We start from the raw sequence: 72,089 nt of genomic DNA, 5'->3' as shown, positions 1-72,089 counted from the left end.
ATGATAATGATCATGAAACTTCAGAACAAGATACTACTGAACCTCGTAGATCAATCAGAGTGAGATCCGCGCCAGAGTGGTACGGTAATCCAGTTCTGGAAGTCATGCTACTAGATCATGATGAACCTACGAACTATGAAGAAGCGATGGTGAGCCCAGATTCCGCAAAATGGCTTGAAGCCATGAAATCTGAGATGGGATCCATGTATGAGAACAAAGTGTGGACTTTGGTTGACTTGCCCAATGATCGGCAAGCAATTGAGAATAAATGGATCTTCAAGAAGAAGACTGACGCCGACGGTAATATTACTGTCTACAAAGCTCGACTTGTCGCAAAAGGGTTTCGGCAAGTTCAAGGGGTTGACTATGATGAGACCTTCTCACCCGTAGCGATGCTTAAGTCTGTCCGAATCATGTTAGCAATTGCCGCATTTTATGGTTATGAAATTTGGCAGATGGATGTCAAAACTGCATTCCTGAATGGATTTCTGGAAGAAGAGTTGTATATGATGCAACCGGAAGGTTTTGTCGATCCAAAGGGAGCTAACAAAGTGTGCAAGCTCCAGCGATCCATTTATGGACTGGTGCAAGCCTCTCGGAGTTGGAATAAATGCTTTGATAGTGTGATCAAAGCATTTGGTTTTATACAGACTTTTGGAGAAGACTGTATTTACAAGAAAGTGAGTGGGAGCTCTGTAGCATTTCTGATATTATATGTGGATGACATATTACTGATCGGAAATGATATAGAATTTCTGGATAGCATAAAGGGATACTTGAATAAGAGTTTTTCAATGAAAGACCTCGGTGAAGCTGCTTACATATTAGGCATTAAGATCTATAGAGATAGATCAAGATGCCTAATTGGACTTTCACAAAGCACATACCTTGACAAAGTTTTGAAAAGTTCAAAATGGATCAAGCAAAGAAAGGGTTCTTGCCTGTGTTACAAGGTGTGAAGTTGAGTCAGACTCAATGCCCGACCACTGCAGAAGATAGAAAGAAAATGAAAGATGTTCCCTATGCTTCAGCCATAGGCTCTATCATGTATGCAATGCTGTGTACCAGACCTGATGTGTGCCTTGCTATAAGTCTAGCAGGGAGGTACCAAAGTAATCCAGGAGTGGATCACTGGACAGCGGTCAAGAACATCCTGAAGTACCTGCAAAGGACTAAGGATATGTTTCTCGTATATGGAGGTGAGAAAGAGCTCATCGTAAACGGTTACGTTGATGCAAGCTTTGACACTGATCCGGACGATTCTAAATCGCAAACCGGATACGTGTTTACATTAAACGGTGGAGCTGTCAGTTGGTGCAGTTCTAAACAAAGTGTCGTGGCGGGATCTACGTGTGAAGCGGAATACATAGCTGCTTCAGAAGCAGCAAATGAAGGAGTCTGGATGAAGGAGTTCATATCCGATCTAGGTGTCATACCTAGTGCATCGGGTCCAATGAAAATCTTTTGTGACAATACTGGTGCAATTGCCTTGGCGAAGGAAACCAGATTTCACAAGAGAACCAAGCACATCAAGAGACGCTTCAATTCCATTCGGGATCTAGTCCAGGTGGGAGACATAGAGATTTGCAAGATACATACGGATCTGAATGTTGCAGACCCGTTGACTAAGCCTCTTCCACGAGCAAAACATGATCAACACCAAGCCTCCATGGGTGTTAGAATCATTACCGTGTAATCTAGATTATTGACTCTAGTGCAAGTGGGAGACTGAAGGAAATATGCCCTAGAGGCAATAATAAAGTTATTATTTATTTCCTTATATCATGATAAATGTTTATTATTCATGCTAGAATTGTATTAACCGGAAACATAATACATGTGTGAATACATAGACAAACAGAGTGTCACTAGTATGCCTCTACTTGACTAGCTCGTTAATCAAAGATGGTTATGTTTCCTAACCATGGACAAAGAGTTGTTATTTGATTAACGGGATCACATCATTAGTTGAATGATCTGATTGACATGACCCATTCCATTAGCTTGGCACCCGATCGTTTAGTATGTTGCTATTGCTTTCTTCATGACTTATACATGTTCCTATGACTATGAGATTATGCAACTCCCGTTTGCCAGAGGAACACTTTGTGTGCTACCAAACGTCACAACGTAACTGGGTGATTATAAAGGAGCTCTACAGGTGTCTCCAAAGGTACATGTTGGGTTGGCGTATTTCGAGATTAGGATTTGTCACTCCGATTGTCGGAGAGGTATCTCTGGGCCCTCTCGGTAATGCACATCACTTAAGCCTTGCAAGAATTGCAACTAATGAGTTAGTTGCGGGATGATGTATTAAAGAACGAGTAAACAGACTTGCCGGTAACGAGATTGAACTAGGTATTGAGATACCGACGATCGAATCTCGGGCAAGTAACATACCGATGACAAAGGGAACGACGTATGTTGTTATGCGGTCTGACCGATAAAGATCTTCGTAGAATATGTAGGAGCCAATATGAGCATCCAGGTTCCGCTATTGGTTATTGACCGGAGACGTGTCTCGGTCATGTCTACATTGTTCTCGAACCCGTAGGGTCCGCACGCTTAAGGTTTCGATGATAGTTATATTATGAGTTTATGAGTTTTGATATACCGAAGTTAGTTCGGAGTCCCGGATGTGATCACGGACATGACGAGGAGTCTCGAAATGGTCGAGACATAAAGATTGATATATTGAACGGCTATATTCGGACACCGGAAGTGTTCCGGGTGATTTCGGAGAAAACTTGAGAGCCAGAGGGTTACCGGAACCCCCCCCCCCCCCGGGGAGAAGTAATGGGCCATATGGGCCTTAGTGGAAAGAGAGAGGGGCAGCCAAAGGTGGGCCGCGCGCCTCCTCCCCCCCTGGTCTGAATTGGACTAGGAGAGGGGGGGCGGCGCCCCCCTTTTCCTCTCCCTCCCCACTTCCTTCCCCCTCCTAGTAGGAGTCCTACTCCTACTAGGAGGAGGACTCCTCCTTGGCGCGCCTATAGGGCCGGCCGGCCTCCTCCCCTTGCTCCTTTATATACGGGGGCAGGGGGCACCCCTAGAAAAACAAGTTGATCCACGTGATTATATTCTTAGCCGTGTGCGGTGCCCCCTTCCACCATAGTCCTCGATAATATTGTAGCGGTGCTTAGGCGAAGCCCTGCGACGGTAGTACATCAAGATCGTCACCACGCCGTCGTGCTGACGGAACTCTTCCCCGACACTTTGCTGGATCGGAGTCCGGGGATCGTCATCGAGCTGAACGTGTGCTAGAACTCGGAGGTGCCGTAGTTTCGGTGCTTGATCGGTCGGGCCGTGGAGACGTACGACTACATCAACCAAGTTAACGCTTCCGTTGTCGATCTACAAGGGTACGTAGATCACACTCTCCCCTCTCGTTGCTATGCATCATCATGATCTTGCGTGTGCGTAGGAAAATTTTAAAATTATTACGTTCCCCAATAGGGGGGGAGGCCCTTGCTCGTCCCCCTGGCTCCGCCCCTGGAGCGTAGTACTTGCTTATGTGTGTACAATGACTATCTCGGGACTTCCTAGTGTGTGAGTCACCATTGAATTTCTTATTAGATCTCCCCACAAAAATAATAATTTCTTATTATATCAATTTTGCTCTTGGGATGGTCGCATCCTCCAGCATGTTGAGTGGCTGAACTTGCAGCCAAAGCAAAGATACAGTGTTGGTCCCACATAGAAAAAATCTCGTACAACCTGGAAGATGGCAGATTTTGGCAACTTGGCTATCAAGTAGGCTTTATAATTTCCTGAAAGATGAGGGATAGCCAGATAGGTGAAAGAAATTGATAGCGATTGTTTTTTTGCTCCCACTATGACCGATTCTTTGGGCGTGCACAACTTTGGCACAATTTTTTTAGAATGCATCCTGTGCTTGTCAATTGAGCTCCAAGAAGCCAAGAAAAAGAGATAAATACACCAAAAGTCATAGAACTTGCGGTTACTATCGAAATTAGAAATCCTTTTATTTTCATCTATTAAAGAGTATTTAAGTTCTTGAAGTACTTGGAAGGTTTGTTTTAAATTGTCAGGGTTTGTTTTGACGGTAGTGGCCAAAATGGTTATCAATAGGGGTGAGGTAGTGTTTCCTTATTCTTTTATTATATGAATTTGAATTGGTTCTTAATTGAGATTCGATTTGATAATTTTAAAATACGATTAGCGGGTCCTTACCCCCCTTTATCTGATTAGAGCGGAAAGGACCCGCGGAATTTTTACTCTTATAACGCGAATTGAATCTATTCGATTCACTCTTATGAAGCAACGAGAAAAGGAGATCACTCGAGGATCCAATATCTTATTCCACGAAGGAAGTATCCTGAAAATCCTTGATTTAGTTTCGAGTAATAAACTAATAAAACCTTAATCAAAACTATTCAACTACCCTAAAAATAAAAAAACCTTCAATGGAAGAGTTTACTTTTTTTTTTGCAAAATTTCTGTAAATTTGAAGTTCACGTGACGGTCAGTTTGATGCATAAACTTACAAAACACGTGTTTGTGGTCATCAAACTTTGCATCAACGTGCAAATACGGTCACATATTGCGTACACGGACGTATCTGTGGCCTGTGTGGACAGCCAGCATGGGCAGGGCCCGCTGTCAGCTGTTGTCGCATGGTATATTTATAGAAAAGCCCCCAGTTTTCTTACTTACGTATTGAGTGTCCAAAGTAATAAATAAAATGGAAAAAAGGGCAATAGTGGGGTTTCGGACCCATGACCTACTGCTAGTAGGCCCGCGTGGACAACTGAAAGGCCGGTGATTGGTCACGTTTTGAAAGCACAATTAATCTTTATATCCTTTCCACACGGACAAAAAAACTTAAAAATAAATATAATCTAACACCCAAAAAAGAGCCCCGCGGCTCGAACATCTGGCCTCGTGGTTACCCTTAATAACTATAAGCTAACCACCAGGCCAGAGGCGGAGGACGAAACAAAATTAAGGTGTGGCGAAGTTTAAGCAAAGAACTTTTTGGTGTGAATTAAAACAGTCAATACACACTAGCAATGCACGGTACAAATAAAAAACCAAATACATTAAAAATGTTTTCAATAGAAAAACAACCTAAAACATACCGATAAAGAAGATTTCACTAGCGTCTAGAAGACCCACGCAATGGTGGTGCCATTATCACTGAAAGTCTGAAATCACTATAATTGCATGATATAAATTGTTCAATTTCAGAAAAATATACCTCTGCCTCCCTGTTTTCCATTGGCTTTACTAGCCTCTTTCCTTCCCTCTACATTCACTGCACCAGCCGACGGCCGTGAGCCCGTGATGGACTCAAAGCTCGCTGCGACGCTGCCCCGAGAGAATGACGCTGCGCCGTTACTCCTTGACGCCGCCTGCCAGCCCCAACCCTCAGCAGCCGCAGTGCGCCCGGCGCGGCAGCGCCCGGCCACCTGCTTGTTCGACACCCCGCCCCGCCATCGACCGTCCTGTCCTCCTGGCCAGCCGCCGCCGTGATAGGTTTGGCCGAGCGAAATTGCTCCCGAGTGCTAGGTTTGGTCGTCTGCGTTTCGTTTCGATCTAGCTCGTGAACGACCTGTGTGTGCAAAGTGCGAAGGGATGCGACTCCTGCATCCGCTCGTGGCCCACCTGATGGCATCCAAACGGGCGTTTTTCTCCAGGTCTTTAGCGATTTTCGTGACACACTAATTAGCGTAGCCAGCGACTGAGCGACCAGGGAGACGATGCGTACATATAAAAGAAAATTTGCACCTGATCAAGGTATGGCACGCGCCATACCTTGCCCACTGGAGGCCTCCGCCAGTGCACCAGGCTACATCAACATAAAATGTCCCGAAGGGATAAACATTTTTCATGTTGTTATTTCTTCTTGTTCTTTATAAGGAATAACTTAGATTCTTGTGTTTGTGACATATCACGCGTTACAAAAAAAAATAGAAGCGTGACATTGATTTTTTTGTAAAAACTAATTTGTGTAATTAAAAAACATAAGTTGCATTTTAAAAATGTTCACGCATTTCAAAAAAACATCTTTAAAATGTTTATACAATGTAAAAAACATTCATATAGTTTAAAAAATGTTTCATAACATCCAAAAAATATTTCGTATGTATTTGCAAAAAGTTTCGAAAGCTTGTATTTGAAAAAATATTAATCATATTTTTGGAATAATTTTAAACGTGTGTAAAATTGTTTTTAGATGTATACCTAAAATGGATAATGTGTATTAAGAAAATAGACATCAAAACTTATATTTTTAATAATGTTAATCGTGTATTTGGAATATTTTAAATGTGTATTTGAACAAATGGTAAACATGTAATGTTTTTGTCAAAGAATGTTAATCTTGCCAAAAATATTTCTGATGTATACAGAATCATATATTTGAAAAATACTAATCATGTAATATTACATGTTAAGCTACATCTTGAGGGAAGTTTCACTATCTCAAAGAAAAACCTTTAGAAAATAAATACATAAATATTATTTTGGGTAGACATGAAGAACTGACAAGATAAAATGTTAAAATGTTGTTTCTCCTTTAATATCAGCATTTGTCCTTGTGGTCAGGATGGTTTAACCACGGGCACAGGGGAGCGGCCATGAGGTCAAACAGTGGCCTATTTTTTTGGTTAAGCTTCCCACCTTAATTTGTACTATCCGACCTAATTAAAGGGATATAAATATTAGTTGTGCATATCAAACGTCAACCATCATTTCATGTGGTGGCTAGCCTCATGCTGCAAGTAGAAGCGGTTCGTGTGTTCGAACCTTGCCAGCACTAGCATTTTTCAATTTATTTGAGGGAGTAAAATGCAAGGGTTTTACAAAAAAATGCAGTACGTGCCAGGCTCTAATTAGCATTTTAATTTTATTCGCGGGGCTTCTACGCAAATAAAAAAAATGCAAGGATATTTTCTACAAGAAAACCCAATGCGCGCCCAACACACAACCCCTACCAGCCACTGACAGTGGCCCCCCGCCATGTTGGCATGCGACACATGCATTGGATACAGCCGGATAGTAGAATGAGACCGTATCTGCACGCCCGTGCAAATTTGATGACCGAAAACATGTATTTTGCAAAGTTTATGCATCAAACCGGCCGTTATGTGCAAGTTCTATGACTCCTGATGTATTTACCTCCAAGAAAAATGATCTAGCTTTTCCGAGGCTTGTTGGGTGTATTTTCATAAGCTATCATTGTTTTTCAATTTATTGGCAAAATATAAACCACATTTTCTCATTTATATTTGGCTTATAAATATATTCAAAAGTCAATGTCTTCTAAATTTGACCAAGCATATATAAAAAATATATTAAGATAAAAATATCAAATCAGTATAAATATATTCACCATTAGATATATTTTTATGATGTATTTATTCAATATTATAGGTGTTGATGTTTTCTTCTATATATTTAGCTATGGAGGGAGTACAGTTTTACCTGTCGTTGTCGTGCGCTATGCAATCAACAACGAACTGCTACACAAAAGATATCTCCTATCAACGACCATCCAGCTAAGCATTTCGATTTAGATACACACTCAACATTATTAATCTGACGTTTGGGATTCCATTCAAATGAGACATCCAACAACTCTAAAATGGACGCCAAACAATAGTTAAATCTCAACCCTTGGCGAGCAGCTTCGGAAATTTCCATGAAAAAATAGTGTGGCCCCACAGAAGAAGATCTAAATTTCATGGACATGAGCACAAGCTGGTGCATGGGTCTTTTTCAGTGCGGAGAAGTGAAACACATGGGTATCACTGAGACAATGCCTTCATCACAACAATCGCTCAGATAATTAGGTTTGCTTCCAATACCTCAATTCTTTCTTCTGTCATTTCCACCATGCAACTTTTGCCCTTCTGAGTAGTACGTAGTGACGAGGAGGAGGTGGTGGAGCTGAATTGTGTTTGTGGCTCATATCCAGCCCATATGTAGAGCGAATATGGATGATCGGGCGCACCCGGACATTGCCACCATGTCGAATCGGCCCCTGATGGCCCCACAAAAACCCCACCCGCGTCTGTGTGACGAAACCTAGTCAAACCTTTAGTCCTCTCGCACTCTCCGCTTCCCTCCCGCCTCCTTCCCTTCCTTTCCAATCTCTTCCGCCCCTCAGCCTTGGCCGGGTCTGGCCACGGCTCTTGCAGCGAGCCCGATACCATAGACTCGGACGACTACATGAAGAAGGAGGTTCCCCTCCCCTAGCACGGCGCTCCCGCGAGCGCCCTGAGGGGAACTCTAACCCGTCGCCTCCTCCCCCCCTCCTCCCCCCGCCTCCCTCGTCGTCGCCCGGCCGGCAGGGGCGACGACGGGGCCTTCTTCTCCCCTCCGCCTGTGGTCCATGCCCGACGCGAGATGACTTCTCGAATGGGGGCGATGGTCTATGGCGGGGGCTAGCGGCGTGGCGGCGCTCCATCGGGGTGGCGTCGGGGACCCTTGGTGGCGGCAAGGCAGCGACCTGGTGGGCGTTTGCAGCACGGCGGCTGCGGAAGGTCAGATCGGGTAGTGGTGGGCCGGTGCGCCCCCGGCCAGATCCTCGCGGATTTGGTCCCAGGCGGCGGCGGGCGTCGCGGGGTGGCGACGAAGGTCCTTGTGGGCTCTACATGGAGGTGGCTTGCAGCAGTGCGGCTACAACCACGTGGTCAGCCGGTCTGCTCGCGGAGATGGCGGGACTTGTGTCAGGGAACGTAGCAATTTCAAAAAAAAAAATCTACGCACACACAGGATCATGGTGATGCATAGCAACGAGAGGGGAGAGTGTGTCTACGTACCCTCGTAGACCGAATGCGGAAGCGTTAGCACAACGCGGTTGATGTAGTCGTACATCTTCACGATCCGATCGATCCAAGTATCGAACGCACGACACCTCTGAGTTCTGCACACGTTCAACTCGATGACGTCCCGCGAGCTCCGATCCAGAAAGCTTCACAGGAGAGTTTCGTCAGCACGACGGCGTGGTGACGGTGATGATGATGCTACCGAAGCAGGGCTTCGCCTAAGCACCGCTACGATATGATCGATGTGGATTATGGTGGAGGGGGGCACCGCACACGACTAAGAGATGAATGATCAATTGTTGTGTCTCCAAGGGGTGCCCCTCTCCCCGTATATAAAGGAGTGGAGGAGGGAGAGGGCCGGCCCTCTCTATGGCGCGCCCTAGGGGAGTCCTACTCCCACCGGGAGTAGGATTCCCCCTTTCCAAGTAGAACTAGGAGCCCTTCCAAGTAATAGGAGTAGGAGAGAAGGAAAGGGAAAAAGAAGAGAAGGAAGGAGGGGGCACCGCCCCTCCCCCTAGTCCAATTCGGACTAGGCCTTGGGGGGCGCGCAGCCTCTCCTCTCTCTTTCCCCTAAAGCCCAATAAGGCCCATCTACTCCCGGCGAATTCCCGTAACTCTCCGGTACTCCGAAAAATACCCGAATCACTCGGAACCTTTCCGATGTCCGAATATAGTCGTCCAATATATCGATCTTTATGTCTCGATCATTTCAAGACTCCTCGTGATGTCCCTGATCTCATCCGGGACTCCAAACTACCTTCGTTACATCAAAACACAAAAACTCATAATACCGATCGTCACCGAACTTTAAGCGTGCGGACCCTACGGGTTCGAGAACTATGTAGACATGACCGAGATACGTCTCCGGTCAATAACCAACAGCAGAACCTGGATGCTCATATTGGCTCCCACATATTCTACGAAGATCTTTATCGGTCAAACCACATAACAACATATGTTGTTCCCTTTATCATCGGTATGTTACTTGCCCGAGATTCGATCGTCGGTATCTCAATACCTAGTTCAATCCCGTTACCGGCAAGTCTCTTTACTCGTTTCGTAATACATCATCCCGCAACTAACTCATTAGTTACAATGCTTGCAAGGCTTATAGTGATGTGTATTACCGAGTGGGCCCAGAGATACCTCTCCGACGATCGGAGTGACAAATCCTAATCTCGAAATGTGCCAACTCAACAAGTACCTTCGAAGACACCTGTAGAGCACCTTTATAATCACCCACTTATGTTGTGACATTTGGTAGCACACAAAGTGTTCCTCCGGTAAACGGGAGTTGCATAATCTCATAGTCATAGGAACATGTGTAAGTCATGAAGAAAGCAATAGCAACATACTAAACGATCAAGTGCTAAGCTAACGGAATGGGTCAAGTCAATCACATCATTCTCCTAATGATGTGATCCTGTTAATCAAATGACAACTCATGTCTATGGTTAGGAAACTTAACCATCTTTGATTAACGAGCTAGTCAAGTAGAGACATACTAGTGACACTATGTTTGTCTATGTATTCACACATGTATTATGTTTCCGGTTAATACAATTCTAGCATGAATAATAAACATTTATCATGAAATAAGGAAATAAATAATAACTTTATTATTGCCTCTAGGGAATATTTCCTTCAGTCTCCCACTTGCACTAGAGTCAATAATCTAGTTCACATCGCCATGTGATTTAACACCAATAGTTCACATTGTCATGTGACCAACACCCAAAGGGTTTACTAGAGTCAATAATCTAGTTCATATCGCTATGTGATTAACACCCAAAGAGTACTAAGGTGTAATCATGTTTTGCTTGTGAGAGAAGTTTAGTCTACGGGTCTGCCATATTCAGATCCGTATGCATTTTGCAAATTTCTATGTCAACAATGCTCTGCACGGAGCTAATCTAGCTAATTGCTCCCACTTTCAAAATGTATCCAGATTGAGACTTAGAGTCATCTGGATTAGTGTCAAAATTTGCATCGATGTAACACTTTACGACGAACCTTTTGTCACCTCCATAATCGAGAAACATATCCTTATTCCACCAAGGATAATTTTGACCGTTGTTCAGTGATCTACTCCTAGATCACTATTGTACTCCCTTGCTAAACTCGGTGTAGGGTATATAATAGATCTGGTACACAGCATGGCATACTTTATAGAAACTATGGCTGAGGCATAGGGAATGACTTTCATTCACTTTCTATCTTCTGCCGTGGTCGGGCTTTGAGTCTTACTTAATTTCACACCTTGTAACATAGGTAAGAACTCTTTCTTTGACTGTTCCATTTTGAACTACTTCAAAAAAATTCAAGGTATGTACTCATTGAAAAAACTTATCAAGCGTCTTGATCTATCTCTATAGATCTTGAAGCTCAATATGTAAGTAGCTTCACCGAGGTCTTTATTTGCAAACTCCTTTCAAATACTCCTTTATGCTTTCCAGAAAATTCTACATTATTTCCGATCAACAATATGTCATTCACATATATTTATCAGAAATGTTGTAGTGCTCCCACTCACTTTCTTGTAAATACAGGCTTCACCACAAGTCTGTATAAAACTATATGCTTTGATCAACTCATCAAAGCGTATATTCCAACTCTGAGATACTTGCACCAGTCCATAGATGGATGACCGGAACTTGCACATTTTGTTAGCACCTTTAGGATCGACAAAACCTTCTGGTTGCATCATATACAACTCTTCTTTAAGAAATCCATTAAGGAATGTAGTTTTGACATTCATTTGCCAGATTTCATAAAATGTGGCAATTTGCTAACATGATTCGGACAGACTTAAGCATCGCTACGAGTGAGAAAAAAATCTCATCGTAGTCAACACCTTGAACTTGTCGAAAACATTTTTGCGACAATTCTAGCTTTGTAGATAGTAACACTACTATCAGCGTCTGTCTTCCTCTTGAAGATCCATTTATTCTTAATGACTCACCGATCATTGGGCAAGTCAATCAAAGTCCATACTTTTGTTCTCATACATGGATCCCATCTCAGATTTCATGGTCTCAAACCATTTCGCGGAATCTAGGCTCATCATCGCTTCCTCATAGTTCATAGGTTCGTCATGGTCAAGTAACATGACATCTAGAACAGGATTACCGTACCACTCTGATGCGGATCTCACTCTAGTTTACCTACGAGGTTCGGTAGTAACTTGATTTGAAGTTACATGATCATCATCATTAGTTTCCTCACTAATTGGTGTAGGAGTCACAGGAACAGATTTCTGTGATGAACTACTTTCCAATAAGGGAGCAGGTACAGTTACCTCATCAAGTTCTACTTTCCTCCAACTCACTTCTTTTGAGAGAAACTCCTTCTCTAGAAAGGATCCATTCTTAGCAACGAATGTCTTGCCTTCGGATCTGTGATAGAAGGTGTACCCAACTATCTCCTTTGGGTATCCTATGAAGACACATTTCTTCGATCTGGGTTTGAGCTTATCAGGATGAAACCTTTTCATATAAGCATCGCAACCCCAAACTTTAAGAAACGACAACTTTGGTTTCTTGCCAAAGCATTGTTCATATGGCGTCGTCTCAACGGATTTAGATGATGCCCTATTTAGCGTGAATGCAGTTGTCTCTAATGCATAACCCCAAATCGATAGTGGTAAATCGGTAAGAGACATCAGAAATTGCACCATATCTAATATAGTACAGTTACGATGTTCGGACACACCATTACGCTATGGTGTTCCAGGTGGCGTGAGTTGGGAAACTATTCCGCATTGTTTCAAATGAAGATCAAACTCATAACTCAAATATTCTCCTCCACAATCAGAACGTAGAAACTTTATTTTCTTGTTACGATGATTTTCCACTTCACTCTGAAATTATTTGAACTTTTCAAATGTTTTAGATTTATGTTTCATCAAGAAGATATACCCATATCTTACTCAAATCATCTGTGAAGGTTAGAAAATAATGATACATGCCGCGAGCCTCAACACTCATCGGACTGCATACATCAGTATGTATTATTTTCAACAAGTCTGTTGCTTGCTCCATTGTTCCGGAGAACGGAGTCTTAGTCATCTTGCCCATGAGGCATGGTTCACAAGCATCAACCGATTCATAATCAAGTGATTCCAAAAGCCCATCAGCATGGATTTTCTTCATGCGCTTTACACCAATATGACCTAAATGGCAGTGCCACAAATAAGTTGCACTATCATTATTAACTTTGCATCTTTTGTCTTCAATATTATGAATATGTGTATCACTACGATCAAGATTCAATAAACCATTCACCTTGGGTGTATGACCATTGAAGGTTTTATTCATGCAGATAGAACAACAATTATTCTCTGACTTTAAATGAATAACCGTATTGCAATAAACATGATCAAATCATATTCATGCTTAACGCAAACACCAAATAACATTTATTTAGGTTCAACACTAATCCCAAAAGTATAAGGAGTGTGCGATGATGATCGTATCAATCTTGGAACCATTTCCAACACACATAATCACTCCACCCTTAACTAGTCTCTGTTCATTCTGCAACTCCCATTTCGAGTTACTAATCTCAGCAACTGAACTAGTATCAAATACTGAGGGGTTGCTATAAACAATAGTAAAGTACACATTAATAACATGTATATCAAATATACCTTTGTTCACTTTGCCATCCTTCTTATCCGCCAAATACTTGGGGTAGTTCTGCTTCCAGCGACCAGTCCCTTTGCAGTAGAAGCACTTAGTCTCAGGCTTAGGTCTAGACTTGGGCTTCTTTACTTGAGCAGCAACTTGCTTTCCGTTCTTCTTGAAGTTCCCCTTTCTCCCCTTTGCCCTTTTCTTGAAACTAGTGGTCTTGTCAACCATCAACACTTGATGCTTTTCTTGATTTCTACCTTCATCGATTTCAGCATTACGAAGAGCTTGGGAATCGTTTTCGTTATCCCTTGCATATTATAGTTCATCACGAAGTTCTAGCAACTTGGTGATAGTGACTAGAGAACTCTGTCAATCACTATCTTATCTGAAAGATTAACCCCCACTTGATTCAAGTGATTGTAGTACTCAGACAATCTGAGCACATGCTTACTGGTTGAGCTATTCTCCTCCATCTTGTAGGCAAAGTAATGTTAGAGGTCTCATACCTCTCGACACGGGCATGAGTATGAAATACCAATTTCAACTCTTGGAACATCTTATATGTTCCGTGGCGTTCAAAACATTTTTTAAGTCCCGCTTCTAAGCCGTAAAGCATGATGCACTAAACTATCAAGTAGTCATCATACCCAGCTTTGCCAAACATTCATAACATCTGCATATGCTCCTGCAATAGGTCCGTCACCTAGCGGTGCATTACGGACATAATTCTTCTGTGCAACTATGAGGATAATCCTCAGATCATGGATCCAATCCGCATCATTGCTACTAACACCTTTCAATTTATTTTTCTCTAGGAACATATCAAAATAAATGGGGAAGCTATGTGCGAGCTATTGATCTACAACATAGATATGCAAATACTATCAGGACTAAGTTAATGATAAATTTAAGTTCAATTAATCATATTACTTAAGAACTCCCACTTAGATAGACATCCCTCTAGTCATCTAAATGATCACGTGATCCAAGTCAACTAAACCATGTCCAATCATCACGTGAGATGGAGTAGTTTTCAATGGTGAACATCATTATGTTGATCATATCTACTATATGATTCATGCTCGACCTTTCGGTCTCCAGTGTTCCGAGGCCATATCTGCATATGCTAGGCTCGTCAAGTTTAACCCGAGTATTCTGCGTGTGCAAAACTGTCTTACACCCGTTGTAGATGAACGTTGAGCTCATCACACCCGATCATCACGTGGTGTCTCGGCACGATGAACTTTGGCAACGGTGCATACTCAGGGAGAACACTTGTACCTTGAAATTTAGTGAGAAATAATCTTATAATGCTACCGCCGGATTAAGCAAAATAAGATGCATAAAGGATAAACATCATATACAATTAAAATATGTGACATGATATGGCCATGATCATATTGCACCTTTGATCTCCATCTCCAAAGTACCGTTATGATCTCTATCGTCACCGGCATGACACCATGATCTCCATCATCTTGATCTCTATCAATGTGTCGTCACATGGTCGTCTCGCCAACTATTGCTTTTGCAACTATTACTATCGCATAGCGATAAAGTAAAGCAATTACATGGCACTTGCATCTTATGCAATAAAGAGACAACCATAAGGTTTATGCCAGTTGCCGATAACTTTAACAAAACATGATCATCTCATAGAACAACTTATATCACGTCTTGACCATATCGCATCACAACAAGCCCTGCAAAAACAAGTTAGACGTCCTCTACTTTGTTGTTGCAAGTTTTACTTGGCTGCTATGGGCTAAGCAAGAACCATTCTTACCTACGCATCAAAACCACAACGATAGTTCGTCAAGTTAGTGTTGTTTTAACCTTGTCAAGGACAGGGTGTAGCCACACTCGGTTCAACTAAAGTTGGAGAAACTGACACCCGCTAGCCACCTGTGTGCAAAGCACGTCGGTAGAACCAGTTTCGCGTAAGCGCACGCGTAATGTCGGTCCGGGCTGCTTCATCCAACAATACCGCCGAACCAAAGTATGACATGCTGGTAAGCAGTATGACTTGTATCGCCCACAACTCACTTGTGTTCTACTCGTGCATATAACATCTATGCAATAACCTGGCTCGGATGCCACTGTCAGGGAACTTAGCAATTTCAAAAAAATTCCTACGCACACACAGGATCATGGTGATGCATAGCAACGAGAGGGGAGAGTTGTGTCTACGTACCCTCGTAGACCGAATGCGGATGCGTTAGCACAACGCGGTTGATGTAGTCGTACGTCTTCACGATCCGATTGATCCAAGTACCAAACGCACGGCACCTCCGAGTTCTGCACACGTTCAACTCGATGACGTCCAGCGAGCTCCGATCCAGTAAAGCTTCATAGGAGAGTTTCGTCAGCACGACGACATGGTGACGGTGATGATGATGCTACCGACACAGGGCTTTGCCTAAGCACCGCTACGATATGATCGAGGTGGATTATGGTGGAGGGGGGCACCGCACACGGCTAAGAGATCAATGATCAATTGTTGTGTCTCCAAGGGGTGCCCCTCTCCCCGTATATAAAGGAGTGGAGGAGGGAGAGGGCCGGTCCTCTCTATGGCGCGCCCTAGGGGAGTCCTACTCCCACCGGGAGTAGGATTCTCCCTTTCCTAGTAGAACTAGGAGCCCTTTCAAGTAATAGGAGTAGGAGAGAAGGAAAGGGAAAAAAGAAGAGAAGGAAGGAGGGGGCGCCGCCCCTCCCCCTAGTCCAAATCGAACTAGGCCTTGGGGGGCACGCAGCCTCTCCTCTCTCTTTCCCCTAAAGCCCAATAAGGCCCATCTACTCCCCGGTGAATTCCCGTAACTCTCCGGTACTCCGAGAAATACCCGAATCACTCGGAACCTTTCAGATGTACGAATATAGTCGTCCAATATATCGATCTTTATGTCTCAACCATTTTGAGACTCCTCGTCATGTCCCCGATCTCATCCGGGACTCCGAACTACCTTCGGTACATCAAAACACAAAAAACTCATAACACCGATCGTCACCGAACTTTAAGCGTGCGGACCCTACGGGTTTGAGAACTATGTAGGCATGACCGAGATACGTCTCCGGTCAATAACCAATAGCGGAACCTGGATGCTCATATTGGCTCCCACATATTCTACGAAGATCTTTGTCGGTCAAACCGCATAACAACATACGTTGTTCCCTTTGTCATCGGTATGTTACTTGCCCGAGATTCGATCATCGGTATCTCAATACCTAGTTCAATCTCGTTTCCGGCAAGTCTCTTTACTCGTTCCGTAATACATCATCCCACAACTAACTCATTAGTTACAATGCTTGCAAGGCTTATAGTGATGTGTATTACCGAGTGGGCCCAGAGATACCTCTCCGACGATCGGAGTGACAAATCCTAATATCGAAATATGCCAACTCAACAAGTACCTTCGGAGACACCTGTAGAGCACCTTTATAATCACCCAGTTACGTTGTGACGTTTGGTAGCACACAAAGTGTTCCTCCGGTAAACGGGAGTTGCATAATCTCATAGTCATAGGAACATGTATAAGTCATGAAGAAAGCAATAACAACATACTAAACGATCAAGTGCTAAGCTAACGGAATGGGTCAAGTCAATCACATCATTCTTCTAATGATGTGATCCCGTTAATCAAATGACAACTCATGTCTATGGTTAGGAAACTTAACCATCTTTGATTAACGAGCTAGTCAAGTAGAGGCATACTAGTGACACTATGTTTGTCTATGTATTCACACATGTATTATGTTTTCGGTTAATACAATTCTAGCATGAATAATAAACATTTATCATGAAATAAGGAAATAAATAGTAACTTTATTATTGCCTCTAGGGCATATTTCCTTGAACTTGCTCCGACGTCTATTCGTCTACAGCTTACTCAGGTGGGCATCCTCCCTCCTCTACGGATTCAGGTACGGGCTCGACGGGCAGGGGTGGTTCCATGGTGCGGTGTTGGTGCGCGCGAGGGCTTGCCGGAGGTGGTAGGGGACTTCGTTCAGGGGGTAGGGGTGCCCCTCCGTTGCATTTGGCGGCTGCACCGTGTGGCTACCGGAGTTCTCCTGGCCTAGATCTGGCCGCCAAGGCCACCAACCCTACCAAGGTGTCCGCTTTGGGGTTGGAGGGGGGGGGGGGGGTCTTCTGCCCCTTTCCGGTCGGCCATGTAGGTACGGTGTATCCGTGAACGAGGGTTGGGCTCGGATGCTTGGGCGGCGGCCCTGATGGTGGTAGCCGGGGTGCTCGTGGGCGGAGCATGCGGCTCGAGCGCTGTCCGGTCACCATGACCGTGTGGACATCATGGTGGTCGGGGTGTGTCGTTCAATGGCGGTGGCATGGTAGTGCGTACCCCAATTTGGTGACGGTGAGTGTTGGCCGGGGTGAAAACCCGCTATGTCTTGTCAGGCCACCGCCGGCGTCATTCTAGCGCCCTTCCCTTCTAGAAGGCGTCGTCGCGGTGTCTGACTTGTCGCTGTGGTGCTCCGGGGGAAACCCTAATCCTCGGATTGGGCGGTGGCGGCACTCCGGTGTCGTTCCCTTCCTGAAGGCACTGCCTTGGAGCCCATTGTTCGTCATGCACGACTTCTCCTCATCGCGGTGGCTCATCCACGGTTGAGGGCCCCGACGACTTCATAGTAGTGCTTAATGTTTCATCCGATGTTTGTTTGGAGTAGTTTGGGGGTGGTGTTGCTGTTTTCAGCGTCCTTGTATCTAGCCTTAGGTGTGTGTTTTGTGTTGGTGTGGGGTGTGTGTTTTGTATCGCCTTGTTCGGTGATGGTTGCTTTATATATAAAGGCGGGGTAACCCTTTTCATCTCTACATGAAGAAGGAGCCTGACTCCAGCAGCGAATCATCGGGCCAAGAGGAGTTGGCACTCCACATCGCCATCCAGTGGTCACTGTTGGACACCAGTGGGAGCTCGAGCTCCATCGTGTCCTCCGCCGTAATGCGGGTCGCGGTCGCCCATCCCGCTCTGCACCGCTCCTGATCTAGAGCATGGTGGTCGTCTCCCCTCCTCCCAATGCCAGCCCCGCCCAGGCAGACACTGGGTGCTCGTGCCCGCGGCTCCACTGCGGATGCCAAAGTCGAAAGCTAAGGTGGCCCTACGCGAATGGCAGCGGGCCACGGCCGCGGCTGAGCCCGACTCTTCCCACCATCGCACTCGCTCCATCCCCCTCGACTCAGAGGAGGTGCTCCTCCACGAGGTCATGCGCCATCCGCTGACCACAGTGGATTTGGTGTTGGAAATATGCCCTAGAGGCAATAATAAAAGCATTATTATATTTCCTTGTTCATGATAATTGTCTTTATTCATGCTATAATTGTGTTATCCGGAAATCGTAATACATGTGTGAATAAAAGACACCAACATGTCCCTAGTAAGCCTCTAGTTGACTAGCTCGTTGATCAACAGATAGTCATGGTTTCCTGACTATGGACATTGGATGTCATTGATAACGAGATCACATCATTAGGAGAATGATGTGATGGACAAGACCCAATCCTAAACATAGCATAAGATCGTATAGTTCGTTTGCTAGAGTTTTCCAATGTCAAGTATCTTTTCCTTAGACCATGAGATCGTGTAACTCCCGGATACCGTAGGAGTGCTTTGGGTGTGCCAAACGTCACAACGTAACTGGGTGACTATAAAGGTATACTACGGGTATCTCCGAAAGTGTCTGTTGGGTTGACATGGATCAAGACTGGGATTTGTCACTCCGTATGACGGAGAGGTATCACTGGGCCCACTCGGTAATGCATCATCATAATGAGCTCAAAGTGACCAAGTGTCTGGTCACGGGATCATGCATTACGGTACGAGTAAAGTGACTTGCCGGTAACGAGATTGAACGAGGTATTGGGATACCGACGATCGAATCTCGGACAAGTAACATACCGATTGACGAAGGGAATTATACGGGATTGATCGAATCCTCGACATCATGGTTCATCCGATGAGATCATCGAGGAGCATGTGGGAGCCAACATGGGTATCCAGATCATGCTGTTGGTTATTGGCCGGAGAGTCGTCTCGGTCATGTCTACGTGTCTCCCGAACCCATAGGGTCTACACACTTAAGGTTCGGTGATGCTAGGGTTGTAGGGATATGTATATGCAGTAACCCGAATGTTGTTCGGAGTCCCGGATGAGACCCCGGACGTAACGAGGAGTTCCGGAATGGTTCGGAGGTAAAGAATTATATATAGGAAGTGCTATTTCGGCCATCGGGACAAGTTTCGGGGTCACCGGTATTGTACCGGGACCACCGGAAGGGTCCCGGGGGTCCACCGGGTGGGGCCACCTGCCCGGGGGGGCACATGGGCTGTAGGGGGTGCGCCTTGGCCTACATGGGCCAAGGGCACCATCCCCAAGAGGCCCATGCGCCAAGAGATAAAAAAGAGGAAGAGTCCTCAAAGGGGAAGGCACCCCTAGGTGCCTTGGGGAGGAGGGATTCCTCCCTTGGCCGCCGCCCCCCTAGGAGATTGCATCTCCTAGGGCCGGCGCCCCCCCTAGGCTCCCTATATATAGTGGGGGAAGGAGGGCCTCTCACACCATGCCTTTGGTGCCTCCCTCTCCAACACATCCTCCTCCTCCATAGTGCTTGGCGAAGCCCTGCCGGAGTACTGCAGCTCCATCACCACCACGCCGTCGTGCTGCTGCTGGAGCCATCTTCCTCAACCTCTCCTTCCCCTTGCTAGATCAAGAAGAAGGAGACGTTACGCTGACCGTACGTGTGTTGAACGCGGAGGTGCCGTCCGTTCGGCGCTAGGATCTCCGGTGATTTGGATCACGTCGAGTACGCCTTCCTCATCCCCTTTCTTTGAACGCTTCCGCGCGTGATCTACAAAGGTATGTAGATGCAATCCAATCACTCTTTGCTAGATGAACTCATAGATGGATCTTGGTGAAACCGTAGGAAATTTTTTTGTTTTCTGCAACGTTCCCCAACAGTGGCATCATGAGCTAGGTCTATGTGTAGTTCTCTTGCGCGAGTAGAACACAATTTGTTGTGGGCGTTGATGTTGTCAACTTTCTTACCGCTACTAGTCTTATCTTGCTTCAACGGTATTGTGGGATGAAGCGGCCCGGACCAACCTTACACGTATGCTTACGTGAGACCGGTTCCACCGACTAACATGCACAAGTTGCATAAGGTGGCTGGCGGGTGTCTGTCTCTCCCACTTTAATTGGAGCGGATTCGATGAAAAGGGTCCTTATGAAGGGTAAATAGAAGTTGACAGATCACGTTGTGGCTTTAACGTAGGTAAGAAAATGTTCTTGCTAGAACCCTATTTCAGCCACGTAAAACTTGCAACAACAATTAGAGGACGTCTAACTTGTTTTTGCAGCAAGTGCTTTGTGATATGATATGACCAAAGTTGTGATGAATGATGAATGATATATATGTGATGTATGAGATGTTCATGCTATTGTAATAGGAATCACGACTTGCATGTCGATGAGTATGACAACCGGCAGGAGCCATAGGAGTTGTCTTTATTTTTTGTATGACCTGCGTGTCATTGAGAAACGCCATGTAAATTACTTTACTTTATTGCTAAACGCGTTAGCCGTAGTAGTAGAAGTAATAGTTGGTGAGCAACTTCATGGAGACACGATGATGGAGATCATGATGATGGAGATCATGGTGTCATGCCGGTGACAAGATGATCATGGAGCCCCAAGATGGAGATCAAAGGAGCTATGTGATATTGGCCATATCATGTCACTATTATTATTTGATTGCATCTGATGTTTATCATGTTTTTGCATCTTGTTTGCTTAGAACGACGGTAGTAAATAAGATGATCCCTCATAATAATTTCAAGAAAGTGTTCCCCCTAACTGTGCACCGTTGCGACAGTTCGTTGTTTCGAAGCACCACGTGATGATCGGGTGTGATAGATTCCAACGTTCACATACAACGGGTGTAAGACAGATTTACACATGCAAACACTTAGGTTGACTTGACGAGCCTAGCATGTATAGACATGGCCTCGGAACACAGAAGACCGAAAGGTCGAGCATGAGTCGTATAGAAGATACGATCAACATGAAGATGTTCACCGATGTTGACTAGTCCGTCTCACGTGATGATCGGACACGGCCTAGTTAACTCGGATCATGTTATACTTAGATTACAGGAGGGATGTCTATCTAAGTGGGAGTTCATTGAATAATTTGATTAGATGAACTTAATTATCATGAACTTAGTCTAAATATTTTACAATATGTCTTGTAGATCAAATGGCCAATGTAGTCCTCAACTTCAACGCGTTCCTAGAGAAAACCAAGCTGAAAGACGATGGCAGCAACTACACGGACTGGGTCCGGAACCTGAGGATCATCCTCATAGCTGCCAAGAAAGATTATGTCCTACAAGCACCGCTAGGTGACGCACCTATTCTCCCTGCAGAACAAGACGTTATGAACGCTTGGCAGGCACGTACCGATGACTACTCCCTCGTTCAGTGCGGCATGCTTTACAGCTTAGAGCCGGGGCTCCAAAAGCGTTTTGAGAGACACGGAGCATATGAGATGTTCGAAGAGCTGAAAATGGTTTTCCAAGCTCATGCCCGGGTCGAGAGATATCAAGTCTCCGACAAGTTCTTCAGCTGTAAGATGGAGGAAAACAGTTCTGTCAGTGAGCACATACTCACTATGTCTGGGTTGCATAACCGCTTGACTCAGCTGGGAGTTAATCTCCCGGATGACGCGGTCATTGACAGAATCCTTCAGTCGCTTCCACCGAGCTACAAGAGCTTTGTGATGAACTTCAATATGCAGGGGATGGAAAAGACCATTCCTGAAGTATTTGCAATGCTGAAATCAGCAGAGGTAGAAGTCAAGAAGGAACATCAAGTGTTGATGGTGAATAAAACCACTAAGTTCAAGAAAGGCAAGGGTAAGAAAACCTTCAAGAAAGACGGCAAGGGAGTTGCCGCGCCCGGCAAGCAAGCTGCCGGGAAGAAGCCAAAGAATGGACCCAAGCCCGAGACTGAGTGCTTTTATTGCAAGGAAAGTGGTCACTGGAAGCGGAACTGCCCCAAATACTTAGCAGACAAGAAAGCCGGCAAAACGAAAGGTATATGTGATATACATGTAATTGATGTGTACCTTACCAGTACTCGTAGTAGCTCCTGGGTATTTGATACCGGTGCAGTTGCTCACATTTGTAACTCAAAGCAGGAGCTGCGGAATAAGCGGAGACTGGCGAAGGACGAGGTGACGATGCGCGTCGGGAATGGTTCCAAGGTCGATGTGATCGCCGTCGGCACGCTACCTCTACATTTACCTACGGGATTAGTTTTGAACCTCAATAATTGTTATTTAGTGCCAAGTTTGAGCATGAACATTGTATCAGGATCTCGTTTAATTCGAGATGGCTACTCATTTAAATCCAAGAATAATGGTTGTTCTATTTATATGAGAGATATGTTTTATGGTCATGCTCCGATGGTGAATGGTTTATTCTTAATGAATCTCGAGCGTAATGCTACACATGTTCATAGTGTGAGTACCAAAAGATGTAAGATTGATAATGATAGTCCCACATACATGTGGCACTGCCGCCTTGGTCACATAGGTGTCAAACGCATGAAGAAGCTCCATGCTGATGGACTTTTAGAGTCTCTTGATTACGAATCATTTGACACATGCGAACCATGCCTCATGGGTAAAATGACCAAGACTCCGTTCTCAGGAACAATGGAGCGAGCAACCAACTTATTGGAAATCATACATACTGATGTGTGCGGTCCAATGAGTGTTGAGGCTCGCGGTGGCTATCGTTATGTTCTCACCCTCACTGATGACTTGAGTAGATATGGGTATGTCTACTTAATGAAACACAAGTCTGAGACCTTTGAAAAGTTCAAGGAATTTCAGAGTGAGGTTGAGAATCAACGTGACAGGAAAATCAAGTTCCTGCGATCAGATCGTGGAGGAGAATACTTGAGTCATGAGTTTGGCACACACTTAAGAAAATGTGGAATAGTTTCACAGCTCACGCCGCCTGGAACACCTCAGCGTAATGGTGTGTCCGAACGTCGTAATCGCACTCTATTAGATATGGTGCGATCTATGATGTCTCTTGCCGATTTACCACTATCTTTTTGGGGGTATGCTTTAGAGACTGCCGCATTCACTTTAAATAGGGCTCCGTCAAAATCCGTTGAGACGACACCGTATGAATTATGGTTTGGGAAGAAACCTAAGCTGTCGTTTCTGAAAGTTTGGGGATGCGATGCTTATGTCAAGAAACTTCAACCTGAAAAGCTCGAACCCAAGTCGGAAAAATGCGTCTTCATAGGATACCCTAAAGAAACTATTGGGTATACCTTCTACCTCAGATCCGAAGGCAAGATCTTTGTTGCCAAGAATGGATCCTTTCTAGAGAAGGAGTTTCTCTTGAAGGAAGTAATTGGGAGGAAAGTAGAACTTGATGAAGTATTACCTCTTGAACCGGAAAATGGCGCAACTCAAGAAAATGTTCCTGAGGTGTCTGCACCGACTAGAGAGGAAGTTAATGATGATGATCAAGATACTTCTGATCAAGCTCCTACTGAAATTCGTAGGTCCACAAGAACACGTTCCGCACCAGAGTGGTACGGCAACCCTGTCTTGGAAATCATGTTGTTAGACAACGGTGAACCTTCGAACTATGAAGAAGCGATGGCGGGCCCGGATTCCGACAAATGGCTAGAAGCCATGAAATCCGAGTGAAAGTGCGTTATATCGACTAGAGGGGGTGAATAGGCGATTTTTATGAAAGTCTTCAAAACGTGAGAGTTATGAAGACAAACAGCGAAGATTATGCCTATTACTATGCAGCGGAAGTTAGATTACACTAGGCCAGCCATGGTCATGTATTCAATAGAGTGAAAGCACAATGACAAACAACTGTAGTGTAATAAGGATCAGGTAGGAAGAAGTTATGAAGCCAAACAGATCATACATTCACGTTGTGAAGACAAAGGATAAAGCAAGCATGCAATGGCTTCACAATGTGTAACAGTAAGAAAAGGAAGTGAAGATGAAACCAGTGACTCATTGAAAACAATGATATGTTGGACCAGTTCCAGTTGCTGTGACAACTGTACGTCTGGTTGGAGCGGCTAGGTATTTAAACCTTAGGACACACAGTCCCGGACACCCAGTCCTGAACACACAGTCCAGGACACCAAGTCCTCACCGTATTCTCCTTGAGCTAAGGGCACTTAGTCCTCGCCCAATCACTCTAGTAAGTCTTCAAGGTAGACTCCCAAACCTTCACAAACTTCGTTCACTGGCAATCCACAATGTCTCTTGGATGCTCTGAACGTGACGCCTAACCGTTTGGAGGATTCACAGCCCTCAAGCGTAATAAGTCTTCAGATCACACAGACAAGAAGACTCAAGTGATGCCCAATTTGCTCTGGCTCTGGGTGGTTAGGGGTTTTCTCCTCACTAGGAATTTTCTCTCAAAGGCTTCGAGGTGGGTTGCTCTCAAACGACAAAAGCCGTGCACTGAAATCTGAGCAGCCAACCGTTTATGGTTGTGGGGGTGGGCTATTTATAGCCACTTGGCAACCCGACCTGATTTGTCCGAAATGACCCTGGGTCACTAAGGAACTGAAACATGTCTCAATGGTCAGATTTCAAACTCTCATGGCAACTTTACTTGGGCTACAAGCAAAGCTGACTTGTCCGGCTCTCGACAAGATTCGCTTTCATTGTCTTCACTCGAAGACATAGGTTTTTGGTTTAGGCATCACTTCAGTCATTCTGACTGGTTCTCCTGGACCCCACTTAACAGTACGGTGGTTCCTATGACTCAACACAAAGTAAAAAGAACTACGAGAGATCTAAGTCTTCGAGCTCCATAGGCTTCATGATGTGTCTTCTTTTGTCATAGTCTTCAATGTGAATGTCTTCATATACCACCTTTGTCTTCAATGTCTTCATACATTTTTAGGGGTCATCTCTGGTAGTAAAACCGAATCAATGAGGGACTTCTACCTGTGTTTTCCTGCAATTCTCACAAACACATTAGTCCCTCAACTAGGTTTGTCGTCAATACTCCAAAACCAACTAGGGGTGGCACTAGATGCACTTACAATCTCCCCCTTTTTGGTGATTGATGACAAACTAGTTGAAGTTTTCAACGGGGAATGTAGTCTGTGAAATTGTAAAGGAATTGTCTTCATAAGTTGCAAGGGCTCCCCCTGAAGATGTGCATATAAGTTAATTTGCTTTTGGAATGCAAATGCACATGGCAGGTTGTACTTGTGGAGATCCACTTCAGCTTATGATGACAATCCACTATGCATGTGAAAGTATATGAAGATAATGACATGCATAAAGGAAAATGGACGTCTGCAGAATGAGATAAGTGCGGAATTTATCGTCGCACATGCGGAATATATCTTCGCAAACAGAGTGGCAAACAAGTAGCAGACGACCATCGAGTTTTAGTGTTTACAACTCAAAGAACCAAATGAAGCAAAAAACAAGAGTTGTAAACACGAAGCAAAATATAACAAAACATAAGGCAAGTAATATGCTTCTCCCCCTTTTGTCAGTAATGACCAAAAAGATTTGAAGACATAGAGTTTTCTACGCGTTCCCAGGCGCAGCAGGGTCGGTGGAGTTGTTTGGCGGTGTAGAGCTTGGAGGTGCTGAAGCAGGTGGCGGTGATGTAGCATCATCATCTTCATCAATGATTCTGGCAGTGATTGTGGCAGCAGATGAAGAAAACTCAGAGTCTTCAAGTGATGGTGTGTTGCGCATCACAGCCCTTCTAGGAGGTGTGGTGTCAAACTTGAAGCGCTCTGTGAAGCCATCCTATTCAAGTTCAGCTTCAGTACATATCATTGAGAGCCCTTTCCAGGTACGACGGCAGGTTTCATGTGTAATGAAGGCATTCTTGGTGGCAAGGTTTCAAAGACGATTGACATCCACCAAGAGGCTTTTCAACTGACGCTTTAGCCAGTCGTGATGCCTATCTTGTTTTTAGTGAAGGGCCACAAGAAGCTCTCGGTCAGTGAGGGCACGAGCGCGCTTCTTGGGTCTTTGAGCATTTGTGCTGTCTGTGGCTTCAGTAGATGCTGGGTGTGGCGCACGTGTAGTGCCAGCCAGCGGATACACCCTGGATATGGCTTCAACACCTTCAACGTTCTGCGTGAAGCTCTGGTGTTCTGCATTCTAAAGATTTAAAGGTTGCTTGGCAGGTTCAGGATATATGGCTTCAGCAGAGGTATCCACATCTGGCAAGAAGATCCGATGGTTTCGGGCTGAGGGCTGATACAAGATCGCAGAGTGCAGTTTGATCAGCCTCATCACCCAAGGAGCATAGAACTTCAAACCAAATAATTCTGAGCCTGACGCTGCAAGTTGGCGTATGAAGAGATCCTGTGCGTTGAAGCATTTGCCATGCAGGATATAGAATATGAGAGTCTTCATTGCACCCTCAATCTTGGCATGTGGAGAGTGTCCCTTAATGGGCCAGAGAGTCCGCCGGATGATGTGATATATGGTCCTGGGCAGGTACTCAAGGTCTTCAACGAAGAACACAGTTGGATAGGGTGCATCCTGAGGCAGTGGCTTCATCATTGAGAGCATCTGACTCATATTTGGTTCAGGCCTCTGGAATATGCTCTCAATAGCTTCAGAATGTAGTTGACAGCCTTCCTCGAAGAATTCGCCAGGAGTGGGCAGGCCGGTGAGCTCAATGATATCAAATGCATTGGCTTCACGATGGACATTGCCGGTCATCCACTCCAGGACCCAAGTCTTCAGATCTCTGTTGTATCCTTTTATATGGAGGGTGGCATAGAACTGAAGCAGAAGCTCTTCATTCCAGTGCTCTTCATCAATGACAAACGGCAGCAGACCCACTTGTTTGAAGCAATCCAAGGCTTCCTCAAGACATGGCAGACCAGCAATGGCTTCAACCTCAAGGCGCTTGTGCGGGAAGATGCGACCTTGGTTGTATAGGATGCTTGAGTAGTAGCTGCGCTGAGGATAGCTCCAGAACCTATCTGATACAATCCTTTCCCTTGAATAGGGGTTCTTGGAGCTGTTGAAAAATGTATTGTCTGCCTTGAAGCTATTAATATCAAAGGAGCCAGGTGCTGATGCAGGACCTGGGAACCTTGGCAGCCTTGGGACTGGCTTCTGAACATGAGGCCTGTGCTCAAGATGGTAATCAAATTGAGGACCTGCAGCAGACTCAGGAACAGAAGTGTCTGGCTCAGTAGCTTCGCTGTCTGCTGAAGCATTTGGTGGGGCGGGCTCCACATTGGCTTCAGTGTTTGTGGTGGCAGCCTCAACATTTTCTTCCTCTGCTTGTGTAGTTGGAGGGACAACCTCAGGCACGTTCTCCTGGAGAACTGCATGTTGATGTAGCGGGGGAGTGGGTTCTGGTGGTGCTTCTTCATTGTCTTCGGCTGATGCAGCCGGAATTTCTTCAGTATGGACTTGAGGCCTTGGACCTTTGCGAAGCCTACGGAACGCAGACGACGCATGTGGGGTTGGAGTGGGCTGGGCCTCAAAGTCTTCTTCCTCCTGAGGGCGATCCTCCCATGACTCATCTTGTGCCATTGGCGTCAGAGGACGACCAATGCTGATGAGTTCGCTTGTTTCAAGCTGAGGAAGGGCTGCACCATCTTGTACATTGTCCTGGTGACCAATGTCTTCAGCAGCGGTGGGGTCGGCTGCTGGAATGTCTTCAGCTTCAGGAGCCTCTGTGGGAGCAGGCTCATGAACTGTCAGCTGACGTTCTGCATTGGGGTGAATGACAGAGAGGGGTTCAACCATCAAGGGCTCTGTGGGAGCAGCCCGAGCTTTCTTGATCTTGCGCTTCTTCTTGGTGGGGTCGGAAGGAGAGGCTTCAGAGTGTTTCCTCTTCCTAGCTTCAGCCTCTGCATTCCGTGTCTTCTTAAGCTCTGAAGCGGTTGACCGGCTCTTTGGCTTCGAGCCAGTCGTGGCGGTTGGGAAGACAATCGGAATAGCTTCTTGTCTTGGTGCCTCTGGTTCATTCATAGCAGGCTGCTTCTTCTTCTTCGCGGCCATCTTGGGGTCGATGCCAGGACGCCCAAGTGCCTTGCGCTTCTCGGCCTCATTGTAGGCCTGCACACATCGTTCTGCCAGAGACTTCATCTGCTCACGCGAGCCCTGAGCTTCAGCATGCTTCTTCAGGAAATTTTCCTTGAGCTCATGCAACATGGTTTTGAAGCTCTTCACTTCCTGCACGCTGAGCCTGGCCATGTGCTTCTTGAACTGAGCCTTTTCATGATCAATTTTCTGCTTCAGCTAAACTATGCGCCGAGCAATGGCAAGTTCTAAAGCAATTGCGCCTTGGAAGGCGACGCTGAGACCGACAGGCAGCTGCAGATCTTCGAAGCTTATGTCTGGGGAGGCAAACCATTTGTCAATGAAGTTGTGGATGATGGCGACATCAAAGAGAGGCAAATTGTTGAAGATTTCAGCTTCTTCTTTGCTTTTGATAAGCTGCTCTAGAGCGTCATCTCCAAGATCTTCATTGCTAGATAGATCAATGGCTTCGTTGCGCAGAATGGCAGCAGCAGTGAGCTCTTTGCCGGTTTGTTGCTGGGGCTCCTTTTCTTTCTGGGGCTTGGAGACGCGGGATACGTCTTCAGACTGCACACTGACTTCAGGAGGTGCAGTTTTCAATGGCTTCGCCCTTGAGATTTATGAGGCAGGGGCTGGCTTTGAAGCTTTTGGCTTCTTTGACTGCTTTGGCTTTGGCACAGCAGGAGCTTCATCAGACTCAGAGTCAGCTGGAGGGTCATTCACGGCAGTCCCTTGGACTAGGATGTGGGTGATAAGGCCTTCAAGGTTGGCAAACGGACCGATGATATTGGGTTCGGCGTCGCGTGTGCCATCTGCCCTTGGTGCGGAGGGACCAGGGTTGAAGTCTAACCCAAATTTCTTCTTGTTCAGCTTCGCTGATTGTTGAGCAAACTGGAAGTTGCGCTTGAACAGATTGTCGTCACGACACCAGAGTAGTGACGACGGATGTGCATCATCAGGCTGTGGTCCTCGGACCATGCATGGGTAGAAGCCTTGAGCAATGGCTTCATCTCTGGTCCTGGGCATGAGATTCTTGAAACGGATGTCCCCCCATGGTCTCCTGATGGCACTTTTCTCAGCATACTCCTCAGTGACGAAGCGGTATTTGAACCATTGTTCTGCCCAATAGCGTCGAATCCATTGGATTCGAGTCTTGCGCTGCCCATAGTTCTCTTCAGGATCTGTTTTATACATTTCTGCCAGGTCTTCAGGCAGATCTTTGGAAGTTCCTTCACGTCTCTGTCTGCCCCCCCTTCCTTGCTGCTGCTTCTGAAGCCATAAACTTTAACTTGAAAGGCTTCAAAGGCTTTCTTTTGCTGGACCAACAGGAACTGGCTTCAGGAGAGTTTATGTGATGCTGTAGGAATTCTATAAATGAATGCAGACTATGAGAACCGAAGAATTCTCCCACGGACATGTACCTGTGACAGCATTAAGGTGCGAGGGAAGGGGAAGAGGTCATATGCATTCTCAGAAGTTTTTGAAGATTAATCAGCTTAGAAGACATTGACCTCATCATGCGAAGACATTCACTCATAGATAAGAAGTTGGTTCCAGATTTGTACGAACCCACAGATCAGTACAAGTGAGGAATCTAACTACTTCATGAAGCACAAGTGAATATACTAGGCATGTTATGAGATGCAGATTGAGAGATCTATCTTATGTGAAGAGAAACTTCTTATGGTAGAAAGTGACAGAACCATGAGATCAAAAGAGGCTGTAAAAAGAAGTTTTATTTACCACACTTGGAACTGCTAGACGGAATTGGGAGATGATGCCGAGCAGTTCAGTCCTCCGTGCCCTAACTTGGCGACGGAAGACACCTACGGCGACGGCGGAGAGGATGATGTCCGCAGTCGGCGTGAAGACGGCGTCGGAGAGGTTGCGGCAACAAAGCGCTTCGTCGCCGGCGTCGTCGAGAGCTAGCGGTGGCGCTAGGGTTCGTGCGAGGGTGGAATAAGGAGATAATGACCACGGTAAGTGTGAACTTATAGGCGCAGGGGCGGCACTGCGCTATTACTCAGGTGCCCCTGGCGATTCGCATTTGAGTAGTACGTGGCCATCATGCGGTATTTTGGGGGCAGTTCCACATCCCACGCACGCCTGGATTGTCGGGCGGTCGTTCCTACTTCTCCGGATTTTATGTGGAGGAATGAGCATTGAAAAGGGACTTTATGGTTGTCTCTTTATCTTCTGCTGACAAGGACGCAGTGAAGACATTGGACAGTTTCAATAGAATGCATATGACTTAGAGAGATAGAGTTTGAGATAGAAAGCATAGAGAAGTTTGGGGTCCGATCACATTCACTTAGTTCAAAAGATTCAACATGAAGACATAGCTATAAGTGAATGCTTTAGAGGACAGAACACTAGCATATATATATCTATACAATCAACGTAGTGAAGATAATTATGAAGACATGTTCGAAGCCAAACCAAATGTGAAGACAACCAAATGTGAAGATATTGCAAGGTAACGCCATGAGTGAAACACTTCAAAATAGAACGTTTGGTGGTGGCGTTACCCACCGTATAGGAAGTATTAGACCCAGACACGGCGCACAATTATCGTGGCACTCCGAAGTCAAATTCCACATTAATGTATTCACACTTAGAATGTATGTCTTCATTGAATGAAGATATACTTTACTTTGTGTGTTGCACATCTAAGTCATCAATATGCATAAGTGTTAGGATGTGTGCCTGATCACAGGACATTTGAGGATTCCAAGATATTTAGCTCACACCGTAACTTGCAAAATCTCTTCTCATCCAAGGGCTTGGTGAAGATATCTGCCAATTGCTCTTGAGTGTTGACGTGTATGATATCAATGTCTTCCTTCACAACATGATCTCTGAGAAAGTGATGACGAATTTCAATGTGCTTTGTCTTCGAGTGCTGAACTGGGTTGTTGGCAATCTTGATGGCGCTTTCGTTGTCGCAGTAAAGTCGCACTTGCTTCAGATGAATGCCATAGTCCTTGAGTGTTTGCTTCATCCACAGAAGCTGAGCGCAGCAAGATCCAGCAGCAATGTATTCAGATTCAGCAGTGGAGAGAGATACACAGTTCTGCTTCTTTGAAGACCAACATACAAGTGATCGTCCCAGAAAATGACATGTGCCTGATGTAGACTTGCGATCAACTTTGTCACCAGCATAATCAGCATCCGAAAATCCAACCAAATCAAACTCTGAGCCCTTGGGATACCATAATCCTAGAGTTGGGGTGTGAGCCAAATATCGAAGAATTCGCTTCACAGCTAAGTGATGCGACTCCTTTGGTGCCGCTTGAAATCGAGCACACATGCAAACACTAAGCATAATATCTGGCCTAGATGCACATAAATAAAGCAAAGAACCAATCATGGAGCGGTATACCTTTTGATCGAACTCTTTACCATTGTCGTCAGGACCCAGATGATGTTTGGCTGGCATTGGTGTTGTGAAGCCTTTGCAGTCTTGCATACCGAACTTCTTCAGGCAATCTTTGAGATACTCTCTTGAGATATGAAGATGCCATTGTGTTGTTGTCGTATTTGAAGACCAAGGAAGAACTTCAGCTCCCCCATCATGGACATCTGATATTGCTCTTGCATCATATATCCAAACTCTTCACTGTACTTCTGATTTGTGCAGCCGAAGATAATGTCATCCACATATATTTGGCACACAAACAGTTCACCATCATATGTCTTCGTGAAAAGAGTGGAATCTAGGGAACCAGGTATGAAGCCTTTGCTCTTCAGGAAGTATTTGAGTGTGTCATACCAGGCCCTAGGGGCTTGTTTGAGGCCATACAGTGCCTTGTTGAGCTTGTATACCATGTCAGGATGTTTTGGATTTTTAAAGCCAGGCGGTTGTGCAACATACACTTCTTCTTCAATCTTGCCATTGAGAAAGGCACTCTTCACATCCATTTGATATAGAAGTATGTTATGATGATTTGCATAGGCCAGCAGTATGTGTATGGCTTCAAGCCTAGCCACAGGAGCAAATGTTTCATCAAAGTCAATGCCTTCCACTTGAGTATATCCTTGAGCAACGAGACGAGCTTTGTTTCTGACAACTTGACCATGCTCATCTTGCTTGTTGCGGTATATCCATTTGGTGCCTATTATGTTGTGCTTCCGTGGATCAGGACGCTTGACCAGTTCCCATACATTATTCAGCTCAAACTGTTGAAGCTCTTCTTGCATAGCTTGAATCCATTCAGGTTCCATGAAGGCTTCTTCAATTTTCTTGGGTTCTGATATTGAGACGAATGCGAAGTGCCCGCAGAAATTTGCTAGTTGAGTTGCCCTTGAACGAGTGAGTGGACCAGGTGCATTGATGCTGTCAATTATTCTGTCAATCTGCAATTCATTTGCAACACGAGGGTGTACAGGGCGAAGACTTTGCTCTTGCTGATCTGTGTTGTTGTTGGGAGGAATGTCTTCAGGCTGAGCATTGTCTTCATGTTGATCAGGTGCTGAGATGATAAGTTCTTCTTCAGGATGAGCTTCAGAAGGTATAATCTCTCCAGTTCCCATAAGCTTGATTGATTCACTAGCTGGAACTTCATCTAGCACATTTGGCAGTTGCTCTCTTTGTGAACCATTTGTCTCATCGAACCGCACATCCACTGTTTCAACCACTTTGTAATGAAAGAGATTGAAGACTCTGTAGGAGTGCGAGTCCTTTCCATATCCAAGCATAAAGCCCTCATGTGCTTTAGGTGCAAATTTTGAAGTGTGATGTGGGTCCTTGATCCAGCACCTTGAGCCAAATACTCTGAAGTAACTGACATTTGGCTTCTTGCCAGTTAGGAGTTCATAAGATGTCTTATTCAGAAGCTTGTGAAGATAAACATGATTGATTGTATGGCATGCAGTGTCAATGGCTTCAGTCCAGAATTTTCTTGGAGTCTTGTATTCATCTAGCATCGTTCTGGCCATCTCAATGAGTGTTCTGTTCTTGCATTCGACGACGCCATTCTGCTGTGGCGTGTACGGAGATGAGAATTCATGTGTGATGCCCAAGGTATCAAGATATGTATCAAGGCCAGTGTTCTTGAATTCGGTGCCATTGTCACTTCTGATGTGCTTTATCTTGGCGCCAAAATTGTTCATAGCTCGATTGGCGAAGCATCTGAAGACATCCTGCACTTCAGTCTTGTAAAGGATTATGTGCACCCAAGTATATCTAGAGTAATCATCAACAATCACGAAGCCATAGAGGCAAGAAGTAGTAGTAAAAGTTGAGTAGTGAGTGGGACCAAAAAGATCCATGTGGAGCAGTTCGAAGGGTTGAGTAGTAGTCATGATTGTCTTCGAAGGATGCTTTGCCCTTGTCATCTTCCCTGCTTCACAGGCACCGCATAAGTGATCTTTCTTGAACTTGACGCCCTCGATGCCTATGACATGCTTCTTCTTCGCAAGGGTGTGGAGGTTCCTCATGCCAGCATGCCCAAGCCTTCGATGCCAAAGCCAGCATTCTGAAGCTTTTGCAAGAAGACATATTGCAAGTTGTGGCCCTGCTGAGAAATCTACCACGTACAGATCATCTTTTCGATACCCTTCAAACACTAGAGACTTGTCAGATTCCATTAGTACTAGGCAACGATATTTTCCAAACATTACGATCATGTTCAAATCGCAAAGCATTGAGACAGACATTAAGTTGAAGCCAAGGGATTCAACAAGCATGACTTTATCCATGTGTTGATCCTTTGAGATTGCAACTCTACCTAGACCCAATACCTTACTTTTACCAGTGTCAGCAAATGTGATGTGGCTCTTGTCAGATGGACGTAAGGTTGAGTCCATAAGAAGGCTTATTTTGCCAGTCATGTGATTTGTACACCCACTGTCAATAATCCATTCTGAAGACTTTGAAGACGCTGGTGTCGTACCCTACAGTGCAGTTAGGGGGATAGGCTTCACGAAGAGAATTGTGAAGCAAAAACATTTGACGAACCAGTGGGTTATGAAAACTTAGATCCAGATTAGGACTAATAGGGAGAGTAGCATGCAATTCAGGAACGAAGTACATAATGATGCCATTCGGGCATTTTATCTTGCGCCCTACAAGATTTTTAAGGTCCCCAGCAATAGCATCAGAAGATTTTGTTTTTCTACTGGAGACCTTTCCCTGCAAAAGAGAGTTAAGCTTTCTTAACCACCCACATCTTCAAGGGTGGCTTAGAAGCAATAAGTCTAAGTGTAGCATCTGAGAATTTTGGCTTTGAAGCCTTAGCAAACAGTCTTGCAGGTGGACAATAATACTCATAGGAATAAGCAGAATAATTTTTGGTCATATGAACATGATGGTTCGATGAACCGCTCTCATATTCATAAGCCTGAGTATGGTTTCCCTGCAAAACATTTGCGTTAGTGTGACTCAGGTGAGTCCTCTGATTGTATGAAGCCTTTGGACCGTATGAAGCCTTTGGTCTGAGGTTTGTCTTCTTCAAGTGAGGTGTCATGAAGACATTCACAGGAAGATTTTCCAAACACTTTTTCGGAACCCAGATCTTCTTCATAGGCGGTCCATTCCTGCAGTTAGTACCAATGTACCTGGCAAACACTTCACCATTCTGATTCTTAAACAATTTATAGTTTGCATCAAAGGATTCATCAATAATAATGGGGTTAGCACATGTGAAGCCAGATAAATTGGATGGATCTGTTGAAGTTTCCTTTGCAGCAACCCATGTGGTTTTGGGGTACTGCTCAGGTTTCCAGTAAGAGCCATCTACATTTATTTTCCTTACGAACCCAACACCCTCTTTCCTAGGGTTTCGGTTCAGAATCTGCTTCTTGAGGACATCACATAATGTCTGATGTCCTTTAAGACTTTTGTACATCCCTGTTTCAAGCAATGTCTTCAACCTAGCATTCTCATCAGCAATAGCAGTGGTATCCTCAGCAGAGGGGTTAGTTACCACATCAACAGTTGAAGATATTGCAACAGCAGTAGCAGTGGAACATTCAGCAACAGAAGTAGCATTATCACGCTCAATGCATTTAAGACATGGTGGTTCAAATCCTTCCTGAGCGGGACTGATCTGTTCGGCGCGAAGTGAATCGTTTTCCTTTTGAAGATCTTCATGAGCCGCTCTCAATTTCTCAAGTTCTTGCTTCCTTTGAAGATAATCATAGGAAAGCTTTTCATGAGTTGTTGAGAGAGTATCAAGACGATCCTCAAGTTCCTGATACTTAACGTGAAGATTTTTTATGTCTTCAATTAAGGATTCAGATCGATTCATTTCAGCACCCAACAGATCATCGCTTCTGTCTAACAGTTTTTGAATATGTTCCATAGCTTTCTGTTGTTCAGTTGCAATTTTAGCAAGTGTTTTGTAGCTGGGTTTTGAATCACAGTCAGAGTCATCGTCACTAGATGTTTGATAGCGAGTAGTGCGTGTGTTTACCTTGGCACCGCGTGCCATGAAGCAGTAGGTAGGAGTGGAGTCGTTCTTGTCATTTGCATCGGTGTCGGTGATGAAGTCATTGTCTTCAGTGTTGAAGATGGACTTGGCGACGTATGCTGTAGCCAGACTCGCAATGCCAGAATCAGACTCCTCAGACTCCACCTCCGCCTCCTCAGAAGCGGACTCATCCTCTGAATCCATTTCCTTGCCAACAAACGCATGTGCTTTGCCAGATGAGCTCTTCTTGTGTGATGAAGATTTTGAGGAAGACTTGGAAGAGGACTTTGAGTATTTCTTCTTCTTCTTGTCGTCAGAATCATATTCCTTGCTCTTCTTCTTCCTTCTGTTCTCATTGTCCCACTGTGGACACTCAGAGATGAAGTGTCCAGTTTTCTTGCACTTGTGACATGTTTTCTTCTTGTAGTCATGAGCAGAAACTTCATCATTCCTTGAGCTTGATCGTGAAGATTTTCTGAAGCCTTTCTTCTTGGTGAATTTTTGGAACTTCTTCACTAGCATTGCAAGTTCCCTTCCAATGTCTTCAGGATCATCAGAACTGCTGTCAGATTCTTCTTTAGATGAGGAAACAGCTTTTGCCTTCAAGGCACGAGTTCGCCCATAGTTTGGACCGTAGATATCTCTTTTCTCAGAAAGCTGAAACTCATGTGTGTTGAGCCTCTCAAGTATGTCAGATGGATCGAGTGTCTTGAAATCAGGACGTTCTTGAATCATCGGGGCTAGGATGTCAAACGAACTATCAAGTGATCTCAGCAGCGTCTTGACGATTTCATGTTTGGTGATCTCAGTGGCACCGAGGGCTTGAAGCTCATTTGTGATGTCAGTGAGCCGATCAAATGTGTGCTGGACATTCTCATTGTCATTTCGCTTGAAGCGGTTGAAGAGGTTGCGAAGAACACTGATTCTTTGATCTCTCTGGGTTGAGACGCCTTCATTGACCTTGGAGAGCCAGTCCCAGACCAGCTTGGATGTCTTCAAGGCACTCACACGGCCATACTGTCCTTTTATCGGATGGCCACAAATGATATTTTTGGTAGTAGAGTCCAGTTGAGTGAACTTCTTGACATCAGCAGCAGTGACACCTTCTCCAGCCTTGGGAACGCCGTTCTCGACGACATACCATAGGTCGACGTCAATGGCTTCAAGATGCATGCGCATCTTATTCTTCCAGTAGGGATATTCAGTTCCATCGAAGACGGGGCACGCAGCGGAGATTTTGATTATCCCTGTAGTCGACATAGCTAAAACTCCAGGTGGTTAAACCGAATCACACAGAACAAGGGAGCACCTTGCTCTGATACCAATTGAAAGTGCGTTATATCGACTAGAGGGGGGGTGAATAGGCGATTTTTATGAAAGTCTTCAAAACGTGAGAGTTATGAAGACAAACAGCGAAGATTATGCCTATTACTATGCAGCGGAAGTTAGATTACACTAGGCCAGCCATGGTCATGTATTCAATAGAGTGAAAGCACAATGACAAACAACTGTGGTGTAATAAGGATCAGGTAGGAAGAAGTTATGAAGCCAAACAGATCATACATTCACGTTGTGAAGACAAAGGATAAAGCAAGCATGCAATGGCTTCACAATGTGTAACAGTAAGAAAAGGAAGTGAAGATGAAACCAGTGACTCATTGAAAACAATGATATGTTGGACCAGTTCCAGTTGCTGTGACAACTGTACGTCTGGTTGGAGCGGCTAGGTATTTAAACCTTAGGACACACAGTCCCGGACACCCAGTCCTGAACACACAGTCCAGGACACCAAGTCCTCACCGTATTCTCCTTGAGCTAAGGGCACTTAGTCCTCGCCCAATCACTCTAGTAAGTCTTCAAGGTAGACTCCCAAACCTTCACAAACTTCGTTCACTGGCAATCCACAATGTCTCTTGGATGCTCTGAACGTGACGCCTAACCGTCTGGAGGATTCACAGCCCTCAAGTGTAATAAGTCTTCAGATCACACAGACAAGAAGACTCAAGTGATGCCCAATTTGCTCTGGCTCTGGGTGGTTAGGGGTTTTCTCCTCACTAGGAATTTTCTCTCAAAGGCTTCGAGGTGGGTTGCTCTCAAACAACAAAAGCCGTGCACTGAAATCTGAGCAGCCAACCGTTTATGGTTGTGGGGGTGGGCTATTTATAGCCACTTGGCAACCCGACCTGATTTGTCCGAAATGACCCTGGGTCACTAAGGAACTGACACGTGTCTCAATGGTCAGATTTCAAACTCTCATGGCAACTTTACTTGGGCTACAAGCAAAGCTGACTTGTCCGGCTCTCGACAAGATTCGCTTTCATTGTCTTCACTCGAAGACATAGGTTTTTGGTTTAGGCATCACTTCAGTCATTCTGACTGGTTCTCCTGGACCCCACTTAACAGTACGGTGGTTCCTATGACTCAACACAAAGTAAAAAGAACTACGAGAGATCTAAGTCTTCGAGCTCCATAGGCTTCATGATGTGTCTTCTTTTGTCATAGTCTTCAATGTGAATGTCTTCATATACCACCTTTGTCTTCAATGTCTTCATACATTTTTAGGGGTCATCTCTGGTAGTAAAACCGAATCAATGAGGGACTTCTACCTGTGTTTTCCTGCAATTCTCACAAACACATTAGTCCCTCAACTAGGTTTGTCGTCAATACTCCAAAACCAACTAGGGGTGGCACTAGATGCACTTACACCGAGATAGGATCCATGTATGAAAACGAAGTATGGACTTTGACTGACTTAAATGGGTTATCGACAAGCCCTATTTAAAGTGAATGCGTCAGTCTCTAAAGCATACCCCCAAAAAGATAGCGGTAAATCGGCAAGAGACATCATAGATCGCACCATATCTAATAGAGTACGATTACGATGTTCGGACACACCATTACGGTGAGGTGTTCCAGGCGGCGTGAGGTGTGAAACTATTCCACATTTTCTTAAGTGTGTGCCAAACTCATGACTCAAGTATTCTCCTCCAGGATCTGATCGCAGGAACTTGATTTTCCTGTCACGTTGATTCTCAACCTCACTCTGAAATTCCTTGAACTTTTCAAAGGTCTCAGACTTGTGTTTCATTAAGTAGACATACCCATATCTACTCAAGTCATCAGTGAGGGTGAGAACATAACGATAGCCACCGCGAGCCTCAACACTCATTGGACCGCACACATCAGTATGTATGATTTCCAATAAGTTGGTTGCTCGCTCCATTGTTCCTGAGAACGGAGTCTTGGTCATTTTACCCATGAGGCATGGTTCGCACGTGTCAAATGATTCGTAATCAAGAGACTCTAAAAGTCCATCAGCATGGAGCTTCTTCATGCGTTTGACACCTATGTGACCAAGGCGGCAGTGCCACAAGTATGTGGGACTATCATTATCAATCTTACATCTTTTGGTACTCACACTATGAACATGTGTAGCATTACGCTCGAGATTCATTAAGAATAAACCATTCACCATCGGAGCATGACCATAAAACATATCTCTCATATAAATAGAACAACCATTATTCTCGGATTTAAATAGGAGCCATAGAAAATAAATGGATCTTTAAGAAGAAGACAGACGCGGATGGTAATGTAACCATCTATAAAGCTCGGCTTGTCGCTAAGGGTTATCGACAAGTTCAAGGGGTTGACTACGATGAGACTTTCTCACCGATAGCGAAGCTGAAGTCCGTCCGAATCATGTTAGCAATTGCCGCATTCTACGATTATGAGATATGGCAAATGGACGTCAAAACGGCATTCCTTAATGGTTTCCTTAAGGAAGAATTGTATATGATGCAGCCGGAAGGTTTTGTCGATCCTAAGAATGCTAACAAGGTGTGCAAGCTCCAACGCTCGATTTATGGGCTGGTGCAAGCATCTCGGAGTTGGAACATTCGCTTTGATGAGATGATCAAAGCGTTTGGGTTTACACAGACTTATGGAGAAGCCTGCGTTTACAAGAAAGTGAGTGGGAGCTCTGTAGCATTTCTCATATTGTATGTAGATGACATACTTTTGATGGGAAATGATATAGAACTTTTAGATAGCATTAAGGTCTACTTGAATAAGAGTTTTTCAATGAAGGACCTTGGAGAAGCTGCTTATATATTAGGCATCAAGATCTACAGAGATAGATCAAGACGCCTCATAGGTCTTTCACAAAGCACATACCTTGATAAGATATTGAAGAAGTTCAATATGGATCAGTCTAAGAAGGGGTTCTTGCCTGTGTTGCAAGGTGTGAAATTGAGCTCAGCTCAATGTCCGACCACGGCAGAAGATATAGAAGAGATGAGTGTCATCCCCTATGCCTCAGCCATAGGTTCTATTGTGTATGCCATGTTGTGTACCAGACCTGATGTAAACCTTGTCGTAAGTTTGGTAGGAAGGTACCAAAGTAATCCCGGCAAGGAACACTGGACAGCGGTCAAGAATATCCTGAAGTACCTGAAAAGGACTAAGGAAATGTTTCTCGTCTATGGAGGTGACGAAGAGCTCGTCGTAAAGGGTTACGTCGACGCTAGCTTCGACACAGATCTGGATGACTCAAAGTCACAAACCGGATACGTGTATATTTTGAATGGTGGGGCAGTAAGCTGGTGCAGTTGCAAGCAGAGCGTCGTGGCGGTATCTACATGTGAACCGGAGTACATGGCAGCCTCGGAGGTAGCACATGAAGCAATTTGGGTGAAGGAGTTCATCACCGACCTAGGAGTCATACCCAATGCGTCGGGGCCAATCAAACTCTTCCGTGACAACACTGGAGCTATTGCACTTGCAAAGGAGCCCAGGTTTCACAAGAAGACCAGGCACATCAAGCGTTGCTTCAACTCCATTCGTGAAAATGTTCAAAATGGAGACATAGATATTTGTAAAGTACATACGGACCTGAATGTAGCAGATCCGTTGACTAAACCTCTCCCTAGAGCAAAACATGATCAACACCAGAATTCCATGGGTGTTCGATTCATCACAATGTAACTAGATTATTGACTCTAGTGCAAGTGGGAGACTGTTGGAAATATGCCCTAGAGGCAATAATAAAAGCATTATTATATTTCCTTGTTCATGATAATTGTCTTTATTCATGCTATAATTGTGTTATCCGGAAATCGTAATACATGTGTGAATAAAAGACACCAACATGTCCCTAGTAAGCCTCTAGTTGACTAGCTCGTTGATCAACAGATAGTCATGGTTTCCTGACTATGGACATTGGATGTCATTGATAACGAGATCACATCATTAGGAGAATGATGTGATGGACAAGACCCAATCCTAAACATAGCATAAGATCGTATAGTTCGTTTGCTAGAGTTTTCCAATGTCAAGTATCTTTTCCTTAGACCATGAGATCGTGTAACTCCCGGATACCGTAGGAGTGCTTTGGGTGTGCCAAACGTCACAACGTAACTGGGTGACTATAAAGGTATACTACGGGTATCTCCGAAAGTGTCTGTTGGGTTGACATGGATCAAGACTGGGATTTGTCACTCCGTATGACAGAGAGGTATCACTGGGCCCACTCGGTAATGCATCATCATAATGAGCTCAAAGTGACCAAGTGTCTGGTCAGGGGATCATGCATTACGGTACGAGTAAAGTGACTTGCCGGTAATGAGATTGAACGAGGTATTGGGATACCGACGATCGAATCTCGGGCAAGTAACATACCGATTGACGAAGGGAATTGTATACGGGATTGATTGAATCCTCAACATCATGGTTCATCCGATGAGATCATCAAGGAGCATGTGGGAGCCAACATGGGTATCCAGATCCCGCTGTTGGTTATTGGCCGGAGAGTCGTCTCGGTCATGTCTACGTGTCTCCCGAACCCGTAGGGTCTACACACTTAAGGTTCGGTGACGCTAGGGTTGTAGGGATATGTATATGCAGTAACCCGAATGTTGTTTGGAGTCCCGGATGAGATCGCGGACGTCACGAGGAGTTCCGTAATGGTTTGGAGGTAAAGAATTATATATAGGAAGTGCTATTTCGGCCATCGGGACAAGTTTCGGGGTCACCGGTATTGTACCGGGACCACCGGAAGGGTCCCGGGGGTCCACCGGGTGGGGCCACCTGCCCCGGGGGGCCACATGGGCTGTAGGGGGTGCGCCTTGGCCTACATGGGCCAAGGGCACCAGCCCCAAGAGGCCCATGCGCCAAGAGATAAAAAAGAGGAAGAGTCCTCAAAGGGGAAGGCACCCCCTAGGTGCCTTGGGGAGGAGGGATTCCTCCCTTGGCCGCCGCCCCCCTAGGAGATTGCATCTCCTAGGGCCGGCGCCCCCCCTAGGCTCCCTATATATAGTGGGGGAAGGAGGGCCTCTCACACCACGCCTTTGGTGCCTCCTTCTCCCTCTCCAACACATCCTCCTCCTCCATAGTGCTTGGCGAAGCCCTGCCGGAGTACTGCAGCTCCATCACCACCATGCCGTCGTGCTGCTGCTGGAGCCATCTTCCTCAACCTCTCCTTCCCCTTGCTTGATCAAGAAGAAGGAGACGTTACGCTGACCGTACGTGTATTGAACGTGGAGGTGCCGTCCGTTCGGCGCTAGGATCTCCGGTGATTTGGATCACGTCGAGTACGCCTTCCTCATCCTCGTTCTTTGAACGCTTCCGCGCGTGATCTACAAAGGTATGTAGATGCAATCCAATCACTCGTTGCTAGATGAACTCATAGATGGATCTTGGTGAAACCGTAGGAATTTTTTTTGTTTTCTGCAACGTTCCCCAACATTTGGACACCAGGCGCCTCTGCCGCAAAAACGCGAAGGCATTCCGGCTCGGGCTCGAAGCATCCGAGCCCCTCACGAGGGAGGAGTCCGCTACCGCCAAGGCGGCATGACACGAGAGGAGAGCGGCACCACCGGCACGGATGACGATGATCCTCCCGCCGTGGACGCGTACACGGAGGAGATGGACCATCGCCGAGATGACCGCAAGGGCAAGGGCCCGGGCAAGAAGTGGTGATCTCGCCCTCTCCGCATCGCCTATGTTTATTTTGTTTGTAGTATAATTCGGTGAACAATGTCTTTTGGGTTCGATTTAGTTTGTCCGATGAACTATGCCCTAAATTTCTCTTTGGATGTTGATCTACGTTATTGCATGCATTGTATGGATTTGGTGCGGACATATGGGGACTACACAGCGTGCATGTCCAGACGCGTCCGTGGGTGTATAGAGACTCATATTAGGCGACTATGGTTGTAGATGCTCTTAAGTTCTACCACATATCTCTTTTCGAGGAGTTGTACATCAATTTTTGATTCAGGAAAACTACACGCAAATCTTCTTCACTCGTGTGCTGAACAATTTGACCAGTTCAATTCCGAAAGTACATTGGCCATAGTCACCAAAATTGCGACGTGTAGTATCTGCACCCGAGCTCAAATGCTCTCCGATGATCAGTAAAATAAAAAAATACTAGTAAAAACTCAGAATTTTTTTTGGGATTAACTTTGACAAATGTTTTGTGTGTTTTTAAAGAATAAAAGAAAGGATTAGCTCCACATTTTTTAACTTCTCATTTTTCAGAAGAGTTTAAATAAATACTCCCTCCATTCCAAAATATAGTGCGCCCGCGCTTCCCGAGGTCCAACTTTGACCATAAATTTAACCAATGAGACCAACTGCGGCGGGAGAAAAAATTATATAATTGAAAACTTCTTTCAAATACGAATTCACTGATATAATTTTTGCTCCCGCCGCAATCGGTCTTGGTAGTTAAATTTACGGTCATAGTTGAAGCACGTAGATAGAGGAAGCACTACATTGTGGAATGAAGGGAGTAGTTAAGAAAATAGGGAAAGAGTTAGAAATGCCCCAAGCTTCCCAGCTGCAATGCAACAAAAGCAGCAAAAACAATAAACCAAAATATTCCGGTCTTTCTTTTTAGGAAACTCGTTCCATCTTTCTGTTTGCCTACTTTGCGCATCGAACCGCCATGAAGCTTCGTGGTGCCCAGCCGTCAGCATCAAATAAAATTCCGACGTCTAGCGTGATGCTGATACAATAAAATAATATCCGGTTCGTGTCATCGTGTGGATAGGAACGAGCGGCGCACTCGGGAGTGTCCGACGTGTACTCAACCCAGAAAAATATCGAAAAAAACCCAGGAAAATATCAGCCGCAGAGCATGTTCGGTGGATCGCACTGCCCGCTGAGCTGGCTACCCTCCCAGCCAAGTTAAAGATACGCTGTGGCCCGTGGGCCCCGGAGGAGAAAGGTCCACAACCAGGAACGTGCATAGATTCTGCCCACTTGGCTAGCAGTGCCTGCAACTTGGCCTCAGATATTTTTTGCAACTTGGGGAGGCGAAATAATTTGACAATGACAGTTGTCTCTCCTTGATATTTATGTTTCGGTTGTTTTGATATAGTCATATAAAATATATATGTCCTAGCCCCATACCGCACCATTCGGATAGAGCATACAAAGATCAAGATTTTTCTTACAATATTGCTTAACAAGTGGAGTAATTTGTCTAGATTCCATGCAGATTTTTTTTTCCATAGAATACACTTAGCAAGTAGTTGGGGTTTGGATGGTGTCCCTTTTCGGATCTTTGATAAGCTTTTTGAACATTAATTAGTGCAAGAGGGCACACCCTAACCCCTTGGTGCAAATAGGACGTTGCCTCTAAGATTACGCCCTTTTTGTTGTTGTTGTTAGTATTGACAATGACATATGTGTCTTGTTGATTTTTATGTTGGTACATGCCCTAGGTTAAAAAAAATATAGATGACATGGTCTAAACTAGAGTGACCAGATTCACTCAACTTCCCTAGTTCGCACATAGAAAATGTATTAAAAGCTCAACATAGTTTTGATGACATTCACTTGCGCTAACCACACTACTGCGAATGAAATGTGCTCTATACACAACAGAAAATTACATTGAAAGGTTGCAAAATTAAATTGTCGGTAGCATCGATAGATGCATGTTATACCTTTTCTCAATTTCTGTAACTTTTTGAACAATGAATTAGGGGTAGTGGCCACAAGTGCGCCTAAGTCCATTAGTGCGTACAAGATGTTGCCCCCAAAACCACACCACTTTTTTGTCGAGAATTAGAGGCACACACGTGGACATTTAGCCATTGACATACAAGTCACGCGTAATATGAAAACAATATCAGGGTTTGCATGTCATACTCAATTCCCCCTTCGTTCTCGGATATCACTAGCAAAAAGTATATAATGCCGAACAAGTGGGTCTAAGTCCATTAGTACATCAAGATTGCACGTCTGATGGATTTGGTCTTCGCCGCCACCCACGTTTGTGTCGCGACAGTCATCTGGTGTAGCGGGGCTTCCTAGTTGTGAATCCAAATCTCTTCATCCACAAAAATCGGCCCCAAATGCATTCCAACCAATTTTACATGTCTTGCTGACTTGGCATGCTCGGTAGCCATGAGAAAGATATGGTGCAAGCCCACCACAAAAAATCCACATTCCGTGGACAAGAGCACCCACAAATGGAGAGATTCTGATCACAGGTTGCAACCAATATCATGAGATCTTCTGCAACATGGAGAGATGAATGAAGTTGACAAGGACACTTGGTCTACTTGTCTTTTAGTCTGAAATGTTGACAAGATGCATACAATGCTGCAAAAAGAGCCCTTTGTTTTGAACTTAAGCACTAGCCTGGAACTTTTATCTCTCACCAACACGAACACACTTGTATGTTGTACTTGGTGTTGTCTGAAAGAAAATAGATGTGTAAATGGGTACTGAACAATACACACACTCTTCTAGGACATTTGATCTGAAAATCAACTTTTGGTGGGTGTGAAGCTATATATGCAATTCCACACTTTACAAAATCAAATCTGTTGCCAATCTTTATGCACAATATTGGTCACATATTTATTATGTGTGCCCTGTAGTGGGTGTATGCTTCTAGTGCCACACCAGGGGGAGCCTTGGTAGAAACTTTATGAGATTCATTTGGTTCTGCACTTGCTAGGCGTGTAGGTGGTGTATGTAATTTTCTTCGTACTGACGAGTTATTCTGTCTCAATAAAAGTAGGTTACATTTTGAATCTTGTACATTTACCAATGAGAAAATTTTACTGCTAAATTTGTATAAACATTTAATAAGAATGTAAAATACATTCTACTCCATCCGTTTCTAAATATAAGTCTTTTTAGAGATTTCAATATGGACGAAACAAAATGAGTGAATCTACACTTTAAAATATGTCTATATACATCCATATGTAGTCTGTATTGAAATCTCTAGAAAGACTTATATTTAGAAACGGAGGGACTATAATCATTTTTCATAAAAAAATAGTTATCAACCACTCTCTAACAACTTCACCAATGGTTGTTAAAAGATAGTGAATTCTGACTACATTTTTCTAGAACATACTTCATCTGTCTCGGTTTACAAGACCTCCTCGATTCTTACCTAAAGTTTGATTGATAAATTACAAACAAAGTATATGTCACAAAAAATGCATCATTAGAAGAACCCCGAATATCCAACGAATGTCAGATTTTTAGTCATGACAAAACGAACGTTTTCCATAGCTAATTATGTTCATTGAGGATGGCTGCTTGCAAACTAAACTTGTCATCATCACGCCAATATGAATTGCCATGAAAAATATCAGATTTGCCATGCCTATAAATCTGACGTTAGATTTTTAGCGTTTCCGCATTAGAAATTTTAATATACGTTAATGGTATATAACTCACAATTTGTTATTCATTTTTTTTTCAGTCAATTTAGGTCAAAACTAGAGGGGGTCAATAAATCCGGTGGAGCAAGCAATGTATTTTGAAACGGAACCAGTAAATTCCCATAGAAACACACACTGTGGTCCCCACACAAAAGATCTAAATTTTGTGGACAGGAGCACGCCGGAGCGGATTCTGGCCACTTGGCTTGCAAGTAGGCTCCTGAGATCTTTATTTGCGCGGAGAAGTGAAACACATGGACAGCGCCGCCGAGACAGCGACTCCCCGTCCCCTCCACCGCCGCTATAAACCCTCCCCCCTCGCCGCCTCCATCTCCACCATCGTTCTTGCCCCCAAGCTTCATTTTTGCGATCCACTCGCTCCCAGTTCCCGGTGTAGTAATTCTTTGCCCTTGTGAGTAGTACTGCTATCAATCAAGGGTGGGAAACAGAGCTGCTATTTAGAGAATGGAGTGCAGCGGCGACGAGGTGGTGGAGCTGAGCTGTGCCCGCGCCGGCGGAGACCCCGGGGAGTACGCCGCGGTGCTGAAGAGGAAGCTGCAACTGTACTGCGCCGCCGTGGCCAAGACCATGGTATGCTCAATTCCTTTCCTTTCTGGTCTGACTGAGTTTTAGGTCGATCTGGAGCGTTTCATAAAGCTCTACCAATTCCACCGCAGATCCCTCTTAGAGGAGTTGTCCGGCAATTTTTTGTTTACAAGAAAACACCGCACGGATCTGCTTCAGTATTATCAGTTCTGATGAACAGCCTGACCAGTTCAATTTTCCAAGTACAATTGCCTTACTGGCCGAATTGCTGCCATACTAATGCGCTAAGATTTGTTACTATTACAATTTACATGAAAATGGTAGTACCAGTTGAGTATCCTTTTCTGACCAGGAACCCTCGCGAAACAAAAAGTGGTAATGATGTGCCTTTTATTCCTGAATGAAGGCGAGGGGAGAGGAATCCTGGTTTCCTTGGTTCTCAGGGGAATCTTGTTGCATAGGATAGGATCACAGTTGGTTTTAGTGTGACATACTGACATGTGACATGTAACATGTTTCTAGGAGGGTAGCTGACTTGTTTCAACCACATATACAGATGATGAGTATATTCTGATGGAATATGGTCGGCCATAGATGACTATATACTTAAATGATTTGATGTTGTCGGAGAGTCTGAAACAATTGGGTTCTCCAATCTTTTCATGTCTGATATGAAAAAGTATGCTCTGATATTTTTCCTGAGAGTGACACGTAAGCACGTAACGACATAATTCTTTGCTTTAATCCTCCTACACCATTCAATTCACACTTTGTGCCTGTTAATAGCCGAGTGTAGATGAGTGGCTGAATCAATCGTCCCTAGTTTCTACCATTTCATATCTCACATCAGTATTTCTCTTATCCACATTTACCCATTGGTTCAATTGAAACTTACGGTTTATTTATAATCGGTAACCGTTCGGGCAATATGTGTGATTTTGCATTGCTCAACAATCAAACTAGATTTTGCAGTGTGCTCTGGCAAATGCCATCTAAGTGTGATGTCCATGAGCTAATTTTTCCTGTAATTTGATTTCAGGAAGCTAAACCTCAAGAATCTTCTTTGAACTGCCTCAATTCACAAGCTTCGGACACTTCGCCATTGGTTTCTCAAGCTTCTTTTGATTGTATGTATGAACGAACTTCGATATTCACATTCATTTAAGTCCAAGTAACTTTGCAACAGGAAGTAATCAAAAGGCAGTAATTGACAAAGTACAGTTTAGGTTGACAGTATTCTGCAGTTCTGTTAGAGTGAATGTTATATATCAAATCCACCTCTGAACATTAGGTGTCCTTTTATTTGGTGCTCTCTGGCTTCTAGCACTCTGAATCAGCAGAAAGAGGCAAATGTCGCCAGTAGTTTCTGTAGAATAGGTTAACTGTTGTCCAGAGAATCCATCAAAATGGGGAGAAATTTTCACTCTGGCTTTGGCAATATGGTGCTATGTTGACATGTCTGGAGAAAAGGGCTAAAATACATATAATATTGTTGAGATCAAATACGTAAAAGATGATAAATGGATATTTTGATCCTGTTTCATCGATGCTGAATACTGGCAGTTGCATCAGAGAAGCATTCTTGTTGACACCAGTTTGCATTCTGACCTTGTCTAGAGTGTAGACATATTTTCACATCATAGTATCTGTTTTAGAAGAGCACCTACAAGCCTGATACCGGACTAGGCATTTTTTGTAGCATTAGAACTTCTAACTCTTGTGTGCTATCCTCATTAAGCCTTTTTGTTCTTTACTTCTATCCATAGGTGACGGTACTGTTGTTCAAGGAAAGCCAGCTAATAGTTGTACATCAAAGGAGCAGTCAGATGATGACGATGGGGATCTCGAGGAAAATACAGACCCTGCCAGTGCCAAGCGCGTGAAGAGGTACTGCAGACTTTTTCTCATCACCATTATCTTCAACATGCAGAACAAAGCTTTAATCATTATAAGTTTCTAATGGTATCATGCGAACATTATGTTCTGCTGTCACCAGAAATTGTCATCCAGAAATATCTGCTTTCACTTTTTAGCAATGTTCAGTTATCTAGTTGGAAACAAATATTTGATAGTAATGGGGCAATAAATTAGTTTATCTTGCAAGGATATACTATATCTCAATCTCTTTCCTTGCCCTGCCAGTTGAATGGTTCAGGACAGGTGAAAAGGCAGAGGTTACCATAGAGGATCCAATCCCTTCAAACATATATGCTCATGTCTTTTCATATTGGTACCAGATTATTTTTTAAACACCCAACATATTTCACAATAAAAACTAGAAATGGCCTTGTTTTCTAAATTTAAACCATTCTCACCAAAGTCCCAAATAGCAGGAGGCTGTAGTTTCGCACTTGGTTATTTTCAAGTAAATTCCTTACCAATGTGCCATGTTGGAAAACTAGTACAATGTTTGCCATGCTGAATTTTCTCTGTTTTAATTCTATGATCAGGATGCTGTCAAATCGAGAATCTGCCAGGAGGTCAAGGAAAAGGAAGCAAGCCCACCAAAATGATATAGAATCACAGGTTTGAAATTGTGACTAACGATGTTTGAAACTCAACTGAAGTTAAGCCGGCCATGCTAATTACTGCACTATCATCTAGGTTACCCAGTTAAGAGCTGAGAATGCATCTTTGCTAAAGCGCCTGACTGACATGACTCAGAAATACAAGGAAGCTTCCCTTGGCAACAGGAATCTTACAGTTGATATTGAGACTATGAGGAGAAAGGTATATCCTTTTCTTGATAACTCTTAACTGCATCCTGCAACCTGCTGTAACTATTTGAAGGGCTGTGCTAGTGAATCTGTTGATTATAGCCATGGCATAATATTGTACATCATATGTGTCATTACTAGTTACTTTTTTAGGCTCTGCACATACCATGGTTGATGTTCGTTCTTTTCTTGGGAGAACCCATGCATAAAGCGATCTGGGATTTGACATTCCTTGTTTAGCATCATTTGTAACTTCCTATTCCTAACTGTACTATTAAAGATTACATTGCCATTCTGGGTTTGAGTTTGCCATTCTCATAAGGAGGCAGGCAGGTACTATTCTCTTCCATTAGTGAACAAGGAGTAGTTTAGTTCTATGTTTCACTCTCCTATTCTTTTTATTTTTTTGGTGTCAAGAATAACAATGTTTTCTTACAGGTGTGGGTGTTGTAAAAACGAAACAAAATATAAAAAAGCGCTCATACCATGTTGCAATGCTCAGAGAGTGTGTCTCATTAAGCCTGTGGTTTTGGTCCTTATGGGAGGGTGTTCTATCTCATACCGCACCTGAGGAGTCCAAACAGGCACAATCATACATACATTTGTTAATGCTTGTGTGTGAGTACATGCCAAACTCTGTATTTATGTCTTGGTAAAGGTGTTTCTAGAACATCCATTTTACAGCCATTACTTGTTGTCTTTTCTCTGCAAAACACCAGGCGTATTTCAATATTGTATTCACAAACATGTATATACAGAACTTATGTTTTTTAAAACAGACGTATGTCACCCCTATGTGTATAGACTGTTTTTTTTCTTTCCAAAACGTTGGCAGTAGCTTATACTTAGAATCTACAAAAATAGTCTAGATGAGGTGCTATGTGTATAAACTGTTTTTTTTCCTTTCCAAAACGTTGGCAGTAGCCAATACTTCGATTCTACAAAAAATAGTCTAGTTGAGGTGCTAATGAGATACAGCTTGCTTTATATTATCTGAAACAGGGTCTATAAACAAAATGTAACTAGTGCCATATTTTTCTTTTCTTTTCTATGCTAACAAAGTACTTGTGTTCAGGTGAATATAGCTGAAGAAGCTGTCAGGAGAGTAACTGGAGCAAGCTTGATGTTCTCCACTACATCAAACAACGTGCCCTTGTCTTCATGTGTATCTGTTGCAGCTTCTGCTGATGCTGTTCCCACTGAGGAAAACATGAGCCATTTCCTCCAGGGTTTACTTGAAGACGATCTGATCAAACATGACCCCTCAGAGGTAGCAACCCCTTTGCCCAATGGGGAAGAGATGACCTCAAGGCCAGCCCCTTTGCAACGCGTCGCGAGCCTGGAGAACCTGCAGAAGAGGATCCATAGAGATTCAGTGCACACTGAGGACACGTCGAGTTTCCCGGACCATGAAGTCCCTGCCAATGGTTAGTAACTGGACTGTATAATTCTCCAGTGGGCTAAGTTTTGTCGTAAAGTATGGAGGCTGTGGCGTCCGTGTATATCTGGATGCTGAACTTTGTGTATACTATTTTGAAGGTAAATAACCTGCACTTCAGTCTTCTTATCCTGCTTCTTCGGGCTTCTCAGCCTTGTGAATATCGTGCACAAGCAGATAACTGTACTGCACATGTCAGTGATGATCCTGAACTGTGTTTTCCATTTGGTGAACTTTGTGATGGTACTGAGGAATTGTGCCTAAATTTTGAGAGGGCTGTTGAACTCTCTCACTGAACTCATTATATATGGGGAACTATTTGATCAGATCATGCCATAATTTTATGACAAATACAGTGATTTTTGGTGCTATAATTTCAGTTTGCACACCAAGCAAACATAACAACAACAAATCAGAAACTGAAAGTCGATTTGTATTATGGCATACAGCACTGTATTTCAATTACCTTCAAAATAGTATACATGTTGAAGTCCAGCGAGAGCCCAATAAATTTTGCTGTGCAAACTGAAAGTCGATTTGAGTTACGGCATACAGCACTGTATTACAATTACCAAAATGCTCTTAAGTTTTGTGTAATTTTACTCCAAGTTGGCCCATGGGCCTTAAGAAGTGAGAAACACCTTGTTGTTCTCCACTACATCAGATGTATGATCCTGCTTCTCAGCCTTGTGAATATCACGCATAAGCAGATAACTGTATTGGACATGTCAATGATGAGCAAAACTGTGTTTTCCATTCGGTTACCTTTGTGATGGTACTGAGGAATTGTGCCTAAATTTTGAAAGGGCTGTTCAACTCTCACTGGACTCTCATTATATATAGGGAACTATTTAATCAGACCGTGCCGTAATTTTACGACAAATACAATGATTTTTGTGCCATATTTTCAGTTTGCACACCAAACCAACATAACAAAAACAAATCAGAAACTGAAAGTCTATTTGTATTATGGCATGCAACACTATATTTCAATTACCTTCTAAATAGTATACATGTTGAAGTCCAGTGAGAGCCCAGTAAATTTTGGTGTGCAAACTGAAAGTGGATTTGTATTATGGCATGAAGTACTGTGTTTCAATTACCAAAATGCTCAAAGTTTTGTGTAATTTTAGTCCAAGTCGGCCCATGGGCCTTAAGAAGTGAGAAACACCGCAGCGCATGGAGAAGAGAATTTTGTTTCCCTTTTTCAATGTTCTTTCCTGAAATTCTTCTCTGAAAACGGGGATGAATGGCTAATGGTCATAGCCCGTGTCAACGATTCCATTCTCTCGTACAGCTATCCTAAACAGATGGTAAACTGATCTAGGCAGGATATAAAGAAGATGGCGTAAAATAGTATCTCTTTTTAACATTGACATAAAGCTTGTTTCGGTAAATATCCCATGAGAACCATGATGTGTGGGACTGTTCTTCTGTGATTTTGACAAGTTGTCTTTGCACTTTTTGGAGCATAGGGGGGGATAACTTATTCTTCTGTACTTCTAATGGAAAGTTAGGAGGATGACCAAGTGGATACACTAGTTAATTGAAGAGATAATGGTAGCAAAGCGCACCGTGTTTTGGATAAAACATGTTGCCTTGATCTTGGGCAGAACTCCTTGTTGCTATGTCCGGGGACTTGATATGTGTATTCACATGCTTATCCATAGTCCTTTGCATCACACATCTTACTGAAAAAGGCCCCTGATTAGATAAAAATGCTACTCCCTCGGTCTAGATACATCCGTTTGAGCGACAAGTAATATGGATTGGAGGGAGTAACACTCTTTTTCTTCAGTTTTTTAAACATATTTATACAAAAATGAATTGTCAGAGTTTCATGGTGAAGGCCATGTCCATATCTAACTGTCATCTGCTTAGAAAAAGAGAAGGTTCAACACATCGCTGGTGGACACGCCGAGAAGATATGCACCCAAAAGATAAGAACACCTAACTTATCTGCAGATTAAGGGTATGCACTTGGCCTGTTTAAAGCTTTGAGCTTTGATTTTATCTCACAGAAACCCTTTCTATAAGTCATGAAGACGTGGACCAAAAGACTAAGAAACTGCACAATCTATTGATTGACTGAAAAACTCAAGCTGAGTAACTTGCTTGATCACCTGATTCCAGTATGCTATATGTCTTGCCCGAAAAGATTGTTCTGATTCAGACCAGCACTTCTTGTCTTGCATATTTCTCGCACGTTGTTTACTTTGCTTACAGCTCTCCTCCTCCTGTATTGTGACCAGACAGGTGCAGTCAAATACTGATTTCCTTTTCACCGCTTTACGGGGCGAGGTTACAATGGATAGCCAACTTAGATCACACAAAAAGTAAGCATCTTGTATGTATGTGCGACTGAGTGTCTTGATTCTCGAACCAATGACGAGGTGAGCTGAATTTCTGAGCTACCTCGTTTGTCAGTACTGGTTGTTCCATTCCCTCATGTCCAGGTCAGGTCACATTAGTTTTGCACAAAGAACTGGCAAATTGCATCTCCTGAGAGTAACAGCTTTGGCAATTTGCAGGTTGCAACACCATTTTCTAGATGTAAAGTGGTTCCCCTGCCCCATTGAGCATAGCAAAGCAACTTAGTGCCTGACACGAAACACGAACGAAAGCAGAGTGCTTCCTAGAGAAGTAGTAACAGGCAAGAAATTTCAGTGAGAAGCAGAGTTCAGTGGGTTGAACTTCATTCAGGGGAGCAGGTGATCACTCTGACATGACTAGTGACACCAAGCATGGTTATCTTTTCTTCATCGGCGAATTAGCTCTGACATTGTTGCATCATATCACACGATGTAGAGACCGGGAGGATAATCTTTCCATTGTGTCAAAAAAGGGGGAAAACCCTGAGACAATTTTCTGTGGTGTCTATGCTCTTACAAGAGAAACCTGCATTGCTGCTCTGAAGAAAATAGCTCCCACTGATAGCTGCTAGCTGCAAACTAAGGAACCAATCAATCACCTGTTGCTTTACAGAGTGTGCACAAATATCTTCCAACAAGGCCTCCTTATCAGTTGATGCGGCAGGTTGTTTCTAGCTATCTTATACCTTCACTTGATTGAGAGTTGATGCTACTGACATCTACTCCGCACCTATATCTATCTATCTATGGTCGCATTCGCTCCGAACATATCATGGCGAATCGACGATGCCGAGAGCCCTGGCAGCTGTTCATAGTCCTGGGAAACAACCAACGGTTGCCATGGCCGCAGGCCTCCCTCTCACTTTATTCAGGATAACATATCCTTCAGAAAGTTAATTCACCAGAAATGAAGCTCCCAGAGCCATTGATAGGGACACTCTACTTCTCAGCATGTATTTATTTTTCTCCGCGCACTTATCTCATTCAAATTCAAGAAAAAAATTTCTTGGAAAATAATAGGATAGAGACATAGAGGTTGAGTTGCTGGGCTAAAAAATGGCAACTAGTCTGCTCTGCTATGAACATAACAGAGCAGACAGGAGCCCTGGTTCGACGGATCTGAGGCTGAAACACGAGCTATCATTTCTGTGCTAGCAGGCCAGCCACAGGTGAGCCAAACATGTCACTGCTTCTGTGTCTGTCTGTTACTACAGTTTCGTTATCTTGATAGCACTAATCAAAGCAAAAGGTGCGTGTATCATTGTACATTCACTCATTTGTCAAATTCTATAATGATAAACATAACAATTCAGATACCATAAATAGATGTCTCTTGGTGTTGTGAAAAATGCTCGAGTGTGCTGATTATTCAGGGGTAGCGGCTAAACTGTCGCGCGAGTGCTGTCAATGTTGTGAAATGATTAAGAGGCTGTCTAATCAGAGTAATTAGAAATGCCTGATTTTGACCGCGGTCTTGTTAATTAGAGTAGAAACTTCTTTTTACAAGTATTTTGTTAGTTAGTAATATTGTGCCTTTTACTAAACAAAAACGAGGTATGGCATATACATGAAGTATAAACTGTATAATAGTATTTTTTTTAGAGTTACTATTTACCAGAATTTTGGTGAACATCATGCCTTTCATTTTTTTAAACTTGATCAGTTGCCTTCCAGTTAACTGATACGCAAAAGGCATAGTAGTATATCAAGAGCACACACTTATGGGCTAAATTCTGATTATTCGTCGGTTATTGTGGGCTAACTTCTCATTGATCTACAGTGTGCTGCTTACAGAGCTGAACATACATAGAACTTTGTTTCAATCTCTTCGATCTTTTGCACCGTCTTTACTTGCTCAACACATTCAGATTGTTGCCAAAAAACTTACCCTATCTTTTCTTGTATACAAATGGAACTTACATATAGCAGTGTACAGTGAAATATTCAAAACAGAAAACAAGTAAAAAAACAAACAAGCTAGATTCACATATATTGACATTTTAGAGTACCTTTTTACACCTCCATTAACTAGCTAAGCTGCAAAATAACTTTTCTGAATAAGAAAGTTACTGAACTTGTTCCAAATCTTCACAGCTATGCCAAGCTCTTACTACATCCCCTAGCTCCACCCTCAACTGGTCCCAACCAAACACTTGAACCTCGCCGTCGCCGTCGTCCATCTCCAGCCGCATCTCGACGAGCATTAGTGGCGGCACCAGCTCCGAAATCCCCACTGATATTGCCGGCCTCCCTGCTGGAGGACGGCGCTGGCACCCCACTCCTTTCTTCCCCACCACGACGTACCCGAGCTTCCCGCTCGCCCGGCTGAGCTGCTCCAGCGTCTGCTCCGGCGACGCTGTCGTCATGAACCGCTTCTCCCTGCTCTTGCTCCCGCCGAACAGCCCGGACAGGTCGAGCCCTTGCGACATGGATATGATGTCGAATGCGTTCACCGCCGGCGCCCGGAACGCCAGCGCGCGCTCTGGCTGGCCGTCAAGGAGGCCGTCGAGCTGCGAGTCGAGGCTGAGGGAGCGCTTGACGAACCATGGGTGCGTCGCCGCCAGAGCCTCCACGGAGACGCGGGTCGCCGGGTTCGGGTCGAGCAGGCGGTGCACCAGGCGCCGCGCCGGCGGGGACACCCACGGCGGGACCTCGTACTCACGGCGGTGCGCCTTCCGGCACATATCAGGAATGTTCGCGTCGTCGAAGGGCAGGCGTCCGGCGAGGAGGACGAAGAGCATGACGCCGCAGGACCACGCGTCGGCCTTGGCCCCGTCGTATGATGTGTGGCGGAGCACCTCCGGCGCGGCATAGGCCGGCGTGCCGCAGGCGGTGTGGAGGCGGCCGTCGTCCCGGAGCGTGTCTGGGAGCGCCGATAGGCCGAAGTCGGACACCTTAAGGTTGCCGGCGCTGTCGAGGAGGACGTTCTGCGGCTTGACGTCGCGGTGCGTCACGCCGCGCGCGTGGCAGTGGGCGAGCGCGGCCGTGAGCTGCACGAACACGCGCCGCGCGGCCTTCTCCGAAAAGCGGCGGTTTGGCAGAGCGGCGAGCATGGACTGGAGGTCGCCGCGGGGGGCTAGCTCCATGACGAGGTAGATCCTGGAGCGGGTGGCGAGCACCTCGTGGAGGCGGAGCACGCCCGGGTGGCGAAGCCGGCGCATGGCCACCACCTCCCGGAGCACGCGAGGCGCCATGCCCTCCATACCCATCACCTCCGCCTTGTCGATCACCTTCACTGCCACTGGCTCACCGCCAGTGAGCGGGTGCGCGAGGTAGACCTTGGCGAACGTGCCGCGGCCGAGCAGTCGCCCGAGCTCGTACTTGCCCAGCAGTGGCGTGCTCTTGCTCGTCTTGCTCTTGCCGTTCATGGCGACTGCGTACGACCACTGACGACGTTCGTACCTACGTGCTGCTAGCTAGAAATCCAAAAGCACCTCAGCTCCTCAAGGTTAGAGATGCCACCGTGTACGTAGCATTAGGTGGTGGTGTTGGCTTTTTATATGGCTGAGTTGGCTGGCTGTGCAATTGTTTAGTTGTTAACTAGGGTTTAGGGCTTTCGTTACCCATGGTTAGTGCTAACTTCAACAATGTGGGTTGGTATATTATCTTCTCTTTTGTATATAAGGTCCTTTTACACCATTATTAATACGCAGTAGTTTTCTTTGAATATATGTACTGTGAGGCAATGGTCCCATAATCTTTTATTAATAATTAACAAACAGGGAACATGAGGTTAAAAAAAAGCACTGTTACAAACAGAAAGAGCAAAGGAAAAAAAAAGTGTACACCTACCTATGGTTCAAGATGGCAATGGGGACGAAACCCATCAGGTTTTGCCTTCCCAAACCCATCCCCGCAAGAAAATCATAAACCTGTCCCCGTTCCCATCACCGTGCGCGGGGCTAGTTTTCCGCCCGTCCTCTAAACCCATCGGGTTTCGGGGAACCCACCGGGAACCCACGAGAAAATCAAAATATTTAAACAAATATAGTGGCGACAAAGAATAACATTTCAGCGGCATAACTTGAGCAAATTTCAACAAAAAACAATAGTGGATGGTTCAACAGCTATATAGAGTGTATTTCAGCAGCACGATACCACATTTCAGCAACAAAGATGATCAGATTTCAGTCATACATGGTTCAACAAGATGTCCAATTACACAAGTTCTAAAATAGAATTCTTGGTTCACAAATGTAGTTTCGCGGGTATTGCCGGGTTTCGGACTCGGGGACTACCGAAAGGGTGTAGACCCACAAAACGTGTCGGGTTGTATAATGTGCCCAAAAACAGCCCCGCAGGGATGAAAAGATACCCATCCCCATCCCCCAATAGGGTAAAAACCCACGGGGACGCGGGTTTTGGGGCCCCATTGCCATCTTGACCTATGGTAAGTTGGCTATCCACATTAGAGCATCTACAGCCAGACTCAGCAAATCAGGCTCCTCAAATGCCCGCGGACGTGCTCGTCCGCAGGCAATGACCGGGCACTCCCTATGTCCATGTCTCCACACCCAAATATCTCATATTCAGTCCCCTGTTTTCATACTAAATCATGCAATGTTGATAAATACTACGTAAATCATGAGCGGACATACAAATGCACAATTGGTTCATCAAAAGATCACAGCCGGATCATCGAAAGATAGCCAAAGTTCACATAATATACATAATACGCCAGACAAGTTCAAACTACAACTGAAAACTTGAAATCAAGATGGATCTTCACCACTTCCTCGCTGGCCCTTTGCCCTTCCGGTCGTAGGCGCAGCTGTAGGAGTCCGAGGCAGGAGGTGGGTCCACGTCGAAGCCGTCGGACCCGTCGAAGGAGGAGGAATCGGAGATGACGATGAAACCTTGCAAGCGCCAGACAAGCGGTCTTGTTGGCGCTTGAGCTTGGCCACCTTTGCTGCCTCCCTCGCTGCCTCCACCGCCTCCCCCTCGGATTGCTCAATGCCGAGCCGGAGCTGCTTGGCCTTGAGCCTCTGGAGCCCTCGAGCCTTCGACTCTGCCTCAGTCAGTGACCGGCAGCACAACCACTTGATGACCCACAAGTATAGGGGATCAATCATAGTCCTTTGGATAAGTAAGAGTGTCGAACCAAACGAGGAGTAGAAGGAAATGACAAGTGGTTTTCAGCAAGGTAATTTCTGCAAGCACTGAAATTTTCGGCAACAGGTAGTTTGATAGCAAGATAATTTGTAACAAGTAACAACAGTAACAATAAGTGCATCAATGTAGCCTAATCCTTTTGATGACAAAGGACAGGCCGGAACGGTCTCAGATAATAAGTAAAGTGTTCTTGAGGGCACACATGAATTTCATCTAGTCACTTTCATCATGTTGGTTTGATTCGCGCGCGTTCGCTACTTTGATAATTTGGTATGTGGGTGAACCGGTGCTTGGGTGTTGTTCTTACTTGAACAAGCCTCCCACTTATGATTAACCCCCTCGCAAGCATCCGCAACTACGAAAGAAGTATTAAGATAAAATCTAGCCATAGCATTAAACATATGGATCCAAATCAGCCCCTTACGGAATAGCGCATAAACTAGGGTTTAAGCTTCTGTCACTCTAGCAACCCATCATCTAATAACTACTCCACAATGCATTCCCTTAGGCCCAAAGATGGTGAAGTGTCATGTAGTTGAAGTTCACATAACACCACTAAGGGAATCACAACAAACATATCATCAAAATATCGAGCAAATATCAAATTCACATCATTACTTGCAAGATGACTTCTCCTGTGGCCTCAAGAACAAAGGCAGCTACTCACAAATAATATTCATGCTCAAGATCAGAGGGATATTAAATAGCATAATGGATCTGAACATATAATCTTCCACCAAATAAACCATATATATAGCATCAACTACAAGATGTAATCAACACTACTAGTCACCCACAGGTACCAATGTGAGGTTCCGGCACAAAGACTGAACACAAGAGATGAACTAGGGCTTGCGATGAGATGGTGCTATTGAAGATGTAATGAAGATTGGCCTCCCAAAGATGAGAGGGTTGTTGGTGATGACGATGGTTTCGATTTCCCCCTCCGGAAAGGAAGTTCCCCCGACGGAATCGCTCCGCCGGAGGGCAAAAGTGCTCCTGCCCAAGTTCCGCCTCGAGACGGCGGCGCTCCGTCCCGAAAGTCCTCTCCTTATTTTTTTTCTAGGTCAAAAGACCTTATGTACCAGAAGATGGGCACCGGAGGTGGGTCAAGGGGCCCACTACCCACCAGGGCACGCCTGGAGGGGCTGGCGCGCCCTGGTGCCTTGTGGCCACTTGGCAGCCCCCTCTGGTAGTTCTTTTCACCAATATTTATTATATATTCCGAAATAATTCTCGGTAAAATTTCAACTCATTTGGAGATGTGAAGAATAGGTATCCGTGGCATAGTTTTTTCAGGTCCAGAATTCCAGCTGCCGGTATTCTCCCTCTTTGTGTAAACCTTGCATATTATGATAGAAAAGGCATTAGAATTACTCCATGAAGTGTTATAAAGTATAAAAACACTATAAACAATAGTAAGAAAATAAGATGCAAAATGGACGTATCAACTCCCCCAAGCTTAGACCTTGCTTGTCCTCAAGCGAAAGCCAATATCGAAAATCATGTCCACGTGTTTAGGGAGAGAGGTGTCGATAAAAACGAAATGCGTACATAGTAGCGTCATGCATATTATTATAACATCAACAAACTTTATCATATAGCTTCTCATGAACAAGTAACAATTCATCACAACATCGAAGTAGAAAACATAAACTTCATTGAAAACTAACAAACTATGTTCTTAGTCAACTTTGCAACTACAATTCATTATATTTTCAAGAAGGGTCTCGTATCAAAGCCTTTTGGAAAGTCCACATACTCAACCGACATTTAATCTCCTATGATTGCTAACACTCACAACATATATATGAGCAAAAAGTTTCAACCGGACACATAGAAAGATAGGGGCTTATAGTTTCGCCTCCCAACTTATTCACCTCAAGGGTGATGTCAACAATAATAACTCATGCTCACTCATATCCAACTGGGTATATGTGCCTAGATCTTTCCCCACCACCCAAAGAGAAAAATAAAAAGGAATAGAGAAAAATACTTTGACTCTTGCATAAAAAGTAAATACATAAAAGTAAAGATAGGCCCTTCGCAGAGGGAAGCAGAGGTTGTCATGCGCTTTTTGGTTTTGTATGCACAATCTCTTAATGCAAAAGAATGTCATGTTATATTGCCCCTTATGATAGCAACTTTTATTATGCAGTCCGTCGCTTTTATTACTTTGCCATCACAAGTTCGTACAACGCTTATTTTCCCTTACACTAAAGGATCAAACACATTTAGGAGCAATTTTTATTGCCTTTTTGCACCGGTGACAACTTACTTGAAGGATCTTACTCAATCCATAGGTAGGTATGGTGGACTCTCAAAACATGGGTTTGGGTTTAAGGGTTTTGGATGCACAAGTAGTATCTCTACTTAGTGCGGATTTTTGGCTAGCAAAGACAATGAGCAAGCACCACATGTTGAAGGATCTATGACAATATAACTTCTATGTGAATATGAACAAACATAAATCATTGCGTTGCCTTCCTTGTCCAACGTCAACAATTTGGCCTAAGATATTTAATGGGGGCTCACAATCATAAAAGATGTCCAAGATAGTGTATTTGCATGTGAATCTTCTCTTCACTTATTAGTTCTTTCATGAATTGCATCATTGACCAATGCTATGTTTGTCAACTTTCAATAAATTTTACCACTTATACTTTTCCTTATGTGACGTCATTACTTACCATAAGATTAGCATATGATCTTTTTCATTATTTTCTTTATTTTGATTGGAACAGAAAAGTAAAGACGCAAAAACTCAAACTAAACTTTATTATATAACTCTCACTCGATTACATAGATAGATAGATCATGAAACTAGAACTTGAAAATAGATCATACAAAACTTTTATTCAACTAAATCACGAAATAGCTAAGGATCGAACTAAGATAGGTAAAGGTAATAGAAGTGATGGTGATACGATACCGGGGCATCTCCCCCAAGCTTGGCACAAGCCAAGGGGAGTGCCCACCCCTGATACGTCCATTTTGCATCATGATTTCCTGCTGTTATTTATAATGTTTTTATGCATAATAAAGTTTTATGGAGTAATTGTAATGCCTTTTATCTCTTAATATGCAAGGTTTACACAAAGAGGGAGAATGCCCGCAGCTAGAATTCTGGACTTGAAAAAGCTACGTAAAAGTTACCTATTCTGCACAACTCCAAATAAGCTGAAACTTCACGAAGAATAATTTTGGAATATATGAAATATACTGGAGCAAATAACTACCGGAGGGGGCCACCTGGTGACCACAAGACACGAGGGTGTGCCAGGCCCCCCAGGCACGCCCTGGTGGGTTGTGGTCAGCCCAGCCCACCTCCGGTTCCCATCTTCTGGTATATAAGTCATTTTAACCTAGAAAAAAATAAGGTGAAGACTTTCGGGACGGAGCGCCGACGTATCGAGACGGAACTTGGGCAGGAGCACCTTTGCCCTCCGGTGGAGCGATTCCGCCGAGGGAACTTCCCTCCTGGAGGGGGAAATCGAAGCCATCGTCATCACCATCAACCCTCTCATCTTTGGAAGGCCAATCTCTATCAACATCTTCAACAACACCATCTTCTCTCAAACCCTAGTTCATCTTTTGTGTTTAATCTTTGTACCGGAACCTCAGATTGGTACCTATGGGTGACTAGTAGTGTTGATTACATATTTTAGTTGATTACTACATGGTTTATTTGGTGGAAGATTATATGTTCAGATCCATTATGCTATTTAATACACCTCTGATATTGAGCATGAATATCATTTGTGAGTAGTTCCTCTAGTTCTTGAGGTCACGGGAGAAGTCATGTTGCAAGTAATCATGTGAACTTGATGTGTTTGATATTTTGATGATATGTATGTTGTGATTCCCTTAGTGGTGTCATGTTGATGACCCACAAGTATAGGGGATCTATCGTAGTCCTTTCGATAAGTAAGAGTGTCGAACCCAACGAGGAGTAGAAGGAAATGATAAGCAGTTTTCAGTAAGGTATTCTCTGCAAGCACTGAAATTATCGGTAACAGATAGTTTTGTGATAAGGTAATTTGTAATGAGTAACAAGTAACAAAAGTAAACAAGGTGCAGAAAGGTGGCCCAATCCTTTTTGTAGAAAAGGATAAGCCTGGACAAACTCTTATATAAAGGAAAACGCCCCCGAGGACACATGGGAATTATCGTCAAGCTAGTTTTCATCATGCTCATATGATTCGCGTTCGTTACTTTGATAATTTGATATGTGGGTGGACCGGTGCTTGGGTACTGCCCTTACTTGGACAAGCACCCCACTTATGATTAACCCCCTTCGCAAGCATCCGCAACTATGAAATAAGAATTAAGGTAAACCTAACCATAGCATGAAACATATGGATCCAAATCAGCCCCTTACGAAGCAACACATAAACTAGGGTTTAAGCTTCTGTCACTCTAGCAACCCATCATCTACTTGTTACTTCCCAATGCCTTCCCCTAGGCCCAAACAATGGTGAAGTGTCATGTAGTCGATGTTCACATAACACCACTAGAGGAAAGACAACATACATCTCATCAAAATATCGAACGAATACCAAATTCACATGACTACTTATAGCAAAACTTCTCCCATGTCCTTAGGAACAAACGTAACTACTCACAAATCATATTCATGTTCATAATCAGAGGGGTATTAATATGCATAAAGGATTTGAACATATAATCTTCCACCGAATAAACCAACTAGCATCAAGTACAAGGAGTAATCAACACTACTAGCAATCCACATGTACCAATCTAAGGTTTTGAGACAAAGATCGGATACAAGAGATGAACTAGGATTTGAGAGGAGATGGTGCCGGTGAAGATGTTGATGGATATTGACCCCCTCCCGATGAGAGGATCGATGGTTACGATTTCCCCCTCCCGGAGGGATGTTTCCCCGACAGAACAGCTCCACTGGAGCCCTAGATTGGTTCCGCCTCGAGACGACGGCGCTTCGTCCCGAAAGCTTCCTCCTTATTTTTCCAGGGAGAAAGACTTCATATAGCAAAAGATGGGCACCAGAGGCCTGTCAGGGGGCCCACGAGGCAGGGGCGCACCCAGGGGGGTAGGGCGTGTCTCCCACCCTCGTGGACGGTGGGTGGGTCCCCTTTGGTGCTTTCTTCGCCCAATATTTTTTTATATATTCCAAAACCGACTTCCGTGGAGTTTCAAGACTTTTGGAGTTGTGCAGAATAGGTCTCTAATATTTGCTCCTTTTCCAACCCAGAATTCCAGCTGCCGGCATTCTCCCTCTTCATGTAAACCTTGTAAAATAAGAGAGAAAAGGCATAAGTATTGTGACATAATGTGTAATAACAACCCATAATGCAATAAATATCGATATAAAAGCATGATGCAAAATGGACGTATCAACTCCCCCAAGCTTAGACCTCGCTTGTCCTCAAGCGGAAGCCGATATCGAAAAATATGACCACATGTTTAGAGATAGAGGTGTCGATAAAATAAAATACGGACATGAGGGCATCATGATCATTCTTAGAACATCAATATACATATATATATATATATATATATATATATGTAATATACCTTTTCACGTACAAACACATCAGTATATACGTAAATATTTAAAAATACATAGACTCACATGAATTTTTTCATGAAACTCGTTTTGGGGTATCTAATAATTACTAATGAAGTATATTAAAAATAATAAAAAGATATAAAAGATTCATCTATGTGGTATATGAGGAGCGGGAGTACGTACTCCCAGGAGTACACAACCATTTTCCTATATATATATATAGTCATATGATTTCTTATGCTAAAGTAACAATCTATTCACAATGTAAAGTATGAATCAGAAACTTCATTGAAAACTAACAAACTATAATCTCAGTCATTGAAGCAATTGCAATTTATTATAACATCAGAAAGAGTCAATATAAGAGCTTTTCAGCAAGTCCACATACTAAACTATCATTTAGTCTTTCACAATTGCTAACACTCACGCAATACTTATGGGTGTGAAGCTTTAATCGGACATAGAGAAAGATAGGGGTTTATAGTTTTGCCTCCCAACCTTTTACCTCAAGGGTAATGTCAACAATAATAGTTCATGATAACTTACATTCAATTGGCTATATATATCCGGATCTTTCCAACACATAGTGCTTGCCAAAGGATAAAATGTAAAAATAAAAGGAAGATCACCATGACTCTTGTATAAAGTATAAGACAAAAATAAAAGATAGGCCCTTCGCAGAGGGAAGCAGAGGTTGTCATGTGTTTTTATGGTTGGATGCACGAAATCTTAATGCAAAAGAACATCACTTTATATTGCCACTTGTGATATGGACCTTTATTATGCAGTCTGTCGCTTTTATTTCTTCCACATCATAAGATCGTATAAAGCTTATTTTCTCCATACTAATAGATCATACATATTTAGAGAGCAATTTTTATTGCTTGCAACAATGACAACTTACTTGAAGGATCTTACTCAATCCATAGGTAGATACGATGGACTCTCATGACAAAACTAGGTTTAAGGATATTTGGAAGCACAAGTAGTATCTCTACTTGGTGCAAAGAATTTGGCTAGCATGAGGGGGAAAGGCAAGCTCAACATGTTGGATGATCCATGACAATATAATTTATTTCGGATGTAAGAAAACATAACCCATCACGTTGTATTCCTTGTCCAACATCAACTTTTTAGCATGTCATATTTTAATGAGTGCTCACAATCATAAAAGATGTCCAAGATAGTATATTTATATGTGGAACCTCTCTTTATTTATTACTTCCTATTAATTGCAACGATGACCAAAACTATGTTTGTCAACTCTCAACAACTTTTATTCATCATACTCTTTATATGTGAAGTCATTACTCTCCATAAGATCAATATGATCTCTTTATTTCTTTTTATTCTTTCTTTATTCCCTCAAGATCATAGCAAGATAGCAAAGCCTTCGACTCAAAACTAATCTTTATTATATATATCTCGTGGACTCGATTACATAGAAGGATCATAAAGCAAAACTCAAAACTAGATCATACTAAAACTTTATTCTACTAGATCAAGATATTACCAAAAGGATCGAACTAAGAAAAATGGTAAAGATAGAAGTGTGATGGTGATACGATACCGGAGCACTCCCCCAAGCTTGGCAGTTGCCAAGGGGAGTGCCCATACCCATGTATTTATGTCTCTTTCTTCAGAGGTGGTGATGTGATATTCTTGGCGATGATGCCCCTTAGGATATGATTCTCTTCCTCGAGCTTATTGACTTGCTGCTTGAGATCCATTATTTCCCTGCGGAGCTTACCCGTAACGGCTAAAGCTCCTTGCACCCATGGATGTTGCATAGCCATGGGAGAACAAGTAACACTCTTTTTCATATTTTCATAAGAAAGAAATCTAACATTGGGAGGAATGACCGAGTTTGGAATTGCTGAGCTCCGAAGTTCCTCCATCGTAAATCTGGCTTGGAGACGAGAGGTAACTTCTTGATCTTCCTCCATGGCGTCTATCCTTTTCAAGTCGGCCTCCATCTCTTCCTCAGTTGCTGGCCGAAAGTGATCGGCATCGTTGTTTGCTTTTGGCCACGGTGTCGGGTGAGATACCTGGCTCTCCCCAACTGACTCTTGAGAAGACATCTTGCTGTAAATCAGCAGCAGAGACAGCTCGAAACAAAAACAGAAGATATTTGCGTGATACAGTGGTCAAAATCTTCGGGAGATTATATAATGATTTTTTACCGACCAAAAGAAGTATCGTGCAAGAAAACGGAGTCCGGAGGGCACACGAGGTGCCCACGAGGCAGGGGGCGCGCACAGGGGGTAGGGCGCGCCCTCCACCCTCGTGGACGCCTCGTGTCCTTCCTGGACTGCTTCTTATTTTTCTATTTTCTTAAATATTCCAAAACGGAGAAAAATTGCTATGAGAACTGTTTTGGAGTCAGTTTACATACTGTACCACATACATATTCTTTTTCGGAGTCTGAAATGTTTTAGAAAGTGTCCCTTATATACTCCTCCAGGGTTACAGTGTCAATAACATTAGTTTCAATATTTATGGGATTACCTGAGATATAATGTTTGATTTTTGACCGTTCACCTCCCTCAGATTTGTGCCTTCGAAGTTGTTGATTTTTATGGCACCGGAACGATAGACATCCTCGATAACTTAAGGACCTTCCCATTTAGAGAGGAGTTTTCCTGCAAAAAATCTTAAACGGGAGTTGTATAACAGAACATAATCACCTACATTAAACTCACGCCTTTGTATCCTTTTGTCATGCCATCTTTTAACTTTTTCTTTAAACAGTTTGGCATTTTCATAGGCCTGGGTTGTCCACTCATCGAGTGAGCTAATGTCAAATTGTAACATTCCAAATTTTCAATTTGGAATGTTATACATAGGCCATTCATGCATATCATATTTTATTGTATTCCGTTTCGCGATCCTCGAAATTCTAAGTAACTCAAGGACCCACGAAGAGAGTAGGAGATTTCATCGTTTTCTTATTTGAATTTTCTCAAATATCGAAACAAGGATCATTTTGGTTTTAATTATTTTTCTTTCCGTAAATATTTCACATTAAAATATATGAGAGGAGATAATATGACTTCTCCAAAATAAATGAAATATTAGAGGAAAAATATTAAAATCAAATAAATAATTTTATTTGGATTTTATTGCAATTTTTATTTGAATTAGAAAAATATGCATTTTTCAAAATTGCATTATTAGGCCAAGAAAATGTTCACTTTGTTCTAAATATTTTATTTAGATGGTGAAAATTTGTTTTGGCATTTTTAGATTTTTATTTTATTTATTAGGATTTTTCTGGCGAAATCTGTTTAAAAAAAGAGAGTTCGCGGCCGAACTGGGCCGGCCCAGCTAGCGCCAGGCCACTGCCCAGCCGCCACACCGCCTCGCCCCGACCGAGTCCGGCCGGCGCACGCCGTCGCCGCCGCGATTTCGAGGAGGACTCCTCCTCCTCGACCCCTTCCCCAAGCCGTCGAACCCCTCCTCCCCCTCCTATTTAACCCCGCCGCCGCCCCTCCTCACCTCGTCCCGCTCCACCGCCGCACCCCGCCGCCGAGCTCCGCCGCCCGCGCCGCAAGTCGCCGCTGCCTGCGCTGCCTCGCCGCCGCCCGCGCTTCGTCGCCGCTCGCCGCTGTCGCCGCACGCCGGAGCCGCCGCCGCCGCCGTTCGCCGGATCCGAGCCGTCGTTTTTTTTGGTTTGGGTAATATAAACCGACCGGTTTTTTTAGAAACCCTAGATGCGTTCTTTTATTTTTATCGGTTCGGTTTTCTCAGTTTAGTTATTTAGCAAATGTTCGACCATTCGTTCGTTTTAACGAACGCTTTTCACCGTTTAGGTTTTGATAGCGAACATTCGTTCGTTAGTCTTTTCTTTTTATTTCTTGCCCAAGGACCTATTCGTGATTACTTTTATCGCAGATTAGCCCCTGATCTTCAAACGCTCGCCGTTTCTTAACCGTTTGTCCAAATCCAGTGAAACCAACGCCAAAATCTTCATCTCGAACCCCTCTTTCTGTTTAATCAACTTGAACAAGGTTTTGAAAAATTAAAATTTGGTTGCAAGCAGATTTGGTTTTGAAGTTCTTTTGACCGTAGTTTCAGTTCGTAGCTCCGATTTGATTGTTTCTTTTTACAGATCGAATCTCTTTAGTTGAGTTTTCAGATTTGATCTTCTTATTTGAGTTTTATCCGTGCATCTTTGCTTGATTGATTATGTATGCTATTGTTTGTTTGTGAAAGAATTCCCGAAGTGCGCAGCATGCTACTACAAGTCACTAGGTTTTGCGGATCATCAGCAAGGCAAGTAACAATTTGATCATATCCCTTTATTACCCAGTTTTTATGCATTAGTTTCAACCCTCAAACATTGCATGCTTAGGAGTTGATAACATGTGGGTTTTTGGAAGTAGATGATGAGGTAGAACCTATTGCCCTTTTATTATCAAACCCTTGGGAGTTACTTCTACGTTATGCTTATATCGCCATGCTATGCTCGTAGACGTGGATTGGATTTGAGAGTATCCATGACATATGTGAGATTGTTAATTAATGGTGAACTTTAGGTGGCTAGTTAAATACACATCTGGGTGGATTGGTTGCGGGCACCTGGAGAATCCAGTGTTGTCCTAGGATATCCCGGAGTACCCGTGTGATCATCCTATGGTTCGCCACCCAGGCTCAAAGGGATCATAACATTATTCATGCTAGAAACTTCCGTGTGGAGCCACAAGCTATTATGGGCTCTAGCATAGTGGAGTAACTTGCATGACCTCTTTTCCAGTGGTAGGCTAGCAGATGTAGGGGATGTAGGTTGGTACTATCTACCCGGGGTTAGAGTTAATGCTTCTGAAAAACCGTGTCTCGGTCATCCGTTTCTCAAACACCATGTAGTGCGAGAAATCCAATGGAGGAGATCGAGTCTTGTGGGGAAAAGTGCACAAACCTCTGCAGAGTGTACAAACTAATCATGGTTAGCCGTGTCCCCGGTTATGGACATCTTGAGTATCTGGTACTTGAACTATCATGTTGATCTCATCACTCTATTACTTAATTTGTTCGGTTGTTAATTACTTTCCAATTGGGATTGAGTTGGAGGAACCTTCTCAATGTTTAACAACTACCATGATAGTTAAATAAAATATGTTCCTTTGTTGTAGGGAAAATTGGCTTTTCGCAAAACATTATAACCATAGAGCCTCCACCAGCCATATATGCATGTAGTGATAGCATTTATCTGTTCTTTGCTCTACTGTGTTACATTGCCAGCATATTTCATGTGCTGACCCGTTTTCGGGCTGCAATGTATCATGTTGTGGACTTTTCAGACGAAGAGTAAGGTGCGCTAGGTCGTTTGTCATGCACTCAGCTATGCCGTTGGAGTTGATGGACTCACTTTATCTTCCAAGTCTTCCGTTGTTATCTTATTTAGATGGCCTCACGCCATATTTACTGTAATAAGTTCTCTTTTGAGACAGTCGATGTAATAAGTGTGTGATTGCTACTCTGTTATAAATCCTTCGAGTACTGTGTGTGTCAGCATTACCCATCCAGGGATGACATTTATGCACAGAGACTTGACCATCTGAGGTCGGGTCGCTACAAGATGGTATCAGAGCACACGCTGAATGTAGTACACGACCACTAAGTTAAGCCATAGGTCACTCTTCTCTACTCATTTCTGACTCCTCTCCATTTTCTACTCTTTAGGATGGCAGACTCAAGGAACAAGTTTGCACAATCGGATGAAGACACACCCTTGGACGACACTTGAAGGAAGTCACTAGGTACCTGAACATTGGAATACCAAGCTTCATCGGTACCTACACCGCCACTTTACCAGAAGAGGAGCTTTGGATGATTCGAGTTCAAGTTCCAGGAAGGACATTCATGCTAGTAACTGAGCCCATAGAGTTTTCCTTTGATGCACCAACCTGGAGTCTAGAAAAAAGCATGGCAGCCCACATCGCCATAGGACGCGTCGGCGAAGTTTATCACAAGGATCTTAAGGACACTATCTACCAGATATTTGGGCACCAAGATGAGCAATGGGAGATGATCAGCACCAGGAAGAACAGGTCCATTGCAGCCTTCATCCAGGAGTTAAATCATCACATTCGTCGCCAGGAGAACCAGATGTGCGCAAGCATGATAGATCTGAAGAAGTTGATGACTAAGAACATGGAGCTAGAAGAGGAACTCAAGTCTACACGCGACAGATATGAGGAGGAAATCACCGTACTAGTGGAGAAGAATGACGATATGACAAGGAAGCTCGGAGTATTCATGGGAGACCCTGCGCTAGGAGGAGAAGACGACCACCCCAAGGACTACATCATCATCGATGACACCGACTCCGACCCCAGTGATGATGATTATGAAGACGAAGATGGAGCAGATATCATGGAGTCTCCACCGATCAAAATTTCTAGAGGACCACCATATGATTAGTAGTATCCCCCCATGTATATATTAGTAGTCCAAGCACTGTAACGATAGTTAGATCGATTGTATGCCCTTGCTTGAAATTGATTTGGTGTGATATGATTGTGTTTGACTCATGTGCATATGGGTAGTGCTTTCTCATTAGACCTCATTATATTCTAATCTCTCCCCTCTAAACCCATCAGATGCCTCCAAGACGTGACCTCAGATTTGTCTTCCCATCGGAGCTCACTCAGTTGATCCAACAGCAGAATACACGGATGTAGTTGCTAGTTCAGAATCAAGGCAATAACAACAACAACAATAACAACAACCCGCCACCACCACCGCCAGTTGACAACTTAGCCCGTTTTCTGAGGTTGCAGCCACCGGTGTTTTCCAGTAGCACCGAGCCAATAGTTGCAGATGACTGGCTACGCAGGGTAGGAAGGGAGTTGACCACTGTGGGTTGCATAGATGCTGAGAAGGTGCGTTTTGCCGCACACCAATTGGATGGACCTACAACATCATGGTGGGAGAATTACACATCCACTTTCCCTATAGAAAATGTCACTTGGGAGCATTTTCAGCAAGCATTCCGCACAGCTCATGTTTCAACTGGAGCTATGAGCATGAAGAAGCGCGAGTTTCACAACTTACGCCAGGGCAACCGTACTGTGGGGCAGTACGTGGATGAGTTTAGCAAGTTAGCTCGATATGCTCCAGATGACGTGGCCACCGATGCCGTGAAACAGGAGAAGTTTATGGAAGGGCTGAATGATGAGATGAGTATGCAGTTAATGGTGGAAACATTTAACAACTAGCAGGAGTTGGTAGATATGGCTCTTGTGATTGAAGGGAAGCAGCGGCAGATTGAGAGCCGCAAAAGGAAGAATGGACAAGGGAGGTACAATTCAGGAGCTCAGCAGAAACCTCGTTTCACCCCGAACTCGGGAGGATATACCCACAACCATGGAGGGCATAACCACAATGGAGGAAGTTCGCATAACCACAGTGACCCCAAGAATGGAAATGGGAATGGAGTAGGCAGTAATCAGAACCGCTCTAACCCAGCCACACCCGCCAAGAGGAATCTAAGCCATGTTACTTGCTTCAAGTGCGGGAAGACTGGACATTACGCCACTGAATGTCCTGAAGCAAAGAATGGAAATGGCAATGGAAGCTCTGGGAAGAAGCCCAACCCTTTCAACAAGGGACAAGTAAACCACGTGAACGTGGAGGAGGTTGAAGAGCAGCCAGATGCAGTTATCGGTAAGTTTTTGGTTAAGTCATTTACCGCTCTCATTCTTTTTGATACCGGTGCATCGCATTCATATAT

General features: G+C 44.0%; 1 protein-coding gene and 1 pseudogene across 1 annotated transcript; one reads left to right on the top strand and one right to left on the bottom strand.

The window, feature by feature from the left end:
* Positions 1–46,855: 46,855 nt before the first annotated feature.
* LOC125507898 (light-inducible protein CPRF2) lies at positions 46,856–51,445 on the top strand. Its single transcript, XM_048672420.2, has 6 exons — positions 46,856–47,206; positions 48,201–48,288; positions 48,928–49,048; positions 49,612–49,687; positions 49,766–49,891; positions 50,954–51,445. The coding sequence occupies exons 1-6, from the start codon at positions 47,081–47,083 to the stop codon at positions 51,308–51,310; spliced, it is 894 nt and encodes a 297-aa protein (XP_048528377.2). The 5' UTR covers positions 46,856–47,080; the 3' UTR covers positions 51,311–51,445.
* A 4,204-nt stretch (positions 51,446–55,649) lies between these two features.
* Positions 55,650–57,257, bottom strand: LOC125507897 (CBL-interacting protein kinase 4 pseudogene; annotated as a pseudogene).
* Between the last annotated feature and the right edge of the window lie 14,832 nt (positions 57,258–72,089).

This window comes from Triticum urartu, chromosome 5A (genome assembly GCF_056163025.1).
Source record: "Triticum urartu cultivar PI428250 chromosome 5A, HENAU_Tu73, whole genome shotgun sequence".
Taxonomy (NCBI): domain Eukaryota; kingdom Viridiplantae; phylum Streptophyta; class Magnoliopsida; order Poales; family Poaceae; genus Triticum; species Triticum urartu.
The sequence above is the reverse complement of the archived record's forward strand: the minus strand, read 5'-3'. Positions and strand labels throughout refer to the sequence as shown.

Coding starts and splice junctions, on each gene's coding strand:
- LOC125507898 (XM_048672420.2), top strand. CDS start 47,081: ATGGAGTGCAGCGGCGACGAGGTGGTGGAGCTGAGCTGTGCCCGCGCC. Junction 49,049..49,611: donor AGTGCCAAGCGCGTGAAGAG/GTACTGCAGACT, acceptor TTCTATGATCAG/GATGCTGTCAAATCGAGAAT. Junction 49,892..50,953: donor TTGAGACTATGAGGAGAAAG/GTATATCCTTTT, acceptor ACTTGTGTTCAG/GTGAATATAGCTGAAGAAGC.